At 33.2% G+C, this 72089-nt stretch overlaps 5 protein-coding genes across 6 annotated transcripts; 3 read left to right on the plus strand and 2 right to left on the minus strand.

Annotated features, from left to right (window-relative positions):
• Positions 1 to 26348: 26348 nt before the first annotated feature.
• Positions 26349 to 28308, plus strand: LOC132048387 (bidirectional sugar transporter SWEET6a-like). The gene is made up of 6 exons (XM_059439293.1): positions 26349 to 26443; positions 26870 to 26906; positions 26988 to 27204; positions 27410 to 27571; positions 27657 to 27776; positions 27862 to 28308. Exons 1-6 carry the CDS (start codon positions 26398 to 26400, stop codon positions 27979 to 27981), a joined length of 702 nt encoding a protein of 233 aa, XP_059295276.1. The 5' UTR covers positions 26349 to 26397; the 3' UTR covers positions 27982 to 28308.
• A 995-nt stretch (positions 28309 to 29303) lies between these two features.
• Positions 29304 to 33046, plus strand: LOC132047191 (peptidyl-prolyl cis-trans isomerase, chloroplastic). The gene is made up of 7 exons (XM_059438136.1): positions 29304 to 29641; positions 30217 to 30503; positions 31007 to 31206; positions 31866 to 32101; positions 32210 to 32352; positions 32518 to 32589; positions 32690 to 33046. Exons 1-7 carry the CDS (start codon positions 29461 to 29463, stop codon positions 32915 to 32917), a joined length of 1347 nt encoding a protein of 448 aa, XP_059294119.1. The 5' UTR covers positions 29304 to 29460; the 3' UTR covers positions 32918 to 33046.
• Positions 33047 to 34338: 1292 nt separating this feature from the next.
• LOC132047192 (uncharacterized) lies at positions 34339 to 41255 on the minus strand. Of its 2 annotated transcripts, none has more exons than XM_059438137.1 (20): positions 41089 to 41241; positions 40828 to 40979; positions 39909 to 39946; positions 39525 to 39547; positions 38502 to 38608; positions 38364 to 38415; positions 38189 to 38273; positions 37465 to 37555; positions 36694 to 36732; positions 36448 to 36515; positions 36292 to 36354; positions 36133 to 36188; positions 35972 to 36045; positions 35747 to 35839; positions 35564 to 35665; positions 35386 to 35466; positions 35222 to 35313; positions 35036 to 35051; positions 34825 to 34935; positions 34339 to 34734 (listed from the first exon to the last, which is right to left on the minus strand). In XM_059438137.1, the coding sequence occupies exons 2-20, from the start codon at positions 40948 to 40950 to the stop codon at positions 34633 to 34635; spliced, it is 1416 nt and encodes a 471-aa protein (XP_059294120.1). In that variant the 5' UTR covers positions 40951 to 40979; positions 41089 to 41241; the 3' UTR covers positions 34339 to 34632. The 2 variants fall into 2 exon arrangements, 1 of the variants encoding a protein (XP_059294120.1); XR_009412815.1 differs by having other exon boundaries at positions 34718 to 34734; positions 35020 to 35051; positions 41089 to 41255.
• Positions 41256 to 42361: 1106 nt separating this feature from the next.
• LOC132047194 (photosystem I assembly factor PSA3, chloroplastic) lies at positions 42362 to 45354 on the plus strand. The gene is made up of 3 exons (XM_059438140.1): positions 42362 to 42809; positions 43449 to 43613; positions 44684 to 45354. Exons 1-3 carry the CDS (start codon positions 42438 to 42440, stop codon positions 45005 to 45007), a joined length of 861 nt encoding a protein of 286 aa, XP_059294123.1. The 5' UTR covers positions 42362 to 42437; the 3' UTR covers positions 45008 to 45354.
• A 471-nt stretch (positions 45355 to 45825) lies between these two features.
• LOC132047193 (formate dehydrogenase, mitochondrial) lies at positions 45826 to 50505 on the minus strand. The gene is made up of 6 exons (XM_059438138.1): positions 50331 to 50505; positions 48388 to 48559; positions 47105 to 47645; positions 46614 to 46738; positions 46354 to 46466; positions 45826 to 46242 (listed from the first exon to the last, which is right to left on the minus strand). Exons 1-6 carry the CDS (start codon positions 50409 to 50411, stop codon positions 46129 to 46131), a joined length of 1146 nt encoding a protein of 381 aa, XP_059294121.1. The 5' UTR covers positions 50412 to 50505; the 3' UTR covers positions 45826 to 46128.
• Positions 50506 to 72089: the final 21584 nt, after the last annotated feature.

Genomic DNA, 72089 nt, shown 5'->3' on the forward strand with positions numbered 1-72089 from the left:
ATAATTAGTTACTAATAAAATTTTGTTCCTATTATACTCCTGTTTCACCTTGCCTAAGTATTCTAATTCCCAACATGAACATACATTTTGCTTAATCATTTCTGTAGACGCCTTAGTTTGCATATTGACATTATTATTAGTTCAGTTTATCTTTTCTACACAAAGTAAAGACCAAGCTATTAAATTTTACTCGTTTGAAAATAGAAGTTTGACAATAATTCTATAATCTGTTTGCATAAGTTTAGTGGGTCCTAGTGGCTAGTGGTAGCTAATGACATGCTTATTAAAAGGATAATATATGAAATTCAAATGTCTGGAAGGAGTAGCTGAGTTTTTTCCTAGGGGCGGTTGCAACGATGGAATGTAGTAGTGCGTTACAGGTGATCAAACAACACATTTTGCATTTGCTATTGGCATATGTCCTGGTCTCCGCGTATTCCCAACCAACCTATCTAAAGTCTAAACAGCCCTTGGTGGGGCCCAGGGAATCAAAACTTCTTTTCGTTTCCGTTAGTGGGGAAAGAAAGGTAGCTGGTAGCATCATCATAGAAAATGGAAATTAAAGAAAAGCTTATCACAAAATTATATTTGTCGAATACATTTCTAAAGTTTTTTTATAAAATATTTATATTCTTTATGACTTATAAATTGAAGAAAAAATGATAAAGGGTGTAAAACTTTTGAGAGAAATAATCTTCATTTAGAAGAGCTTTTATTAAATACATAAGTTCTGAAATGAAAAAGACGTGATTAGGTGAACTATAGAACTTTTGAACAAATAGTTATGCTATGAGTGTAGTTGAACTCAGAAGATAATCTTATTAAGTATTCTTTATTTGCTCGGTGAAGGTTCTTTTTAAGATAAGTTGTGAACAAAAGTCTATATTTTATATAGCGATTTTAAAAGTATTATCAAACTCGATGGTTTAAGAGCAAAATAAAATCATTTTCATTTTACAGTGTACCTCACACTATTGAAGATGATAACGAGAACAATATGGTGAATCAGTAGTGGCAACTCTAGAATACAATGTACAGATTCGCAAAAATTCAATAATTTGTACTTAGGCCCTCTGTATGTATTCAAAATATTCATTAAATATTTACATATAAATATTAATTATAAAATCAATTATTATTATTATATATTTATCTAAGATCGTCATGAAAATTTATAAACTTCAAATTCCGGATCGCTTGACTGAGACATTATTCCATACTCCATTCGGGAGTTAAAAAACACTATGTGCTTTGCTTGACGAATGAAATTTACTTTGCTTGGGATGGTAGGGTCAGTTAGTCCATAAATCCAAAGTGGAAGTATGACATGGATCTTTCTAATGAAGAAACGAAAGGGAACCATGTGATAGAGGCATCTATTTCATTGTTTTTTCTTCTTTTTTCTATAATTTTGTCACAATTATTTCATATTCTAGAACGAAAAAAACACAAGATTGGATCAGCGACACATGGTTTTTGGGCCAAAGTTAGATCTTTTCAAGGCCCAGATGGAGGAAGTGACACGTGGTGGGTGGGACATGTTCACTTTCCCATGTGTTATCCAGTTGTCATTGTTGGATGGCCGTCCAAAAAATTCCAAAATACACTACTCATCAACCTTCTAAAATACTCTATTTCTTAGGGGGGAAAATTGACAAATAGCCATTCTGTTGAACCGTTACCTATATATTTCGGAATTATTCAATATTTGCCACTATTTAATGCAAAAAAAAAAATTATAATAAAAAATATTTGTAAGTCAAACAGGGAAAAAATTACTAGAGTTTAAACTTTTTTAAGTTTGAATTTCATAAATCGTTCCTCGAGTTTAAATTGACGAATATTTGAATTCGATAAATTGTTAATGGAGTTTGAAATTGTAGAGAATTTTTGAACTTAAGCACGTTATATTAGACTTTCCTTTTGTCAAAATTTCAAACTCTAGCACAGTTATTTCATAGTTTAGCTAGAGATATCTTTATCTAGATATTAGATGTAATTTCGACCTTAAAAATGACGATTTTTCAATTACGTTTTAAACAATAGCTACATTTTACCAAGTTATCCCAAAATTGGTCATGCGAGCTAACTTTTACCCATTTCTTCCCCAACAGAGAAAGTCTCAGTTCAATATTTGAATCATTATTAATATCAATACTTTATTATTTCAATTTTTTGCGTTTTTTTTCCCTCCAATTTCAAAAAATTGTATATCTTAAAAATTAATTTTTAGTACATTTTTAATTCTACTATCCTTATTTTTTATTGTTAATTGCATTCCTTCATAAGAATATTTCACATCTTTAAAATCATAAAATTCAAAAGTAGTTTTAGTGCGTTATATGCAATTTTTTATTTAAGATCACCAGATTCATAATCTTCTTTATATTCTTAAACTTTATTTATAATTAGTTAAATTAAAACATATAAAATAAATGGGAGTAATTTTTATCTTCATATATATGATTTCAAATTTTCAATTTTAATGTGAAGATTTGACAATCAACAAAAAAGTTGCAAAACCTCAATTAGTAAACATTCGGGAAATATAGGCATTATTCTCTTCTTTTTCTCCAGGAAAGTAGTCATGCTTTTTATAAGAGAATTTTCAGAGCATAAAAAAATTATTCCAAAATTGACTGACATGAGATCAGTTAAATACGTAATACAATACTATTTTTTAATCAAAGTATATATAACACGAAAGTATTATATTAAACTCGGCCTTACAGCTTAGCTTCTAGTAGTCTTTTTCATGTCAAATAAATCATTAGCTAGCTTTTTTAATTTAAATAAAACCTCCCCTTACACTTAGTAAGCGTTTGGACATGCGATTTGAAAATATGAGATGAAATCAGCATTTGGACATACATCTCATCTCATGGTTTCAAACCATGGTTTTAAAAATTTTAAATATAAAACTTGACCCATAAGTTTATATTTTATGAAAAAGGCCTATAAGTTGGTAAATATTTTTAACAATTACTCCAAACAGCCATTTACCAACCTCATTAACTTCCACCAACCTTTATCTATGTCTATCATGTGGGAGGATTATATTAAAGAGTAGTTACATTACTATTCATGTTAAATTTTCGTTTTTATTGAACTAAAGTTTGATTAATTGATGTTGTATTTTTTAGAAAGGCCTTCTAGTAGCGTATTAATTTTGTTATGAATTATGACTTGCTCATTTGGTGAGATTGTATAAGAATTGAGAATGTTTTGATAGTTTTCACAACTTCTGAATTTTTATGTCTATAAGAGAAAATACAACTTAAAATATCCAAATTACATGTCCAACCATGATTTGAAATGATGATTTCAAACCATGTCCAAACAGTTCCTTAGAAGTGAGATAAAGGGAATGGGATTTTCACACTTCCCCAGAAGATAACATATATAGCAAATTCAATTTTTTATTAAGATCACCAGATTCATAATCTTCTTTATATTCTTAGACTATATTTATAATCAGTTAAATTAAAATATGTAAAATAAATAGGAGTAATTTTTATCTTCATATATATGATTTCAAATTTTCAATTTTAAGGTGTAGATTTGACGATCAACAAAAAAGTTGCAAAACCTCAATTAGTAAACATTCGGGAAATATAGGCATTATTCTCTTCTTTTTCTCCAGGAAAGTAGTCATGCTTTTTATAAGAGAATTTTCAGAGCTTTAAAAAAATTATTCCAAAATTGACTGACATGAGATCTGTTAAATACGTAATACAATACTATTTTTTAATCAAACTATATATAACACGAAAGTATTATATTAAACTCGGCCTTACAGCTTAGCTTCTAGTAGTCCTTTTCATGTCAAATAAATCATTAGCTACTTTTTTTAATTTAAATAAAACCTTCCCTTACACTTAGTAAGCGTTTGGACATGTGATTTGAAACTATGAGATGAAATTAGCATATGAACAAACATCTCATCTCATAGTTTCAAACCATGGTTTCAAAAATTTTAAATATAAAACTTGACTCATAAGTTTATATTTTATAAAAAAGACCATAAGTTGGTAAATATTTTTAACAATTACTCCAAACAGCCATTTACCAACCTCATTAACTTCCACCAACCTTTATCTATGTCTACCATGCGGGAGGATTATATTAAAAGAGTAGTTACATTACTATTCATGTTAAATTTTCGTTTTTATTGAACTAAAGTTTGATTAATTGATGTTGTATTTTTTAGAAAGGCTTTTAGTAGCGTATTAATTTTGTTATGAATTATGACTTTGCTCATTTGGTGAGATTGTATAACAATTGAGAATGTTTTAATAGTTTTACAACTTCTGAATTTTTATACATAAAAAATACAATTTAAAATATTTAAATTACATGTCCAAACAGCTCCTTAGAAGTGAGATAAAGGGAATGGGATTTTCACACTTCCCCAGAAGATAACATATATAGCCGACACCAAAGAATAGTTTGTTTATATGGAAGTAGTAGTAAATTAAAATGTAACAGGTAGTTGTTCCTTAAAGGCTGAACATATTCTAATTTAATCTATTGTTTCGTAACATCTAATCATTAATTTCTAATCTACACAAACTGTGCCGAGCATCTTGTGCATTCACGATTAATGGAATCAAGGGGACAATCCTAGCTATTAGTAGTATGTTATATAGTGTTTCCCCATGCATATGCAAATTATGGTTCTATCATGTATAATCACTGAAACTTATTAATTCAGTATAACAATAAAGTTATAAAATTATTTTTTCACATTAAAAGGCAGTTGACATTATAATTACTCTTTGTAATAATATCGTTATAATAATATTACTCGCTAATCATCATAATAGTAAAGTTATAGAATTACATCTGTCATATTATAATAACATTAACTGAATGTTATCTAACATAACAAAAAATTCACTAAGCTTTACTCACTACAATGACAAAATCAACCACCAGAAAGAAAAAGAGAGTTGAGTAGTGCGGATGTAGGTGCGATAGGAATAGGTGTGGATGAGAGCTTAAGGCTTAAAGGCACTTTTAATGGTCTCTTTATGTTAAAGTATTTTAATTGCTTATATGTTAAGGTGAAGAGAATGTGGAGGACGAATTGATGGGAGGGAGACACTTTTTGACCGGAGAATCTTCATAAGATTATAAATAACACCATTCTCGAATTGTGTGAACTGTCAGGAAAAATAATTCCAGAAATCAGAAAGAAATGATTTGGACTTGACATGTAATTATTGTTCATAAGGAATTCACTATCCCAGCTTTAGAATTTATAGCAGAATATCTTCATAATTTTACAAAGTCAACAAGTTCAAGTTTGAGCAATTAATTCGAATTTTTCATAAGAACAAACTTTTGTGATATGTAAAAAGTAGCAGGAGAGAAAAGATAGAAATGTTATGATATTTTCTTTGGGGAGGAAATAAGTATTTATAATATCTCTTCATGTCTGTTACGATTACGAACAAATATTTTCATAACAGATATCCTTTAACTCAGCAATGTTCGATCTTATTTAAACTTTAAAATCCTGGTAAAACTGTTTTGTAAAATAAAAACGTTATTATAAAACTAAAAAGTCATTTAAAAAGATGACTCGAAAGATGTTAAAGGGTCCATCTTTGACTATCCAATAATAGCCAATTTTTTCATTTTCCTCAAATTATTCAAATCAAGTAAGACTTCTGTTTTTAAAAAAAAACTTCTATTTTATTCTATCTTACGAATGAGGGACAAATACTCCCCTCAAACGCTAACTATTCCAAGTTTCCAATATGAACATTTTCCTAAAATTATTATTACCCCCTCCCAATGTATATGACAGTCATTCATTTTTAATCAGTTCAAAAAAGAATGACATCTTTTTATATTTAGTAATAAATCAACTTTAAATTTACCTTTTTACCTTAATGAAATGATTTATATACACACAAAGTTCTATAATTTGTTTTAGACCACAGGTTTTAAAAATCTTCTTCTATTTTTTAAATTTCGTGCCCAGTCAAACCCCGTATAAAATGGGACGAATGGATTATACATTTGTAACTATGTTTTTGAAAAATGATAATGAGTTTTTGAAAAATGATAATGACACCCGAATTAAAGATTTTCTTCATACCGAAAGAAGTTGAACTTTCAACCAAAATTTAAAAAGTAAAGTGGTTTAACTTTAATAGCTTGGTGATCAATTAATCTTTTTACATATACAATTTGTGTGGTCAGTAGCTAGCAGGTGTATTAGCACAAAAATGGACCTTTAGAAACAAATCTTTACTCTGTATCTTTACTTGGGATATTATTATTGTTGTTGTTGTTGTTAGTTGGAATACTTTTTAATGAAAAGACAAATTATAATAAAGGTGATGGAGGAGGAGATCAATTAAACCCATGCACGTATCTTGTAAGACTTGGGAGTTGGGAGTAGAATAGGAACCCTATGCTTTTGGTATATATGTTTTATTAGAATTATTATCTCTTGTGCGTTTTATGCATCCATGTTTTAGTTTTTGGACGTGTTTATATATCATGCCTTTGATAATAACCCACATAAGTAGAATTCAAGATGATGTTCTCCTTTATAAGTGGGAAAATAACAAACTCCTGGTTCAAACATATTTACAAGCGGATTCAAATTAGAAATTTAGAATTTTATGAATTCGAATGTCATTGAACTTACTGACCATTTGATCGGGTTATTGAGTTCGAAATTTATATTTGTACATACATATATTTAGTAGAGTCCTTAATACATATACAAAATTTGAGCCAGACCTACTATTTTACTAGATTCAATTGAAATCATAGATTATATTGTAAATCTACCCATGGGCTCAATGAAGGAGAAGATCCAGAAAATAGGTGTCAATTTATTTTAAAAAAATGTTGAATTTAAAATATTTTCAACTAAATATGACAATTAAAAATAGGATTCACCTTTATTTGCTTGATCGGAATTGGTTATAATTAATTAGCACGAGTGCTACTTAGTAGTAGGAGAGAGGATAGAGCGGGACTCCCTCATACTGCAAATTGATCACAAGATGAGAAGTATGTAATTTCTTGTTTTTGGTATGAAGAGCCCTACTTTGGACGGAACTTTGATTAGGCGGGTGAACTAGCTGATATGCATAACTATTCGTCAGAAATAGCTGCAGTGTTCCGTTCTAGGAAATTACAGAGGCATATATATTTGGCTCACTAACTTCTTTTCAAACCAGGAGCACCGTGATAAGAAAGCTTTCGATCTTGACTAACATTAGTTGGTTAAATGGACCAACAAACTCATACTGCAACTATTCCAAGCAAAATATTGATTCTAAATTTCCGAAGATGTGAAGAGGGGTTTTCAATTTTCGGAAATATTGAAAAACACCTAATGGAGTTTGGTCGAACAAATATTAATTTTTAAAAACTTTTGCAAGAACTGAATAAAGAAAATAAAATTTCACTTGTGCTTCAGTAAAATCTTGTACATTTAAGATTTAAGATTAATGAGCGATAATTTTTTTTTTTTTTTTTTTGGTTCTTTCTCGTCCCATGATCAATGAATGAAGTAGAAAATGCTTAATTATATTTCCTTTTCATACTTAATTTTGGTATGCTTTATTTGAGCTAAGGGTCCATCGGGAAAACGGTCTCTACCTTCACAAGGAAGGGGTAACGTTGCGTACGCATCACCTCCCCATACTCAATTTGTGTGATTACACTGGGTATGATGTTGTTTTTGGTGTCTAAATCCCGCCAATTAGCCAGATTAACTACATGGAGTCGAATTAATTGGGATACTAACTTCCCCCCAAGTTCCAAGTGAAATAAGTTCAGCCCAGTTTTTAGCAACACAATTGGGCAATTGGGCTATTAATAGGTGAGAATCTCCAGTTGGGCCGATGACTTTACAGAGCCTAAAGAAGCGTAGTTCATTTCTTCTTTGTTTTTTTGTGGCTTATTTACGTAAATGTCATTTTAGACCATCACATAATTTGCTTTTCATATTTCTAAAAGTTGTGCAAATATAGTTGAAAAATTAACCTCTGTGACAACGTTAGCCTCGGGTCTGATGATTGCTCATATATTACTCAATCTTACAAAAAAGAAAAAAAATTAAATTTTCATCTAACGTTTGCAATAACTTATAAAATCTTAGACCGTAATCTAATATTTTCTCAGACTAATGCAGAATCTTTAAACCATGATCTAAAAGGTACCTAAGTTGCTGATAAATAAAAGGATGTGTATTTACTAAATGGCTGCCGCAAAAAGAGACAAGCGGCGAAATTTGTTCTTCTTCCTCCAACAATTCAATTTAATAAATTTGATTTGACATGTTACAAACTACATTATTTTTCATTTTTCACTTGTCATATCACGATTCTAAGCACTCTTCTACGTATCTCAATACACTAGCAAAACATGCCCGTGCGATGCACGGGCCGAACATATCTATTCACTTTAATTAATCAGTCTTTAAGATTTGTATTTTGAAAATAATTTTAAAAACATTCTAATTGTTATTATATATACAAAATGTATTTTATGTACCATCACTTTAGTTGTAATTAAAAGTCTTTGAGATGGAAAGAGTCCGACTTTTTTTATCATTATCATGACAATGAAAGTTGTTCATTGATGTAAAAGAAAATTAGTAAGAATATGAGGGAAATTAATATTTTAATTCTAAATTTTTTCTTGTAAATTCTTTAATATTTTATATGTATATTGACAGGTTGATATCCATTTCAATTAAGTAACTATTCTGATCCAAACATAAAAACCATTTTGTTGTATATATTGGATTAAAATATTTTTATTAAATTAATTAAAAAATATATTATAATTTTTTATATTAATTGTTAAAAAAATTAAAATTAGAAAGATATATTAATCACCAAATTTTAATTGTGAAATGAAAATATAAAGTAATACATTTTATAAATGTAAAGAAACAATAATCAGAGACTGCAAAGGAGAGTAAATAAGTAAAGTATTGACAATGAAGGAAAACGGGGATAAATGTCACTCCCTCCCTTTACTTTTACTTGTCGATGTTAACATATCAAGGAAAAAAAAATTCTTCTTCTTATTTTACCCTTCACATTAATTATTCATTTTCAAATAATTTTCTGAGGCTATTGAGACTATATACCAATAAATGTGGATATTATGATAAAATATATACTTGATTTATTAATTTTCAAAGAACATGAAAAGTCAAAAGTGAACAAGTTATGTGTAGGAGCATTAAAATAACTTTTGGTGCAAATTTGCATTGCTATTGTTCGTCCTCTCTTCACGTTTAAAGTATTGACAAAGAAGGAAAATGGGGATAATAGAAATAGAAAAGAAGATAAATATAGAATAAAAAAATAGACATATATTTTTAGTAATATGGACGAAGGGAGTACTTCATTTTTATTAATTCTTAAAGAACGTACAAAGTCAAGTATAGTAATGTAGCCAAGTAATATGGGACGGAAGGAGTACTTCATTTATTAATTCTTAAATAACGTGAAAAGTAAAAAATGAACAAGTAAAAGTGCACGGAGGAAATAAATATGTGTCGGAGAATTAAAATAAAAGTGCACACGTGTATACATGAGAAGAGAATAAATTTTCAGTACTATGGTATATATCCACGTGAGATTTATTAATTCTCAAAAAATGTGAAAAGTCAAAAATGAACAAATTAAAGTGCATGGAGGAAATAAATTTGTGTAGGAGAATTAAAATTGAATTGCATATGTCTATACATGAGAAGAGAATAAATATTTAGCTAGAACACGAAAATCAAAAGCGAATAAGTAAAAGTGCCCGGAGGAAATAAATGTTTCGGAGAATTAAATTTAAAGTGCATATGTCTATACATGAGAAGGGAATTAAATATTAAGTACTATGACAAATGTCTACTTTAATATGGACGAAGGGAGTACTTCATTTTTATTACTTCTTAAAGAATGTGAAAAGTCAAGTATAGTAATGTGGCCAAGTAATATGGAACGGAAGGAGTACTTCATTTATTAATTCTTAAATAACTTGAAAACTCAAAATGAACAAGTAAAAGTGCATGGAGGAAATAAATATGTGTCGGATAATTAAAATAGAAGTGCACACGTGTATACATGAGAAGAGAATAAATACTCAGTACTATGACATATATCCACGAGGGATTTATTAATTCTCAAAGAATGTGAAAAGTCAAAAGTGAATAAATTAAAGTGCATGGAGGAAATAAATTTGTGTAGGAGAATTAAAATTGAACTGCATATGTCTATACATGAGAAGAGAATAAACATTCACCTAGAACACGAAAAGTCAAAAGTGAATAAGTAAAAGTGCACAGAGAAAATAAATGTGTCGGAGAATTAAATTTAAAGTGCATACGTCTATACATGAGAAGGGAATAAATATTAAGTACCATGACAAATGTCTACATGAGATGTAAAAATAGTTGGATAAAGTGTACAAATTATATAGCTCATGGTACAAGAATTTAATGCGGGTACAATTCGTGAAGCAATGGGTATAAGGAAGGACTGCTGTGTTCGTCCCTCCATGGCACTTATTAAGTACTATGACACATGTCTACATGGGATATAAAAATAGTTGGATAAAGTGTATAAATTATATAGCTCATGGTATAAGAATTTAATGCGGGTACAATTCGTGAAGCAGTGGGTACAAGGAGGGACTATTGTGTTCGTCCGTCCATGGCACTTATTATATATAGAAAAAAGGCTTGTCAAATATTATTATCATGAATAGCGGCAAATGATCAAACCAAGTCAATTCATTGAGCCAAATGTAGTACATTCAAACCTTTCTATAATTGCTATTCGTTATAACATCATTTCACTATAACGACCTGATTTTCTCCGGAATCGATTTTTCATGTTATATTTTACTTTTCTATAACAGCATTCTGCCTATTATAGCAATGACATCCGTTATAGCGGTACACTCCTAGTACAATTGCCTCTCTATAATAGTCATACTCAAATAGTGTGTAATAATATTTTGTAAAAAATATATTATGTGATAACAAAAGTGTCGATGAAGAGCCTCAACCTACTGCTACTTGGAGATAGAAGAGTCAAATGTTAAGCACTTAGACGATACCTTCAAGGAAAAGCTATTGAATTTCCTTTTGTTGAAAGTTTAGCAAAAAATTTCGTCAGTTGAAGCGTTATATTATTACTAAAGAGACTAGAATTTATGGAACAGCCTACAATTGTAGAGTTCTTACGTCAAACTTGAAATATTTAAATTCTCAATTAATTTAAAATGCATATGTTCCATCTATTTTAATTCTTTATCTGTGTGGTACAACTAGTTATAGATTTAGTAGTAATTTATTAGTCTTTTCAATTTTTAATTTATGAGATATAAAAATCAATTGAGATTTTAAAAGTTACAAGTCTATTGTTTTCGTTTATAACATAAAAAGTACAAAAAGTTAATTATTTGCGTACTTTTATTTATAACAGTTAAATGAGATCTAACTATTGAATGTCAATATACATGCATAACGCATCTTTATTTATAAGAAATTTTAGGATAAATTTTCGGATAAACGCTATCACTATAGATAGGCTTGACTGTATTTATTAAGAAGGACTACACATGCAATGCATTTTTTCCCTTCTACATAAAAGAATTATTTTTTCCTTTTTCGTTTCCGGCTGATCTTTCACGTTATATTGGAGCTTCTTTTTTTTTTTTTTTTCTTCGTATATGATATCTCTCTTTATAACCAACCGAGAGACAAACGTTACGTTTTTAAAATTGGTCAAAATGAACGACAATGGCTGTCTCATTAGCAAAAAATTGCTCCCACTCAAGGTTGACTTAGGTCAATTCTATAAATAAATAATCAAGAATTGGTAACTAAATGAGCTCACGTCGACTCTATAAATAAAGTAGTATCTTCAAATAAAAAAGAGAATGTGAGATATTATCTTCAGAGACCGCTTCATTGTTGAAGGTTTGTGTTTTTCATATTCCACAGATGCTAAAACGTAGATAATATTGCACTCATCGAATGTTATGGCCCTATAGGGTGTGTAATGAAAGCGTTATCTTTAAGCATTTTATAAAATATGAGTTTTTCACGACCCCCAATAAAATTTATTTCGTTAAACAATACGTGAGCAAGCGAAAAAATTGAAAAGAAACGATGTTCTAACAAAATAAGAAAGTGTTTTATTACTGTTGTCATTGGTTGTGATTTTATTATTAAAGCTTGCATTTGATGAAGTGAAAGTATGGTTGCACGAAATAGGCACTGGGGATTGGTTTGCAATTATTTGCTAAGTGTACGAAATTACGGATCATCATCAATAATTTGCTGTCTCAAATTTCGCCTAAGAAATTTCCCTTCACTGAATCCCCTATATTTGATGATTGATATGTTGAAGGACTTGTGAATATTTCAAGGCCGTAGAATAAATAGCCACATTCTTTTGTTTGGCCCTTCTAGTATCTTACAAGTTTCAATTTGTCACTTTGAGAAGTTTTTCATTATCATCCTAATGACTCTCAAATCTTAATGGAAATCCAGTGGATCAACAGCTATGCCACGAAATCGAATCCCTAAATTTATTGGAAATTCCTGACTATTTGCCCAAGTTAAACGACAACGAGAATAAAACAGATCAATTTGCATAACTATTAGCAGAAAGCTTAATCTTAATTTTATTAGCCACCACTTAACTTTAAAAATCCATACAAGTAATAATATTATTATGAGTTATATTTATTTTGGGTAGAAAATGGTAAAATTTTATATGACAAATACTATGTATCATTACAAAATAAAAAGGGTCCCAGTTTTAAAACCCCAAATCCAAAAAATCTATGTTGTTTCCTACTTGGTTATTTTCTTCTTGAGTTCTATAGGCTAAGCTAGTAGCGAAAAAGACCATAACTATTATCTTTGAATTGGAATTGAAAGACAATTTTTGACACAGTTAATGGGCAATTTATAAATTGAGTGGTTAGCTTTGAATTGGAATTGAAAGACAATTTTTGAATTGAGTATTCTGAGCATATGGATTTGAATTGAAAGATTGATCGATAAATACAATATTCCCATGTCTTAACTGATTAAAGAGATAAAGATAAATGTCACCCACGATATCAATCAATTGGAACTAGCAAAGTGTACTTATTTACTTCGTTTATGACATTAAAACTATGGAGTATATTAATATTTCATAAATTTATTGTTTTTAACCATGTCGATGGGATCCGATAAGAAAAGTACAAATTTTATAATATCAATAAGTATGAAAGTGATTTTTATGAATAAAATTTTTGTTAGTTTCAATTTGTCGCAAAAACATTTGTTTCCACAATGACAACACAGTTGTCGAGAGGTAACAATTCAAGCAACCATGTCATAAAGTTCAAATCCCACTAATTTCTTGGACAAAATGTCAAGTTGCCAAAATTCAAAAGATAATGAGAATACAGATATGCACCTCTAACTATAAGAGATAAAGATAAATGCAACGATATCATATAACAAAGTGTACTTATTTACCTGACATTAAAACTATGGAGTATATTAATATTTCATAAATTTATAATATAAATTTTTCGAAATCGATTTTTTATGTTATATTTTACTTACTCTATAATAAGCATTTCACCTCTCAAATCTTAACCTAACTTTATAGATCAATACGAAATCTTTGTAAAATTAGCAACCCACTTATAACAACTATCTTCTTTTTTGGTAATATAATAATTGACCATCTTTATAAAAATAGAATATCCATGATTACAAATAATAAGTGTATAGATTTTGACCAAATATTTGATTATTTAATACACCATTTATGACAAAAAATATCATATGAATATGTATATTTTCATTATGAAACGATTTTTCTTCGTTGTACAAAGTGTGATTAAGCTTAGAATTTGATAATTAAAAATGAAAATTAGATTTTATGCCTCTTTTTTGCCTATAATAGCGAAGTATTATTTAAATACCAATGCTATTATAGATGTATATGAAACCATTTCTATAAATTTAAAAATTTCGGACCCAACAATGTCAAGTTATAGAGAGGTTTGATTTTATATATAACACATCAATTTGCGCACATTACTAGTAGAAGCTTAATCACAATTTTATTATTAGTCACTGTTGGTGAATTATACTATAAAATTACAGTTGAAAAATAAAATAAAATGAAAACAATAATAAATAAATACTCTTCAAGGTGAGACGCAGAAATTTCGGTCTCTTTAAATGATTCAAGCCCACTGCGGCATAATCTTCACCGGTCCAGCAGCAATACCCTGACTTGTCCTCTCCAGGATACAACAGCCCGTCAACGTCGTGTGACTCAACCAACTCTGGATCAGTTAAAGAGTTCAAAGCTCCACCATAAGAACACCTTCCTTCAACATAAAAAATCCTCTCTTTTGCAGTGAATAAGTTGGAGACTTAGAATATTTTTCTTTCTCTCAACTTTTTCTTTCACTACGTCAACCTCACTACACACTATAATATTTCCCACACTTCACACGGTATAATATTTTTCTCTTTTACACCTTTCAAGGAAGAAACACCTCTATATATAGGTCTAGAAATTCTTCCATAATGTTAATATGAGAGTTGTGGAATACTAAATGAGGTAGAACATGGCATTGTCGTTACAAGGCAAATCATAACCACATTCATCCACTACTCAAATGAGTAATGAGGCATAAATATGCCACTAATGTAAATGGGTAAGGTTGTCCATTTAGGAGATGTAAAAAGATGCACTTTAATATAATTTTTAATATTAAAATGCTTTATATGACCAACAATCCCCCACTCATTTTAATGTTAAAATAAGAGAGTTATCATCAACGTAGTTGAAGGGAGACTATTATGTATTGAAGGTGTGCTATGCATTGAACCTCCACTTATTAAAACAGTGATCTCTACGTCGCTAGATCTCTTTAAGAGATGGTAGGATAAACTACTTCTTTTCTACTTGCTCAACTCAAGCGGAGGAAAGGTAATAAACTTTATACCTTATATTTTTGTGAATAAAGTGATACTGCTTTTCAATAGTATAAATTGTTATTTAAATTTTCAAAATAGTGGGGGATAAAGAAGTGAGAAAAATATTGATCATGAAAAGTGATTTTTGCATCTTTCAGAATGTTTTATAAAGTGTGGCAAGTGCATTTATTAATCTTGAAAAATTCACATGTTACTTTTGCCTCAATGGTTGATCATTTGTTAATCTTTGGCTTTAACATTGGTGTTGTTAAATTAAACTAAAAATATGTGTAGCACCCATTTTGACGTGAGAAATTTGAGTGAGGCAAATTCCATTGGAGTGAAAAATATAAAAAACATGTGATAAAACTTTTCTTAACCAATCACATCATGTTGAGAAAATTGTGAAGTACAATTTTGTGGATTGTATGTATGTTGCAATTCTGTTTGATTAAGTATTTATTTATTTCCAATTCAAAGTGAAAAAATTGTGATAAATCATAAAGTAGTATGCTAGCTTAAATATGAGATGTGTGACTGACTGCACTGGGCTTGATATTCCATATGCCGTAGAAGTACTTAACAGGTACAAGCAGACCATGTATATCTACTTGGTAAGAAAATTTGTGGTTTAGTTTATAAAAAATATCATGCTGTACTCAAGGGCTTGTTTGATGCAGATTACACTTGGTGCTATTAGTTGAAAAAATTATTATTGCTAACTATAACATGGATGTTGAGTTTATTGCTTCAACTTCAGCTAGTGAAGAAGAGAACCGGTGGAGAAATTTATTATTTCAAATATCTTTTTGAAAACCAATTGCTTCTATTTTAATTTGTTGTATAGCACCAATACCATTGGTAGAGTACAAGATCGTCATTATGTAAATTCAGGCCTAAAAGGACAAAATACTATACGGTGACATTATTTGTGAAAAGTGGTAGACCATAAATATTGATTGTGTCATCTTGCAAATTTATAGACAAAGGCCTTTGCAAGAGAAAGGGTTTGGAGCACATCGAGGGGGATAGAATTGAAGCCTGAAAAAACCCGTGTCGTATAGAGGGAAACCCAACCCGGGGACTAGGGATCCTATAACCAGGTTCAATGGGAAAAACGAATCATATGATGACTTGTTATGAAATGCACTATACATATATTTTATTCCTCGCTATAGTGTGAGTGCATTTTTCCTGTAATGATTTGTGGAGGTTGAGTGTATGAGCTCTTAATGAAAATCTGTAGCTTGTATGAGTGGGATGGTAAAATTACACAAGCACCCTTGACAGATTTCACCTATATGAGTGTGGAAGTAGGCCGCTTCATAAGAAAACCGAGATAGCACAAGGCCGTAATGTGCTGGCTAATAAAACTTATGTCAACACCTTGACTATTATGTGTAAGCAGTGATACTTTATTTCTCCTAAGCAGTCATAGTTCAATGCAGAGCACCCTACTGACTCTAGAGTAGAGATCACTGATTTCCTAAGGCCTCATTTGTTTTCATTAAGATTAAGAGACGTACGGAATGCACATACGAATGATTAAGAAGTTGTTCGAACAACTTTGAATAGTTAAGACTGTTTGTTTTTAACATCTGAATGTGCATAATGTTTTTATTTAAACATAATAAATATATAACTCAAATAAAAAAGTAACTAAATATTATAAAATAAATACAAATTTAATAAAATAAAAATATTATTTAATAAAAAAATAAAACATTAATGTTTGTTAGTAACGATGGAGATGTTTATAGTGGTGATGGGTGGTGGGTTAGGTTTTGGGGCGTGGGGTGGACAGTGGTGGAAGGGTGGTGGTGCAGTGGGTAGAGGTGGTGGTGGTGGTGGTGGAGGGGTGGTTGGGGTAAGGTAGGGGGTGGTGGGGATGGGTAGGTGAAGTTGGGGTGGTGTTGGTAGTGGTGGTAAGTGGGGGGTAGGGTTGAAGGTGGGTAGTGGAGGGTTTGGGTGGTGGGGTGGGTTTGTAAGGTGGGGTGGGGGTGTTTGGGGTGGGTGGTGGGAAGAGGGGTTGGAGCTGATGGTAAAAATTATCCATACAAAATACCTCTTAATGATATTAAGACTTTGTTCAAGATCTTAATGATTAAGACTTATTCAGACCAAATAAGTGCTTAGATCTTAATGTAAACAAATACACTTAATGACATAAGGTCTGAACCATTTAGATTCAGACCTCCATTAAGTGCAAACAAATGAGGTAAAGTGGAGGTTCAATGCAGAGCACACCTTCATGATGCATAATAGTCTCCCTTCGACTAAGTTGGTGATAACTCTCTTATTTTAAAATTAAAATGAGGGGGGGATTGTTGGTCACTTTTTCCTTTTTTTTTTTTTTTTCAGTGGAAACCCATATTCTAAAAATTCTAGATTCGCCTCTGACAAGGAGGATGATAGAATTTTGATGTTATGAGCTCTTTAACTTTATAATGTTTTATATGTGTAATTTTCTTATTTACAAGGATGATATGAAATAAAATATATAAAAAACAAGGTAGATCTGCAAAAGGCATAAAAAATTATAAGAGCAAGGTCATTGACAAAAGTTCTTATCAATAATTTATTAGAAATATTGAAGTCCGTTTGTTGAAGCACTTTATCGCGTGTGATTTTTATATGCTAAAAAATGTGGGAGATAAGGAAGATACCCAATTATAAACAAATTATTTATGAAGTTATTTTTTGTTGTTTAATATAGCTTGTAAATCATGAAAAATATAGGAAAAGTTGTTTAACAAAAAATTGATTTTTGGAATTTGATGTAAAATTAGTAGAAGTAGAAAGGCAAATTAACTTGATTTTTTTAAGGAAGGATGATAATAATTACTAATTCTTTTGGAGGGATCAAATAAACAATGGTAAAGAAAAGAAAAAATGAGTAGGTAAATGGAAGCCTGAAATAATATTAGGATGAATACCAAGAAGGATAGGATGCATAGAAAAAATATTAAAATGGAAACTTGTTGATACCTAATTTTGTCCCTCCTTCATTTAATTTTATTTTATCGGGCTTCTGAATTTATTGACGAGCTAAATACTCTATTTTCGCTACTTTTATTTTTCAACATTACTTTCGTTACTTTATCACAAATTTTTAAATGATTCGTCATCGCTTCATTTCTAAGATTTGTACTCGTTAAATTAATTTTACTTTATTAAATCCTTGTACATACTAATTATTATTTATCTTCAGACAATACATATATTGTACTAGTTGCTAAATTAGAAGCCCAAAAAATAAATTAAGGGAAACTTACATAAACAGCTACCTTTTAACAACTTCTAACAATTTATAGCTACTTTTCTATATTTACAAATCGTAGCTAGTTTTTGTTATATTTCTGTTGTATTTCGCGTTTTTGAAATACAGGGAAATACACGGAAATACAAAGTTAAAATAAGTTCGCATTTTTGAAATTTTGAAATATAAAATGCGAGAGTCAAAATAGGTCAGATATATGGAAATTCTCTTCTTTCATTTTAAATGGTAAATCAAATTAAATCAACATGTATCACGCATAATCGTTGAAGTTCCATAATAACCCACGTTTCTCTCTCCAAATTACTCCATTCCAAACTTTTAGAAATACTTCCAAATACGAGAAAAATGTACCTTTGGAATACAATAAAATATGGTTGATTGTTTAAGAAATATAAAATTGTAGTATGCATATATACAATGGAATACAATGAAATATATCGAAAATTGTTTCATAAATTAGAAATACATTGAAATACAACGAAATATACTGAAATATACTGAAGCATTTTATCAAACACTTGGTGAGCATGAAGCTCCACAACTCTCATCGGAGGTGGATATGCGTTTAACCACCGGTGAACCACACGCCACCGGAGAAAAGTGGCGGTGTCGAAAAAATAAAGAACAAACCAAAACGTCACTTTTCTCAGAGATTTATAAATCGAGAGAAACTTAAAAGTTTCAAGGAATCGATTTATAGCAACATCAACAAGTGAAGAGTTGCCTCCATAACTAAATCGAGAAGGGGTACGAGCTCTCTAGTGTTAGAAATTCGACGAGGATTGAGAGATTACATGCCATCGAAGAGTTTGTTACTAGGCAAATCATTCGACACTTCCATCGTCACAATCTTGAACAATTTTCCGATGAAGTAACTTGACATATTTGAAGGAATCCACTAAGGGAAATAGATCGACGGTCGGGGCGGGGAGAGGGAAGAGAGAGAGAGAGAAAGAGAAGGGTGAGGGAGAAATAAATTTGAGAGGTGAGAGAAAACTAATTTAAAAGAGAAACTTGTGCTTAAAATACGGACACTATTTATGATGTGTAATTTAAGAAAATATTTTAGTTATGAACAATAAATAAAATCAAAGGTAGTTATTATTCATAAATAGGTCTTAGAAGTAGTTATGACAAGTAAATTTTCCATAAATTAATTAGAAGAATGAAGGGACCAAAATTTGGATTCTACAAGCCCACGTTTTACCTCAAAATGAGCCCACTTTGAAATCAATATTCGGCCAAACCGAACAACCCCATAAAGCCCAACAGCCCAGTGACCCGGCCCACTTCCTTTCCCTTTAGCTTCTAGGTTTTCTTCATTTCCATATGCAGCCGCAACCCTCTCTCATCGTCATCTTCTCCTCTCCATTATCAGCAAAGAGCTGAGCCCACTTTCAACCATGGTAGACCTTATCCGAGCCATTTTCGTGCAACTTCTCTCTTTCTCTCCACGCCTCCTTCTTCATTTCTCCCTTTCCCATTTCCTTTCTCAGAAATTGGCCAAAACCTTGACCCAAAAGTGAGCTTTTGTTTTCCATTTTTCAGATGGTCTCCAGACAACCGTTCTTGTCCTCTTCCACCTTTCCTATTCTACATAAGATACAGACAACTCTCTCCATCCCAACAGTAATGGTTCGTCCATTTTTGGTACAAGTTTTGCTTTTCTCCTTACCTACTTCAGCGTATAAAATGCTGAAAACTCTTCTTTTTCTATCGTCAATGATTCGGTCAACACAACAGGCCAATGAACTTTTGGACTTTTGATTCTTGTGCAGAGGTTCAGTGCTGAAACGGCTCTTTTGAAGCCAAATTCCGTAATCACCCTCCTCTGGTCCAGGTTTTGAATTTTTTTTCAAACCCTAACCCTAACATCCTTCTCCTATAAATACGCCTAAAATCTTCAGCCGAAAGGGGGATGAAAAAAATATACGCGACCGTCTTCTAAACATACTTTCTTTATTTCGGAACTTTAGCCGTGATAAAGGTTTGATTTCATTTCTGTTGGTTGATGGTCATAAACAAATCGTCGAGTTCATCCTTTTGAGCTTCGGATCTCTTCGTTGCGAGAATAGATTCGTGACCCCGTCCCAGTTCATCGCACGCAAACAAGGTGAACTTTGATACACTTATCGCTTTTGCTTTTGGTTTTCTGCTCTAGTTAAGATTTTAGCCCTTTCTGTTTTCTTTTTATCTTACTGTCATGTAGTTTCTTGTCATCGTGTTATTCGTTTGATGTTTGGGAGCTGTTAGGATAGATTAATATTTATCAAAAATGAATTTGAAAGACGTGTACTCTAGTTTGGATGTTTAAACTAAATTTCCAGGATTTAGAATCTATTTCAAGCTGAATATATATAAGATATACGGTGGGTTATCAATATAGGAAGAAGATATACATTCGATATATAACTGATATATACACCGTGGTGTGTATATCTTAGGTATATTGTGTGATTAAAACAGATTAGCATTGAACCATTTCCATAATTGTCTTTCATCTGCAAGTTTAAGTTTTCTGTTTGAGTAATGCTACTGTGAAACAGTGGCAGTGAGCATATTTTCTGCCTCTAACTATTTTCGGTTACTTAAATGCTTAATTTGATTACTCGCACCCGATATAAGCTTAGTTGAAGTTGATATAACGAAATCATATTGAGTCTGTTTTCTGAGAGAATACACATTCATATGTAGTTTAAATTTGGAATGGATTTTTATGTTAGATACTATGACTCGGAGTTTACTTGTATAGGAACCATGTTCTATAAGAATATCATTTGTAACCATATGCTATAGTATTAACTATCGACGTTAGGTAAAATACTTATGTAAAATGTCTAGTTCTGTCCCTTGACGATTCCGACTCATATTTTTCGCTTGAATAGATATTGTGTTTGGAAAGCATGTCCTCATCCCAACTAAAGTGATCAGTAATTGAGAACTCATGTTTTAACCTATTACTTATGTTCGAGATGTTATAAATGATAAAAACTGAATTGGCTTCTTTCCCAATTTGATCTTCAAAGGTTAATATGCTATTTAGTTTATTAATGTAAACTGTAGACTCATTTTATTCTCAAGCAATGATATTTTCCTAAGTTCAATAGTTTTCTCAGAAGTCCCTGTTCAGTTCCTCCCTTTTCTTTGTTATTTTGTGTTTAGCCTTAATAATATTTAACTAAGTGTTAAAGTATCAACATGTTTGCAAAAATGAGTATCTTCCATGCCCGAACGCAAGAATAATCCTGTAAAGTAGTCAGTGATTTAGTTTGGATCATATCTTTCAAGTTCTTCTGAGTTTGTAAAGTTTTTCTCTATAGTGTTCCCACTTTAAATTTTTCTTACAAATCATAAAAATATGGTTGATTAATAACTAAATTTGGGCAAAGTTTAGGAAAGCAGTCTATTGTTTGCTCTTTCAAGCCAATTTCTTTAAATGTTAAAGGATGGCAAATGATTCATTTTTTATCTGTGTGTTTTCCATTCAAATACTGCATTTCCTAAAGATTGAAAAGAGTTGGTGAATCTCAATGTCTTTAGCTGTTTGTGCAAAGTTTTAACAATGGCCTTCTACCTGTGTATCTCTGAAAAGCTGAGTGTGAATGAAAGATTAAAGGTTTAAAGTTCTCCTAAATACTATTCTATCTCTTTGTTAGTTAAGCTATGATCGACTCTTCGTTAAAATTCTCTTCCTCTCTTTGAAATTTGTTGAAGTCACCTAGAATTTATTTCAAGATCAGTTCATAATTTTAATTAGGGACACTTGCATGTACGGAAATAACCTCTTTGTTAAAGTCTCTGTTTCTATTTTAATTTCAGATAGTTATTTTTCGTCATCAATTTATTCAAATACATGATGCTAATTCTTTTCTCTCGTTTTCTATGCATGACCTCGCATACGAGTCCAAGCGACTCGTCACCTCCTGCATTCGGCGTTGGGCTAAAGCCCAACGAAATCTTTCCCCCCTGTCCGATCAGCCGCAACAACAAAATGAAAAGGGATTTTCTGGGCCAAAGCCCAAATACAAAATAGGCTGCAGCAGCGATCCTAAAAAATGGACTGATCCATTTGCTCTCCTTTCCTTTTATCTCAGCTCTTGTTGTGTATTTTGGTTTACTTTATGTGACTAACATTTTATTTCCTTTCTCTTAGTTTACACGAATTATAGAGAATTAGTATGGGTAGCTATAGAGCAATAAATGATCATCTTAAAAGAAAACTATTAGTAACTCACCAGATTTTTTATTTATTTACTTATTTTGTCCATTTCTAAAAATTGTTTATAGTACTTATAGTATTCACTTATATTACATAATTGATATTCAAAGATGCGAAATCGTGAACATCTATTTTGAATTAAGAGTACGTCCTATTCTTATTATCTTATAAAATTTGAAATATCATTAAAACGTAAGCACGAACACATGTATACTTTGTTAACAACTCTTCAAGTTTGAATCTATCATGTATACTTTTAGTTAGGCATAGTTAACAAACGTAATAAAGAAGGAAGGGAAAATGTTTCCCTTTTTATGCAAATTGCTATATCTACTACAAATCTTACTTCAAATAACATTATTTCCACTTGAGCATTAACAATATTTACCAGCATTTTTTTAAATAGCATCATTATATCCTTTCTTCAAAACTTTAACAACCTTTATAAGTCATATTTTAAAATAGCCGTTAAAGTTCTTCTTTTATATAAACTATTATATTTTCTACAAATCTTATTTTAAATAATATTATTATATTTATAAAGTTATTTTCTTTTCTACCATACTATATTTACACTTAGCCTAATTAAATTTGAGTCCGGTCGGATTAACCATTTTTAATGGAATTTAGAGGATGCCTAATACCTTCCCTCTAGGTTAGTTGAACCCTTACCCGGAATTTTGGTTTCGTAGACTTTAATAAAATCAACTCTAGATTAATACTTTAATGAACTTTAGGTATCCTAATTCACCATAATCAATTAGGTGGCGACTCTTTATTTTAAATAACCCCGGAATTACCGGGATGTTGTAAACTATTTTGACTTAGGTTAAAATAGGGTATAACAAAACTAATAGGGGAAAAAATAAGAAAAAAAGTGTGGATAATCAATAAAATTAACAAAAAGGTAAAAAGGAGATTTAAAAAATGTCAAGAAGGTAATGAGAATACGAGCAAACAAGAATCTTTGTTTTGTTTTTGCTTTTTCTTATTTAAATTCCTAAAATTACTAAATAAATTTTTATTAGAAATCTTAAGAAACTAATTAGGATGACAGGACTAAAATTGTGCGTATTTGCCACATCACTGACATATTTTTTTGATATATATAAGATGGAAGAGTCAAATCTAAAGAGGTTCATTTGTTTGATATGGAATTTATTGAATTGAACTTTCTTTTTCCATTTGTTATCAACCATGAAAATATAATTAGAACAACAGCAGTGTTGCAATTGAAAAACAGAAAAAAAAAATTGATCGATGAGTAAATGTTGATGTTTTATTAAGAAAAAATTAACACAAGAATTATTTAACTATATTTTAATTTTACTTTAATGAACGCCCGAAGGGCGGATAACTTCACTAGTCTTGTGATAATCTTGCAGTATTTTAATTTTACTTTAATGAACGCCTGAAGGGTAGATAACTTCACTAGTCTTGTGATAATCTTGCAGATTTATAGACAAAGGTCTTTGCAAGAGAAATGGCCCGGAACACATCCGGGGGATGGGACTGAGGCCTAAAAATTCATGAGTCATATATGAGGAAATCCAAATTGGGGACTAAAGATCCTATAACTAGGTTCAATGAGAAAAACAAATCATATGATGACTTATTGTGAAATGCACTATTATATTTATTTTATGCCCTCTCTAAGGTGTGAGTGCATTTTCCTATAATGATTTGTGAAGGTTGAGTCTATGAACTCTTAATGAAAATCTGTAGCTCGTATGAGTGAGTGTTAAAGCTACAGGAGCACTCTTGACAGAATTTCACCTATGTGAGTGTGGAGGTATGCCGCTTCCTATGAGAATTGGGTTCGTTCTTAATAGCACTCAAGAAAACGGGACAGCACAAGGTCATAATGTGCTGGATATTAAAACTTATGTCAACAGCTTGATTATTATGTGTAAGCAGTGATGTTTTATTTCCCTTAAACAATCATAGTTCAATGCGGGACACACTACCAACTCTGGAGTACAGATCGCTGTCTTACTAAGTCGAGGTTCAATGCAAATCACACCTTTATTATGCATAATAGTCTCCCTTTAACTAATTTGGTGAATTTATCTTTTTTTATTATTAAAATGAGTGAGGCATTGTTGGGTTAAAGAGCATTTTAATATTATAAAATATTCTTATTATGTCTTATTACTCCAATGCGTTGGTGGTCTTTAAAAACGGCAGAAGTGGCTTTCAATTCTTACGTTCGGAATGGCTGAATGTGGCCATAGTTTGTCTTGAAACTTTCTTCCACTAACTCATTAATTTACCCATGTTTACCCCTGTTTTCATAATTTACTTCTCCTTTTTCTCTCAATTGATTACACCACTCTTCCACTTCTCTTCCACTTACTTTTAGGATGAATTTCTTCAACTATAAATAGTTGATCATCCTTATCCAATGGTGTGTGAAAAAATATTGGGGAGTTCTTAAAAAGTGAGGATAAAAGAGAGTTTGATGTAATTGAAGAAAAGTGTTCTTTTGGTGGAGCTTTGAACTCATCATCTTGTTCAGATATTGTTGAGTTATACGACGTTGATGGGTCATTGTATCCTGGAGGGGACAAGTCAGAGTGTTACTGCTGGATCGGTGAAAATTATGCCGCAGTGGGTGCTGGATCTGTGAAAATTATGCCGCAATGGGCCTGGATCTCATAAAAAAAAAAAGCGAAATATCCACGCCTCAACCTGAATGAATTATTTATTTTTATTCATTTTATTTTTCAGCTATAATTTATTGTAAGTGGTGGTATCTTCGCCAACCGTCACAACTAATTTTGAAAGAAACCTACTTGTAATAATATTACTACTGTATGAGTTATAGTTGTAAGTAAATTGGAGAACTAATTTTCAGCAATTTTTTTATCTTGTCATTAATTGTCTTGGAATTGGGAAAGGCCGAAAGGGATACATATTTGCTTATTGTGTTCAACAAGGGGTACTTAATTGCAAATAAGTAGGAAAAGGATACCAATAACGTAACCTACTGTAACTAACTGAACGAAACACCCGCCGCCCCGCTCTTTTCGCGTGATATTCTGTTGAAAATAAAAGCATTTTTTGCATATAATAATAAGATATATATATATACAGAAAAAAAGCCAATATTTTATCCGCACTTTATGTGTGATTCAACTTAAATTTTCAACTTTATAGGACATTAGTAATACTAAAAAACTAATATTACTTTATGGATCATATTAAACAATTATAATCGGTTATTAGTTTAACCTTCATCTTTTAGATTTAAGTTATAGGCAGTAAAAATGTAAAAAAAAAATAAAAAAAAATCACACGGTAACTGTAATTTAACATGATTGTTATTGCTCTTATACAGTTATCACTTAGTTCTAATTCAATAATTAATTATTGAATCATTGCATGGAGTTTTAATTTTCCATACTTTAATAGTTTGAAGTTTCTTGTACTTTATAACTTATTACGTATATAAGATAATTGTTATTGATCTTTTCAAGTTATCACTTACTGCTAATTCAAAAATCTTTAACTATTGAATCATTGTATGGAATTTTAATACTTTGAAGTTTCTTGTACTTTATTAACTTATTTAGCAAGTAAATTTCGAAAGAAATCATGGAATAACTTCTTCTTTAAAAAAAAAAAAAATGAAGATATGATAAAGGTGAAAATAAAAAAATAAAAAGGAAACCTCATTTAAACAGGATTGGGTTTAGAACAAGTTTTAGATAAAAGAAAGGAAGAAAGAATCCTAATTAGTTTAAAATGTGGATTAATTGCTTGCATAGTCCAACTAAAACTGTATAATCTTTTTATATCTATATAAACACACCTTTCTTCCCTCCATCACATTACTCAACACTTTTCTTCTCTTCTCCTTAATAATAATTACTCTGTTAAGCTCTTTCTCAAATTCAACCAAAGATGACGATTAGTGTAGATCATATTCGTTTTGGGGTCGGCATTGCCGGTATGTTTTTCAATCCTCTCTTTTATTTTTCCATACTCCAACTTATTGAATGTTGCTCTGTTTAGAATTTTAGTTGATTCATGAGCTGTGTGGATTGATTCTCTGATTGCTGCTGTTCTATGTTACTTAATCAATTCGAATTTGTGAATGAATTGAGTTCTGGTGCTTCGATTTTGTTAAATTGAACCGTGAACTTATGCTGTTTTAGAGATTGAGCAACTTTTTGTTAGAACTACGTACTGCAATTTATCAAAATTCTCATGGACACATGCATGGCAGCATTAATTAGGTGTGGAATGTATGAATTTAAGACTGTTGACATACATACATGCATGCATGATGGCTTCATCCATGTTTGTTTTATACATGCTTAATTATACATGATTAAGTTTCTCTAATGTTCAATCTCTTCTTCTTCTTTTGCAGGCAATATCTTATCGTTCCTTCTCTTCGCTTCACCAATGTAATATATCTTCTTCCTATGTATTTGCATCCACCCATCAATTGATTAATTATGATGCTAATTTGATTTATGTGATTTCAGGCCAACATTTAAAAGAATCATCAAGAACAAATCGGTAGAGGAGTTCCACCCGTACCCATACTTAGCATCAGTAATGAACTGTATGACGTGGATTTACTACGGCATGCCTTTTGTTCATCCACACAGTGTTCTTGTTGTCACCATCAACAGTGTTGGTCTCTTCTTGCAGTTGTGTTATCTTTCCATATTTTTCTTCTACACCGGCAAAAAATACAGGGTAACTATCTAACCAATCTTCAAATTTATGTACTGTTTATCTCTGTTTTTTGAAAATATTTACGCCACGTAGCCCATACTTTGAGTTTGTTACCTGATTTAGCTATTGGGCTACGTGGCGTAATAATTTTCAAAAACTGTATATTTTTGAAAATTTGATTCCTCCTTATGGTTAGTTTCCTGACACATAATGTTTTCAATATCAGGTACACATAGTTGGCATATTGTTAGCTGAAATCGTGGGGGTGGCTGCCATCGTAGCTGGAACCATGATAGGCTTGCACACCTACGCAAGTAGAACCATGGTCGTGGGAATTCTTGCTACCATCTTTGGAATTTGTATGTATGGAGCCCCTCTATCAGTCATGGTATGTACAAAGGCTTACTTCTGGTTCATCATCAAACTAGTTTGTTTTCTACTCTGGCTAATTTTTCTAATTTTCTTGAAAACAGTACAAGGTAATCAAAACAAAGAGCGCTGAATCCTTGCCATCGGCGCTTTCCGTTGCATGCTTCCTTAATGGAGTCTGTTGGGCCATCTATGCTCTCCTCAAGTTTGACCCCTACATCTTGGTGAGTCTTTCTTTCTTAAATTTCATGTCCAGTAATTATTTACCTTCGAATAGTAATTGACTTGTATAATGTTCTGATTGTGTAGACTGGAAACGGAGTTGGAGCACTATTAGCTGTCATTCAGCTGGCGCTGCTCTTTATTTACCACAGTCCGCCTAAAGAAGATGAGAAGCCATCTAATGTGGAGCTGGCACACATCGTTTGATTTTCCCAAACTCTCAACAGAAGACTATTGATCCCCCTTAGATTTTGTTTTTACTTTTTCTGTCATTCCCTTCCAATTTTGCCCGGGAATACGGATTTATGCGGCATTTACTTTAGTGATTCAGTTTTTGTAAGTACTGTTAGTAGATTCATTAACTCAGTTAGTAGTAATTTTTTTCTTTATCTGTTGTTTTTCTTTATACTGGGCATGCAATAGAGAGCACATATAATCTTCACGTTGTTTCTCTTAACTTCCATGATTGCTGGCTTCCTACGTACTTTCAATAACTGAACAATGTATGGTTTCTAACAACTCAAAGTTGAGCAATTTTAGTAAACTAATTAGAATCTTGATCCTCCTTTGTCCCTAATGTATTGTTTATTCCAAATGCTTCTTCAGTGGATGCAACCAGCAAGACAAGTACTTTCAACATTTTGTACTTTCAGAGTCTGCAATCTTTCACCGTTGCATATCATGAGTAGCAATCTAGCTTCCAAGTTACATAACAAATTGAATAATGATATCTCTATAGCTTTGACATTAATATCCGTAATCCGTATCGAATGAAAGAGTTTTTGTCCTTGAAGTAGTCATCAACTACTTCTTTAAAAGTAGATGGAGATGTGGAGACGACTTCAAGAACTGTTTGGGCAACCAAAGAATTCAAATAAGGGGATTTTTTCAAAAAAAAAAATTATGCCAAGAGAGCTCAGCAATTTATATATATGCACAGAGAAAAAAATATTTTTTATCCTACTTATATAGTAACTAGTATATAATTTTTCTCCTTGGCACTGCAATTAATATTTAAAAAAAATATTGGTGAAATATTGATTAAGCTTATTTTTTAGCATTATTAAATAATTATTTCGAATAAAATAGTACTAATGCTTTTCCAAGTGAAACAAATACAACTTCAACTATCAAATTATTTCAAGTTTTTTCCACCTCAACGTCAAATATTCTGTATTCTTAGGCTTCAACTAATTTCGCGCCATAAGATTCTTACGCAACCTCTCAGACGTAATTCAAAGCGTAAAAGAACGCTGTGACGTTTGGTCATAGATTTTGAAAATTTATCAATTTGAAGTAAAATGCATGTCTAAACAAATTTCAATTTTTAAAAATCACAATTTCAAAACTCAAATTTTCAAGTTTCAACTTCAAAATGTATGGCCAAATGGGAGCTTTTAAGTGTAATGTCCCGGCCCAATTCAGCTATAAAGCCCAGAACCCACTAAACGACAGCGTACTACAAGTGAAGTGATACTATTACCATCTTATCCAAAGCATGAGGTTGACCTGAGTCTCTAGTATTTCCCAATTTTATCCTTATCTCTTTCCACTCTACTCCTGTCCATTACACCAAATTTTCAATTTCTTCATTAATAACACACACATTTGTCAATTCTTTTTTTTCTCCAAACCCTAAATGTCCTCCAGTTTTGCTTAACTGTGTAAAACTAGTTGTAAAATTCAATGGCAGCTTCAGTTTCCTGCCACTATTTTTCTTCACCATTAACAACTTCTACCAAATCCATTAAGCCTACTAAGCTCAATTACAGCCATTTTTCAACTGCTCTTAATAAAAGTTCTATCCGCCATTTTTCTCCTCTATGTTCTTCACAACGTTCGCATCCTTCTGATGATAAAGAGGCAAGTTCTATTATTTTTCCCATATGCATTTCATTCCTTTTTATGTTGTACGTTTCTTCAAAATGAGCTAGTGGAAATGACCTGTAAGAGTATGCGAAATTTACAACATTGACCCTCTGTTAATAGTTTGGCCTGATAATGTCCCTATGGTTGCTCAATTGGGCCAAAAATGCCTTATTTCACACAACATAGCAGAAAACTAATAAAGGCATATCTGGACTTACACGCATACATTAAGGGCATACTTGGTCCAATTTAGCTCCTAAATGCAATTATGCTACAACTTGTGAAATTGCATTTATGAAGCAATTTGGTTAAATTGTAGTGAATTTTCTCACCAATTTTAAGGCATCACACAGGCACATTATGAGCCATTTTTAAGCAACTTAACGTGCCATTTTGTACAATTTAAACTAGAAGTTCTATCCGAATTCACTGCCTTAACCGTACTAGATTAGGTCTAACATTTGTGAGTGACGAAAAGACTACATTTAACAGTTGTTTCTAAAGTTCCCAAATGCATGTTTTGAATGTTTAAGGAACTTATATGATGAAGATTTTTCCTGAACCTGCAGAAAGATTGGTTCTTGTCATTGAAGAAATGTGTGACTGCAGTTGCATTGTCAGTTAGTTTGATAAGTGGACTACCTGGCTCGCAATGGTTGGGTCCCGCTCATGCGAGCACCCCCGCATTGCCAGATGTCTCTGTATTGATCTCAGGGCCACCGATTAAGGATCCAGGGGCGTTGTTGAGATATGCATTGCCTATAGACAACAAGGCAATAAGAGAAGTCCAGAAACCCCTCGAAGATATTACTGATAGTCTCAAGATTGCTGGTCTCAAGGCGCTTGATTCTGTTGAAAGAGTAAGATTCCGTTTTCTTCGTTGCTTCCACTTTATTAGGGTGTATTAGGTAGAACAATGCTGCTATGGTATTTAGTACAATGTTTGGTAGCAAAATTAGGCTAAGTTGTGGGACTTCACTTTCGATGCCGCACCTATGTTGGATTCTCCAAAAGTACACTACTTTTGGAGAATCCGATATGCACCCGTTGACATTTTTAAAGAGTCCGAGCAAACATAGAAATTAGGTCTAGTAAAACTAATACCAATACTACTTATGGTGCCTATTCAGTACTATTCTTATACTTATACACCCTATTCAGAACTATTTGGAAATTATTCAATGCATATCATTTTTAATACAACAAACCAAACAGTCAATAAGAAATAATGTCAGCATTACTAATTCCAGCCTTACTGATCCCAACATAACTTGTCTTCGAACTAAACGATCCCTATTGGTTTGAATCTGCGCCTTATGTAGTTTTTAGATTCGTAATGGTGGTTCGTATTTTAACTGTGTAGAATACAAAACAAGCATCGCGATCTCTCAAGGAAGGGAAAACCATGATTGTTTCAGGACTAGCAAAGTCAAAGGCTGACCACGGCATTGAATTGCTAAACAAACTGGAAGCTGGATTAGGTGAGCTTCAACAAATTGTTGAAGACAGGAATCGAGATGCTGTTGCACCTAAACAGAAGGAATTGCTTAATTATGTTGGAGGGTAAGTAGCTGAGTCTACTTATAAAAATACTATTGATAGCTTAGTTAGCGTTGCTCTTTTGATGCACATTTTCATGCATCTTGTGAATTGTAAAGAGGAATGAGGTGTCGGAAATTAATTTTCTGTTTTATGATGCATCAGTACGGCGCTTGATTGCTGCTTCATGTACTAAATTTGACTTCAATTGAAATCAGTCAGAGACATATAGACTGAAAAAGACACCAATCATGCACAGACTTAGCCAAAAGTGTCTGTTCTTCTTCCCTGAATATGTATTGGGTAGCTGGGTTTAGGCAAAGTCAATTATCCATATTTAGTGTTGTATTTTCTGTGCTTAGTTACTGGAATGTTCTAACAGATTGGTGTCAAAACCTTGCGTTCAAAATAACTTTTTCTTAAGAAACTTTGACAAAGCAATTGCTTTAGTAGATTTTGTGCCACGGAAGTGCAGAAGTGTCACTGGAGGGATGCATGCTTCTTATTCCGGTTTGAATACCAACATAAGAATTTTGTTGGCTATGGACCAATTGTAGGAATATAAAGTGAGGAGTGAGGACAACTTTTAAAAATGGTGAATTTCCAAAATTATGCTTTTCTCATTTAGACCCCCTTGTCATTGACTGCAGCTGAGATCTTCCTGGGGCATTCGATTTCTGCAGTGTTGAAGAGGATATGGTGGATGGATTCCCATATGAAGTACCTGAAGAATATCAAAATATGCCTTTACTGAAGGGAAGAGCAACTGTAGATATGAAGGTCAAAGTTAAAGATAATCCCAACCTGGAGGAATGCGTATTTCGTATTGTTCTAGATGGCTATAATGCTCCAGTTACTGCTGGAAATTTTATAGACTTGGTGAAGAGACATTTCTATGATGGCATGGAAATTCAAAGAGGTAAGCTAATGATTTTTGCTCTGTTCCTGCGAACCAATGGACAAATAAGCTGTCTATGCACATAACATGTATATCTTCTTGAAACTCATTGTTGTGGATGTTCTGCAGCGGATGGGTTTGTGGTCCAAACAGGAGATCCTGAAGGTCCAGCTGAAGGTTTTATTGACCCCAGTACTGAGAAAACCCGGACAATACCTCTAGAGATTATGGTGATTGGTGAAAAAGTACCATTCTATGGAGAAACTTTAGAAGTGAGTCCATGAAGTTGTCATTTTGCCTCTAAATTTAACTTCTTAGTGTCCTACTCCTGATCGCCTATTTTCTCTCCAGTTGCTCAGTAGAATCTATAAACAGTTGCAATAGAAACTACTTATTCCTTCTGTATTATTAATAAGGCTCTCGCATAATTTCTACAGGATCTTGGTCTATACAAGGCTCAAACAAGACTCCCTTTCAACGCTTTCGGAACAATGGCGATGGCTAGAGAAGTGAGATACCTTGACCTTTGATGTTGCATCTGCTTATTTCATGTAACTTTATTTGATGGCCTTATATTTGCCACAACCATTTGATTATGGTTACTTACAGGAATTTGACAGTAACTCTGGATCAAGCCAGGTGTTTTGGCTGTTGAAAGAAAGTGAGCTGACTCCTAGCAACGCCAATATATTGGATGGTCGATATGCTGTTTTCGGTTATGTGACACAAAATGAGGACTTTTTGGCAGATCTGAAGGTGGGAGATGTGATAGAATCAATACAGGTTGTATCTGGCATCGATAATCTTGTGAATCCAAGCTACAAGATTGCTGGTTAGACGATGTCGTTCAAATGATGAATAATAGGAATTAAGACCTGCATTGGGTTGTTAATAAAACTCTGTGAAGAGCATAATCATTATTTTCACCATATTATATTCAGCACTTTCAGTTTCTTGCTTCTGAAATTTCATCTCAAGGTTGGGATAAAGGTATAATAATCTGAATCCCCAGGATTAGGCCAAAAGGTACCATTTTACATTACACTCAATTCAGGAACTAAAAATGTGCAACAATCTCTGTGTATTTGTTTACCATCCCTCGAAATCTTTAACCACAGACCCATTCATAATCCGAACTAATAATTCCCTTGCTATTGCCCAACGAACAAAACTTGCCTTCATCCTGTGTTTATACCAAATTAATGAATGCAACATATCTCATATACGCACATTTATCATTTGATTGGTAATACATATTCACTTTAATTTTTAACTGCTACGGTTAAATTATTTGGTTTGGAATAAATACTGTGCGGAATAAGTATTTACGACAGATCAGAGCGCGAATAAAAAGGGCGTCCTCCACTTATCAGACCTAGCTAATTTTGGTAACTAGACCGCACTATGACCAGCCAGCTAATTTGAAATGATAAACAAAATGGAAACCCAAACAACGGACCTTATTTGCCAAGAGCTTGGTGCCCAAATTGAAATTTAGGAGAATGTTGTGGTGCCAAGTAAGAAGTCCATATACAATAGTTGCATCGTAAATTATGTGTTCAGAATAGTTGAAGAAATCATGATAAACACCAATTATTGGAAGTTTTTCCTCGTTTTATTTTTGTGTTTTTTCAATAATTTAAGCATTCAGAAACTCACTGATGTGAGTAATTGAAATTCAAGTTGAATAAATCCACTAAAAGAATAGAACATTCTATAACGATAGATTCTGTATTAAAAGTAAAGTTTCCATAAAGCTTGTCAATGCGGGCTTAGGATATCGGTTTGTTCCCGAATAATTGAACGGTTTGAACCCTCTCAAACAACCAGCTCCTCTCAGCATGGTTGCTACAGGAACACATACAATTTGGCATCACTGTCACGCATGCAAAAATCAAACTACAATGAACAATCTAGTGCTGGTTAGTGCAAAACAGGATAGTTATATCGATCTCAAATAGAGAAGCACGAGAATTTGCCAGTTAATATGATGAAGCAGAGAGATGACTGGTAAGAGTGTTCCATGGAAGATCAATATTTTTCAATATATGGCGGAATTAAAGAAGCCCAAGATTATACGAAGACCCAATCAAAAAATTGATTCCTGCCACTGCACCAAGTTTACAAATCTCAGGGTTTTAGATACCTTTCTGCAGTTGCAACTTGCAAATTTTCCTCGGTCAAAATTGAGGGTACTCATCTTGAATAGAACTGTTGCTCTTTCCTTAAAAACACAAAGCAAATAAACAAACTATAAGTACATAAAAATCGCTAATATATATTCACCAGCCCTTGATTAGAAGAGAAGATATTATGGAAATGAGCATCTGCAATATTCGAAAGTCAGTAACAAGAGTCCCTTGTTTCAGTAGCATTTCGATAAAGAAATTGAAGAATACGGGGGGGGATATTATCATTTCTACAAAAATTCTACTATAACTCTTGAGAGCCCTTTCACGTGTCATTTGAAGACCTCTGTACAAAAATTGGCTGCAATATGTCGCTTGAGATATACTGTAATCAAATATATCTACTGTTGACTGGGTCAAATATCATATACGGCGTTTTTTCTTCTCTGGTGTTGCATGAACCTGTGCTTTTATTCCATAAGTCTTCAACTGGAAATTTTCAAATGCGTCAGAAATAGCTCCCACCTGAAAATTTGAGTAGCATACAACAAAACTGACATCAGACTTAATGGAGAAGAATACAAAAAGTAAATGCAAAATTTAATCTGGACAGACCAGGTGGGCCTTTTTGGAGTACACTCTCACAATCATATCTTGATATGATGTTGGCAGCAAGTGGCTGATACGATCCTCAGGTATAGAGAACTTCTCGTCACTTTCATAATCCTGAATTTCAATTACTAAGAGTGAGGGCAAAGGTGAAAGGCAGACAAGAAAAGTAATTGAATAGATCTTGATGCTAAAACTTATAGAAGCCAGTCTGTACCTTGAAAAAATGGATACTGGCAGAGGCAACACGTCCAACCAGCATACAAAGAAAAACAAACAAACAAATTGGAACTCAGAAAGGTAATAAGAGGGTTAGTGGGGTTTTGGGTGGGGGGGGGGGGGGTGGATAGAGAAATCCTGTGCAAGTGCAAGAAATGTATAGAGTAACCCCTTTTCGACAAACCTTTCAAGCGGATTATGCCTTCCACGAGTAAGATCTATCCTGACATTGGTCACAGCAACATCCTCTTCGTTAAGTCTCTCATTGCTACTTTTCTGTAAGATAAAGACAATTACCATAGAACTACTAAAGGCTCCCAAAAACACAGACTACTATGTGTTAGCTACCTGCGAACACACAATATCATGTGCCGTAACATCCTTGAAATGCTCTATTTTGTCTCTTGGGACAGCATACTCATTACAGAACTGCAATGTGCAGAAACAAGAACTGACCGTCAACTTCAAACATTCCATAATACTCATATAACGTGCTTAATCAACACCCATTAGATAACCTCAGTACCTGGTACAAGTCCCTTCTCCGAATGCGAAGGATCAAATCCCTAGATTCCTTCAGTTCTGGGTCTGGAGCAGTCTCGATGGTTTTTAAAATGGTATCATCCAACTACTTCCACATACACAGAGAAATTAAGTTCATAGTTCCATGAATTAAGGAGATTTAAGCTAACAAAAAGACCAGGCCAACCTTCCAGTACTGAGAAGGATGCTCTATATGAGATGCTATCTGTAGATAATCATTTGCTTTCACTAGTGCATCTACAACCATCAGCTCTATTGCCTGCACAACAATGGGATAACAAATTCAAAACGTCCACATACACTTATAAATGACATACAAAATGATTACTTCCACATTTCAGATATGCTGGTGAAAGAATCAGTGCACAACTTCGTCAAATTAGCTATGTACCTTCACTTTAGCATGAGTATAAACAGTTCTGTGTAGATCCGCTCGTGTGGCAAATAACTTGTGGATGGTTAAGTCTGAGGATTTATCCACACAAATAGTAAGACCACAAGTCAAACAACTAAGTAAAAAAAATTAAATCCTGTTAAGACTTCAGTACTAACAATCTTTGGCTCGATAGCATATCTCATCTCCCAAAACTCTCATTGTTTCCATTAACCTGCAGAAGATGAAGACAATTTCATGGTAAAGAATTATTTTTCCTTTCTCCCAGACATTTGTGAAAAGATGCCATGTAACAATAACCAAGAAGATGAAAGGACCTCTGGAACTGAAAATTGCATCCTAGAGCACACGCTCGGCTATCTCGGACAATGTAATCAAACCTGCAAATCAATGAAAGCTTTGTTCAGTGAAAAAAAAAAAAAAAAAAAAGGTTGTCAAAGAAAAGAGAATAATCTATGGTTGAGAAAACCAACTTGTCAACATCGATTCCATTCCGGCCATTTGCCACAATATCATATAAGAACTGTTTCTCCCTTGAGCTCTACATATCAATCAAATTGAAACAGTTTACAAGTTTCAAAATTGGAATATGATGTGAAAAGATGAGCATTAAAAGCTAAAATTTCCAGATTGAAGTGTAAATGCATGTCAAATGAAGACAGTAAAATTGCAAGAATCCCATTTTATTAACTGTGTATGCTGGAAAGCAAAGGACTTACTTTTGTCAATGCAAACTTGGAACTAGCAAGTATCATTTCCTGTGAAAGATAGATGTCAAAAGGCCACATTAAAACTTTTCCTGCTTACAATATAAACAAGTCTGATGATCATTTGTGGCATGTACAATCAATTGGCTTTTAGCTGCATGAAAACAATAACTCATATGAATGGTGAATAACTTCATTATCTCGACCAATGGAGTCTTAACTTGGTCCTAGAATTCCTTTACTAAGATCTAACATCAGTTACCACTGAAAAGCATTGTAACTCAGCAGAAGCTTTTTCTTTACTAGTAGCTCAAGACTTGAGAGAATTAAATGAAAGAAGCTATTTTCCAAAAACACAAACTCTCTTTAAGCAAACAACAACAACAACATACCCAGTATATTCCCACAAGGTGGGGTCTGGGGAGGTTTGAGTGTACGCAGACCTTATCGCTACCTTGGGAGGTAGGAAGGTAAACAAACTCTCTTTAAGCAAATAGCTGAAATCATCTTGGACACCTCAAATTCAATTGCTTTTGGAGACAATACAAGTTCCCACAAATATCATAAATTATAAGCAAACCAAGATTCTCATTTCGCATGATGTCAGATGTAGCTTGTCAATAGTGTAGCATAAACATGTGAAAGAGATCAAGAGACTACCACTAATTCGTATGCGTAAGTATGAACCTGATAAACGCTAATATTCTCTAAGCCTGAAAGATAGGCTTTGCGCATGGTTGTGATGAAACCACAGGCAGCATAAATCGAAATAATTCATCTTACCTTGACCTTTTTAATGGTTCCTGAATCAATATCAATATGACGCTCATCAACAATGTGATCAATCATATCCACTGACATTTGCTCATGAGACCTAAAATACAATGTAAGACAAGATGGTCATTAATATGCACTACGCCATATAATTAGATCACCTCATTATGAGTACAAGAAGCTTCAAAGAAACTTGAACAGAAAAATATTTAAATAGTTAACTAGGAAAGATTTTCTCAAATATAGACACTACAAGCAGCAGGCAGGAGCAGACATGAAGACTCGGAAACAACTAAACAAAACCACCATATGCCAAGGTCCTCCACCTCGATAAATTACAACTTTAGGATTTCCAAAACATAATGTCTGCTATAAGCATAACTTTTATTTCCTGCGGTTAAGTGGTATAACAGTCAAACTAGTTCATGATTGAGCCATATTGATTGATTGATTAATTGGTTGAAGCTAAAAAGGCAAAACAAGGACTTGCCCAAAGACTTGCATCCAAGGAAGGCAGTATGAAAGCATTCCCTCTCTGAAAAAGCAAAATCCATTTCTTTCTAATTTGAAAAACTGCTGCTAAGATCGAGTATGTTGCAGAAAATTACAAAAGATATCTTCTGTTGAAAGTTTAAATTATTATTAGCCAAGAAAAATTGAGTAGCATGAGAACGTGACAGATATCTTTGAGAGGTACTTGAGTAACAGAACACATTCCACAGAAAAGAATTACCAGTCCAATCCCTTGCGAACTTGAGGAAGAAACTCGCGTTCAAACAAGTGACTAAAAGGTCCATGGCCAATATCATGTAGAAGACCTAAGAAATTCAAACATAAAGGAAGGAAAGCATCATTTATTCTGCATTAGGCAAGAGCAATCCATGCACAAGGCATTCTAAATCACTTACCCGCAAGTTTCACTGTTTGTATATCAAAGTAATCAATTCCAAGCTCCATACCCTTTAAAAGGAATACTAGGATTACATGAGAACCCTCAGGCAGTATCAAGTTGAGAAACCAAACTAAATAGTGTACGCAAATCATACTTGGTGGGTTTTAAGCTTATGGACAGCTTCATTGGCAAGCCAATACACTCCAAGGGAATGCTCAAATCTAGAATGCACTGCTCCTGGATAGACCATGTGTGCTACACCTGAAAGTGAATCAAAGAGCTCACGCTAGTAAGAAATCCAAGCCACTACCAGGCCACTAACTCCCGGAGTTACAAAGTTTCGACCAACATTGAGCATAACAGTAAGAGCAATGGCTGCATCAAATAGTGGGAGGAAGATAGATGATGGAAATTTCTCCAACAAATATCATGGATCTCATTTTAATAGAAGGTAAAATCTACCCATTAAGTACTAGGAGACCATTTTGTCTTTCTGTAACTTGCATGGGATAGGCTTGTAACCCTTGGACCTCTGCCTCTGCAAAAGGCTTGTTTGGGAAATATGCATACAGTGATGCAGGGTTTAAAAAGCTAATTATGAGTTCTTAAGTCATCTTTACATGAATATGGAGAATTTGCATGACCTAGATAGCATATGTCTTCATAGGACACTAAGAAACTAGAGATCTTGCATTTTCCTTATGAGCATCCCACGACAGTCTATGCAACCACAAACCCAGATACCACTTAAGTTGAAAAATTATTGACATCTAGCAAGTGTGTGATAAATATTCTTCACAGGCATCAAGTGTCACTTTCTATTCACAAAGCGAAGCAGAAAGTTGCAGACAGTTCTCAGAGTAGACAAGAGGCAGAGATAGTTATCAAATTTATCATAGTTCTGCTAACCAAAATCACTTACATTTAGACAAAAATACAATACAGCTTAATTAAGACTCTTATGGCATCCCACATTTTACCAGTAATATGCAATAGTGAAAAAACTAAAATATGGGGATGCCCAGCATTTCAGGAGACATGTAGATAATAGATGGCAAACTTCTTCAAATCACACTACAAATCCATACTTAATCACAAAGTTAAAAATTGCACGTTCTAACTTAAACAAAGGTTGCGACCGTGTACAAAAAATATGGAACAAGGGCCAGTAACATACCTAGTTGTTTAAGTTCACGAAGCCTGGAAAACAAAAGAAAAAATGGTTCAATAACTCTTATCAGAAAGTGTTGAACAGATGAACGAAAAAAATAAATGATTAATAAGATGACCATCAGGTCACAGGCAGATTACAACAAATATGAATACAAATACTCAGACCAAGTGCATATATTTACAATCTGCATGCAACAAACTGAAATCAACTACTACTACGCCTCAATGCCAAACTAGTTAGGTCGGCTATATGCCTATATGAATCCTCCATATCCTTTCCACTCTGTTTGGCCCATCTCATTCCAATGGTCGATTTTCTTAAGACAAATTAGGAGTTCTCTAAAACTACATGATAAAGAAATTAGAAGAACATGATAAAGGTACTTGCCTTTGAAATTGTTCTGTGTCAATGAACTTCAAGTAGAGCTGCAAAGTTCAGAAAAGATTAAACTTCCAGTACTTTGCGCAAAGCTCACAATAAGAAGTTAAGAACATATATAACATTAATGAAAAACAAGAGTGTAGATCTGGAATCAGAATGAGAAAGCCGTAAATCATAACGCCCTAGTATCTCTCTTGCCTGGTAAAGGCTCACACACTATAAGAATAAATGCTGGCGAATTAATTCTCCTTGATCTATTGGATAAATACATGCGCCGAAGAACTGCATCACAGGTTAACCAAGGATAATGTTGGAAACCACTTTGCTACTTCCATTTCTTGCGAGATTGATCCATTCAATTCAAGCAAAACAAACTTATGAATTTTGACCTCGATATGCTTCTCGAATACATTACAAATGAAGAAAAATCATCTTATCTTGTTAATTGTAATGGTGACTAATCTTTCATGAAATCAAAATGAAATTTAGTCATACACGCCCAAAATGAATTTTCTATCTTTACAGGCTTTTAAAAATTTATGAATGAAACTCAAACTATTTCTGAACTCATTTATTCCGTCTGACTGTTACCAATTTTTCCTAAAATACCAGTACAGTTTTGTTGATAACTTACCATAAATAAAATTGTAGATAAGAAAATTTAATGAATTGCCACTAAAAAGAGTTCTGACTTTATTTATTCCATTGACAGTTACTTTGAGTACAAATTTTGGAATACGAATATAATATTCCTGAAATACGAGTACAATTTTGTCTATGACTTTACTCTAAAAAACTACAGCATACATACTTAACAATTGAAATATCTGTATATAGCAAAACAAACAAAATTAAACAGTTCTAAATTAGAATAGTGCGTCTATAAGCGTATATGGAAATGCAGAAGGTTATAAGGGAGACATACAGGATCGATATAGATGTTGCCGTGGACGTTGTCATGGATTTGCTTAGAGAATCTGAGATCTTGAGACGAAGCGAAGTTGTAATTTGAAGTGAAACTGACTTCTTCATTACAAAAAGCTCCCATACTCACCGTTAACTCACTACCTCACCACTCTACACAGCAAAACTACAGCATATAATAACGGAAAATTGCAGTAAGTAAAATAAATAACCTAACATTCGCATTCAATGGATAATGGTAGAGTAATTGCGAAAGCGTTACATACCGTTTGAGATGACGAAAGGAGAGAGAGTAGCTGGCTCAGAAGAATATTTGATTTTGCAGGAAAATGGGAAAGGGAATGTGGGAGTAGTGATGTAGTACTGACGCCAAAGTCTCTCTATTTCAATAAGTATTTCCACAAGTAAAGTCTCTTTATTTTAATTTTAATTTTTTATATAGCTGCTGCAGCAAGGGATACAGGCGTCCATTAGGGAATTTGGGCCAGAGAGGCAGTGTGCATTTGCCACAATCGATGGGGTTTCAGATATTGCTTTAATTTGACGTCACTATTTGAGTAATTTTGTAGAGTATTAGCTGGAATTATTTTGGAAAAAGAAAATGTTAAGCCCCCGTTTGGCCACAAAAATTATTCACTTTATTTCAAAAAAAAATTTCACTTTTTTCGGGAATCAACCTTTGACCATGAAAATTCCGAATACAACTTAAAGTTGTATTTCGGAATACCAAAAACTCAAAAAACTTATTTTTTAAATTTTTTTCACTTTTTTACAACTACATTTCACCAAAAACTACAATTTCAAAAATTATGGGCAAACATAACTCCAACTCCAAAATTCCAAAAAAAGTGAATTTTATTTTTGTATCTATGGACAAACGGGGCCCAAATCTTTTAAGAAGATATAAGATGTGTTTAGTTAATTAATTAATCTTCACCAAAAACAAACTCTCTTATAGATTTTATAGTTCAAAAATATTGATCTTATGTTTGCAATTTGAGAATGGAGGGCTTTCTATCTCTCGCTCTGAATTTGTAGGCGTGAACACATGGAAAGGAATTGGGACATTCCTCCTGCTAATCTTTCTAAACAACGCCTAGTTTGTTTTTTAATTAAAAACTACTCTCTCAATCCATTATATGTTTGACTAGAAAAAGAAAGTCTAAGGGGAAATGATATTAGAATATTGATTAAAAAGTTAATTTGAAAAAAGAAAAAACGTCATACTCTATTATTAAAATTAATTAACTTAAATAAGTGTATTCTATTAGAAAGTGATCGGCATATCCGTCTTCTGACCGATTATTATATTCTTTAGTTATGACTCTTTTTTTTTCTTTTTTTTTTTTTACGATAAAATATAAACACAGAAAATCAGTAAATAAACAATTTTGTAAATTCAAATTGTATATAAGATAATGAAAGATTCATTTGCTCAGCGGCACTTAATTTAATAGTTTTATTTATTATTAGAAGTATTAAAGTAAAATATACTACTAGTATTCCATTATTTTAAAGTAGATAATGAAGCTGCAGAGTCAGATTCCGAAAAGATAACTAGAAAGGGGGAATATCAAAACAAAAGATTGAACGTCCACCACATGTAACACCATGGTGGTTGTCTCCTCTCTCCACTCTTCTTCCATCTCCATTTACTGCAACCCAATCTCTCCGTCACTTATTTACTTTAGACGTGTCTATAGATTTCCCTCCACAAGGAATAATAACAAAGCAGCAGCTTCCAACTCCAATGTCTTGCTCGTTAAGGCTTATATGGATGAGACTACAAATCCAATTTCCAGTTTTGCTAATAAGGTCATTGGTTCCCTCCCTGTTGTTGGTCTCATAGCTAGAATTGTCAATGAAGAAGGTGGTGTTGGTGGTGATTTTATTGATTTTGCTGAGTTTAGGAGACGGGTCGGTAACAAGTGCTCTGTTAATGATTCTAGAGCTTTCTATGAATTTCGAGATCGACATGGCAAGGTAACTTTTACTTGTAATCAACTAGCTTGGCTTGTTACTTCTTCATCTGTAACTATATAGTTGTAATTGAATTTGACCAACGCTTAAAAAAAATGTGTTTTTTTCACTTTCTTGACAAGAAAAGAATTGCAACTCATAATGAATATTTGAAATTTAATCTTAAACAAATGAACTAATGTAAGGTGATTTAGCAACTGAAATTGTCAAATTGACTCATCGGAGAAGTGCACAAATCTGCTTCAAGTCTTCAACATTGCCACAGCCTTCAAAGCGTCATGCTTTTAGCTGCTTTGTTTCATTTTATTCTATATGATTATTTTCTTTTTCTTTTTTATATGTTCCAAAATATTTCTATATTTACGAATTCTTTATTTTGAACTTCTTATTTCAATGCTTTTATAGTCATAGAAATGTCTTAAGAAAGTTAAGACAAAAAGTTCTAAGGATATTTTTGGTATGTACCAAAAGTCTGATTTTCTTTTCTAAACGTCGTGTTTAGTCCAATATTGCCATGTAAAATAGAATGAAATAGTCGGAAGTCTTTTTTTCGATATTAGCCTGTCGAAAAAGTGGTGATTATGCATAATATTAGAGGTCTCAAGTGAAAAATTGACCTTGATATTGTTCGCCTCTTGATAGACAGGGGATCCTCTGTATGTGCTACTATGCTGTTGGTTAGCTGCAGTGGGAGCAGGTTTACTCAAATCTGAGGAAATTTTGGAGGGAGTAGCAAGGCTTAGTTTAGCAAATGATATTGAATTTGAAGAACAAAACTTCATTGCGATGATGAATGAAGCAAGAGAGGTTAGCAAGATTTCATTTGCCAACAATTTTTAGCTTCTTTTTATTTTCATTACACTACTTTCGACCTTATCAGTAAAATACTAAAATGTATAGCTTATTTCCTCCTTTGTCTTCAAAAGCATACTCCAGCTTTTGTTTTTGTTTCCTTCTTTTGATGTGGGACTCTGCTTCTATTTTACTCTAATTCTCCAAAGACGTTGGTACAACCGTGTCAGATCCTCCAAAACTTCACAGCTTTTGGAGAATTTGACACACGAATCACGATTGTATTATTGGAGGATTCAAGCAACATAGCTCTGCCTAGCTCTTATTGAGAGGCTTATTAACAGTACTATATCTAGTAACTTGATGTTTACAGCAGCCTGTAGTAACTTTAACATGATACATGTGATAGCAATCAAACATAATAAATCTGTGTATTGAACATAATAATAGAATACAAACTACTTACTATAAATTAGTAAGGAATTTGGCGTACTGTTTGAGTCATGGAAGTTTGATATATGAGTAGGTCTTCCTCTCTATAGCCTTTCGTCAAGATGACTGAGTCAATGGGCACAATCATTGCACACTCATTTGTCTCTCTCAAAACGACATTATATTCAAGCAGAAGACAAAGATCGTGTTTATATAAGGTTAGAGAAGGGACCTGGCTGCAAATAAAAAATGTGATAAGTCCTCTGATTATGGGCTTCGTCATATTTACCCTACAATAGATCCATGGTGAAGGGGGGCCTTGGAGCAATGGTAAAGTTGTCTCCATGTGACCTATTAGGTTCAAGCCGTGGAAGCAGCCACTAATGCTTGCGTTAGGGTATGTTGTCTACATCACACCCCTTGGGGTGCGGCCCTTCCCTGGACCCTGCTAGCGCGCGGATGCTTTGTGCACCAAACTGCCCTTTTTAGATCCACCAAGCACATTATGTGCACAGTTAAATAACCATATATCGCACTTATGTTTGAGCTCTCGTTTATGGACTACCGTTATACCCGGTACTGATAATAACATAAATAAAGTATTTTAGATAATGTAAGCCATTTTTTTCTCACATGTTCCTTTATTCTTGCAGAAGCGGGCAAAATTGGGAGCTCCTATACCTAAAATCCCCATGGAAATTCGAGCTGAGAAGGCTCTGGAAGCTGTACATGTGTGTTGCTTTGGAAGGGATCTGATTGAAGAAGAAGATGAAAAACTGCTAACTACCATGCTTACTGCTGTCTTTCCTACAGTCGGGCAGCAAAAGGTAGAAAGCTTTGTCAAAGAGAAGGCAAAGAGAGTGGCAGATGGAACTGAAGAAATCAAATATACAGAGCCCAAGCAGTTATCAAAAGAAGCAGTTCAGATGCAAATGAAAGACCTTGAATTTCTTAAGAAAAACAGTTTGAATCAGTAAGGAATGGAATTTATCATCTCAAAGTAGATTTAGGTACTGGTAGCTAGCACCAAGAGGAAGATTATCCCACAAACTTTTGGTGTAGGAAATCACATTCACATGTCATGAATTGACACATCTTCTTCACACGATGCTGTTAACTAATTTGACGGTGCATGTGTATGCTCCCGGCTATCTTTCTTTTGTAATCAGTCTGCATTTTCTACTTTCAATTGAAAGATACAGAAGCTCCGATTGTATACTAGAATTACCTGTTGCTATATACTAGAGTTGGCTGTGAAAAACTGTTCAAACGATTACTTGTTAAAAGATTCAAAAGCTTAATTATTGATTTTTAGTTTTCTCTACATTTTAGATCTCGGAGGGAGTGTTCCCTATTCAAGTCTTATTTATGACAAAAATAAGCACTATTGCAAGTACCTGTAGTATTATGATTGATGTTACAGAAAAAAAGACTTAACTATAAATAAACCACTCCAATATGCACCCAGGATAACTATGGATATGGTCTTCTTGGGTGTCAAACGGCACATACACCACATTTATTCGCTTATATGTGAAGAAAAAGGTCATTTAAAAATCTGTAGTTCCGAACTATGTCAGTCAGTCTTTTCTTCCCCATTACATTAAAAGCAAAATACAAGGTGATGTCATATGCTTTTTTTGATTATTATAATAAAGAAGCTTATTGGTATTTAATTTAAAAAATGGTGATATTCTGTTTCACTCCATTGTAATTCATTCATTTTCTTCGCAAGTTCTCCCTAGCGTCGTAGACAAGATTAACACAGATACGGCAACAAAAAACTACTAGCAAATAAGCAGATAAGAGAATTTTTTCATCATAAAATTGTCCAGGACAACACCAGTACAACTATCACAGCAAGGAAGTTTCCCAATTATAGTACTCAAGAAAGACGATGGAGGATTATACATAGACCTCCTTCACAAAAGGGGACATGTTTAAATCACAAATGTGATGTTACAGCGAACCGGAGAAAAACTGCATTACAGATGTTCTAAAAGAAGATAAGTAGCCACTTTTTCAGCTTATTAAAGACACGACTTGCTAGTTTATTTGACACAGAAACCTGCACACAACCCTAAGGTACATTAACGATTTAGCGATACTGAGGTGCCAGCTCCCCATCCTTGACAATGTAATTTTCGGCAGGGAAATCCTCACCCTTGAAGTACCTGTCCAGCATATCCTTCGTTCCAGCTGCATACCGCAACTGCAAAATATCCCATAACAAGCTTTTATCAGTTTGCTTGCATTAAAATGTCATCAAAGTAGAGAATGAGCGAAGCCTATAGAAATTGGAGAAAACTCAGTATTTACCAACCTGTGCATCAATGGTAGTCCCAGAAATGTGCGGGGTCATAGCTTGGTTTGGCATGTAGCGCCATGGATGGTCCTTGGGAGCTGGTTGTGGGTACCAAACATCTCCACTGTATCCTAAATTTGGGGGAAAGAAAAGAAATAGGCAAGAAAATTTCAAAATTGAGAAGAAAAAAAAAAAAAAACTAATGATGTGATGTGTTCAAATAATATTGAAGCCGGGGGCTCATTTCTGGATAATGTGTTCTGGTGATATTAAAATACCTGCAATATGACCACTGTTACAGGCATCGACAACTGCTTGAGTGTCCATGATTGCTCCTCGAGCATTGTTTACAATTAGAACTCCCTTCTTCAACTTCGCAATTTTTTCCTTGTCAAACATCCCTCTGGATCACATAGTAAAAATTGTGAGGAATTTGACATATAGCACATGGAAATGAACAATGACCTTAGTGACATGAGACTGATATCAGTATGGAAGAAAACAACTCCAACATCTCCAAGAATCTTAAAAATACTCCATTGTTTATCTGGCGACACTAGTGGGCGAGAACAGTTATCATCTTACTGACTTCTAACTGATGACAAAGCTTCAAAAAAGAAAATTAAAGGAAGAAGTAAAAGGAAATATGATCTCTAAGGACATATCACCGTTCAGTGGTTCATATAAAAAGAATATCAAATGTTTGTGCGTCAAGCCAAAAGGTGAAAGAGAACTTTTGCCCAAGCAATGAGAGAAACAGAAACCTTACTTTGTTTTCTCTGTAAGAGGTGTATTGATGACCACTATGTCACATTTTGCGAGCATCTTATCAAGATCTTCCTCATACTTTGCTCCGATTTGATTCTCTAGCTCCGGATCCATCTTAAGACGATCATGGTAAAGAAGATTACAGTTAAATGGCTTCAACCTTTGTAGTAAGAGTCTACCAATACGTCCTGCACCAACAGTTCCAACAGTCTTGCCTTCCAAATCATACGCTCTGTGCGCAATGCCAGCAACATTCCACTCCCCATTAATAACCTGATGATGTCCAGGCAGGAAATTTCGGACAAGAATTAAGATTCGCATCAGTTCATCTTCCGCAACTGAGACAGTATTGCTTCCAGTGACCTCTGCTACTGTCAATCCTGCAGCAGCAGCAGCTTTCAGATCAACATGATCTGATCCAATTCCAGCTGTCAGCAGAAGTTGTAAATTCTTTGCCTTCTTGATCCTTTCAGCCGTTACATAGGCAGGATGAAAAGGGGTAGAAATCAACACATGGAGATCAGGAATGTGTTTCTCAAGCTCTGCAGACAGAAAGTCATGGAAAACATAAAAAGATTATAGATGGACACACACAAAAACTTTAGCTCAAGGAGAAATTTCATTGTATAGGGCACAGTCCAGAATTCAACAGTAAAAAACAAAGAGAGAGAGCGGTTTGTGTACCAGACTAGTACACCATTATCATAATAAATGATATCAAGCAAGCATTTATACTAAGCATGTCATCCATCAGAAAATCTTTACTAGTAAAGCATCCATATGTGCACTCTACTAAACAAGCCTCTGCAACTTTGGTAAATTTCTTGTCTAAATCACAAAATTTACCCTTAGTTTTATCAAACTACAACTAAACTCTTGACGTATAGACATGTTGCAAATGCACACACATGTCATGGCAACTACCTCATAGTTGCCAAAATCTTAGTCACAATTCACTTGCAGCAAAGGACCACCACTAACAAAGAAAATATTTTCTACTCGCTTTGCTCTTTATCTAAATTAATGTTCCTGATATGACCGTTCAGTTCTCCTCACAGGAGCCATTTATTTAAAACTTAACTACATATATTCATGTTTTCAATGAAAAAAACTCCTCAATTTCAGCTGCATTCCTGCTCCCAAATTCAATACACAGAGACAGAGACTTATGCTGGATTATAGTAGTACAAGAATGAAGGACCAAGGGATTATCTTTAGAAATGCACAGACTTCAATGGAGGTAAAGAATGGAACATATGAGATAACAGATTAGCACTAACTAACCACAATCTGGTCCTTCTTTGTCAGGGGTGACTATGTACTGATGACCTTTAGATTCTAACCATTCACGTATCCCCAAGGCATTTTCTGCACATCCCAAAAAGTTGGGGTTCATTTCAGCATACTCATTTGCTTTGTAGAAGACACCAACAATCTTCTTGCTACCAGGGGAAGCCTGTAAAATAATGAAGAAAGAAAAGGTGAGTGGACAGAACATACATGGATATTTTAAGGTCATACAGCAAGCTAATATGTGCTAAACTTATAATCTTACTCCCAAAATCTTGTAGATGCACCAGTTAAAAAGAAACGGACTAGGGGATGAAGCCAATTCAAGTTCACCTCAAGGCAATTAGAAGCTTGAAAAGGCGTATTAAAATTGATAAATTCATGAAAGATAAAGGCAATTCAATATACTTGCTTTGATTATTTTCTTCCAAGCAGTCCCTCCGGTTTCAAAAAGAGTATTAGACTTAGCCATTTGCATACCTCTAGAAATACTACCTCCTAAGCAAAAATAGATAATTTAACTAAACTACCCCTAATTAAAATAGGTATTGAATTTGGCCACTTAACCCTTAATAAGGATAAATCTGAAAAAATAAAATTAATTTTTTTTTTTAATTTGGTAAGCGGTCATCCTTTTAAAACAAAAAAAGAAAGTCTAAATGAACACTCTTTTTGAAACAGGGGGAGTAACAATTAACAGGAAATTATGAGTTCCATTGTCCTGAAATATAGGGAAAATAAAATTTGGTTTAATAAATAAACTAGACATGAAAATCAGTTAGTACAATTTGTCACTTCATTAAATATAGTTGAGATGCGTTTTACAAACTAATTGGTGATAGTTGAGGTGTGTTTTGCAAACTAATTGGTGATAGTTCATGTAGGAAATTCTCACACATGATAGTTCAGGTAGGAAACTCAAAAAAATGTAATACTTAAGGTGTTTTTTTCACCATTATCTCTAAATATAAATAAGCAATACATTATAAGTAGTATATACATCTTATTTATTCCCCCGACAAGTAAAAATTATTGTACCGAGGAAAGATTTTCCAAATCGAACTTATATAGTAAAAAAAAAGTAATAATAAATTAGCACGTGAAGATGCAAAGAAGATATGACACAAGTGCCTAGTGGCAGGCACCCTGCTGCCATTATCCTTGAGACCCGTGAAACGTTTCACTCTTCACCTACCCCATATAAAAATTACCAGAAATGGCACGTGAAAATTCAAGTAAACAAGTATCACGTGTAAAGATAGGAAATAAACTGTTGTGGTCCTAACGGCGTTAGATTTTCCGTTAAAGCAAAAGCAATCTATCATATAACAAATAAAAAAAAACAATAGTACTCCCTCCGTCCCAACTCCCAATTTATAATTTATGTGACAATTTTTTCCTGAAAATTTTTAAACTAGTTTCAAAAGAAATGACACATTTTTAATTTTTTATATTCAGTAGTAATAATTTAACTTTAAGATTATCATTTTAACCCTAACGAGATTATTGATATTTATGCAAATATTTCTGGCTTAATTTAAACCACAAATTTCAAAAGTTTAATTTTACCCTTAAATTTTATTTGCAATAAAACAACTACAGTAAATTGGCCACATAATGAAAACTGAAAAAGCCATTTCATTTGGTTTGGGGCTGGCCAGGGTAGGCTAAAAAGCAACAAAAAAAAAAAAAAAGACCAGACGTTTAATTGGTAGATCGTCGTTAATTTCTTCTACCCAAATCGAAGACTGAAAAATAAAAAATAAAAATTGTGTGTTTTCACTTTTCCGCTGTTCCAATCCTCATTCACTTGATTATCGAAGGATCAGAAACGATCCATGCCGAATTCAGTGAAATCATTAAACAAGGGGCGAACACTAGTAGGTCAAATAAAAGAAAAGCAACAAATAGGATTGAGGAGAATTGGCTAATTATACCTGAAGTTGTCTGGTAAAAACTAAGGATGAAGGTGAAGCAATAGCACGAGCTGCCTTAGAAGCCACACGCCTCATCGCCATCGGATTTTTTTTTTTTTTGGATTTGCAGCAAAGAGTTGAGTTGTACTTACTAAAAAGAGAGAAGAAGAAACACCACTTGGCTGAGATGATTATCATACGAATGTATCGCCCCTTTTATGGGAAAGGACTGTACTTAGAAGCGACCTGCTTCTACTCAAATTAAATTAAATTTATTTGGGTACGTGCATATACAATCGAGACACGTGTACCTATCATCCTAAAGCATGTGACCTTATAAGATGCAAAAGCCAACATGGATGATTCTACTATTTTAGTGTTTGACTTCTCTTTTGACCTTCAATGAAAAATTGGTTACAACTTTAAGTTTGAATATCTAAATTAATTTGTTTCCACGTCTGTTAAAATCTGCAAATTTAAAAACTTTCCTGAAAAGAGAGCAATTGGATTCGTTATAATCCCAACATTATGTTGCTTACCTTTGTTCTTATGTTTTTTTTATGGTAGTACTTTCATTATACCTAAACTAGATTAACTAACTACATTGTTACTTATTTTTAAGCATCTGAAAACTTAATTTATACCATGTCATATTCCTTTTTGTCTATGTTTTTCCTTTCGTGCACTTGTGTGTGTGATCAAGTAACAGAAGAAATTAGTATGACTAAACAAATAATTTTATGACTATTTTGAGAGTTGATAAGTTTTACGAGAATCTTTGAGAGCTGAAAAATTTTACGAGAATCATTGTGAGTTGATAAATTCTCTCTCACTTCACTCGCATTTTCAAGACTAATAGTCTGTTTGGCCAAATTTCGAAAATCAACTTATTTTAAAAAATGTTTTTTTTTAAGTATTTTTTGCTAAAAGCAATTAATGTTTGGCTAATTAATTTTAAAAGCACTTTTGAGCAGCAATTGGTGTTTGCCCAAGTTTTTAAAAAGTGTTTCTAAGTGTATTTTTCTCAAAAGTGCTTTTGAGCAAAAATAATTTTTTTTGGCTTCTGAAAAACTGTTTCTGTTTTTCCCTAGAAGCACTTATATTCTCCTAAAAGCTTGGCCAAACACGTCATTTTTCTTAAAATACGCACTTATTGGAAAAATAAGTACTTTGGGGGAAAAATAAACTTGGCCAAACAGACTATAAATTTCTCACAAATACTTAAAATTTGTATATGGACAAGTGATCTCCCATAACACCGAATCAGGAGAGTTCTTTTAAAATTTAAATGTATGTGTCTTACTTTTCTTTTTAATCTATTTCAAAAAATATTACTAGTTTTTATATTTCGATATGCTTTAATTCGAATTAAAATTATGAGATTCGAAAAGTTTTCATTACTTTTTAAAACTTTGTGTTGAATCAAATTAAAACTCATAAAACGGTGTTGAATCAAATTAAAACTCATAAAACGAAACGTTGGGGGTATTGATTTTGCATTAGTAATTTAAATTGTCAAAAAGAAAGAACTCATTATATGAAGAAAGATGCCAAAAGACATTTTTCAGATGAATAAAAATAAAATGAAAGTGAACTTTACTGGATAAAAAGGTTATATGACGGAGGCAAGAAGTCCGATGTCCCACACTTGGTTTAGAATTAGGCCGAATGGCCGACACCAAGTGGCCCGTGCTGATATAACAAAATGGCTAAATAATTCAATTGGAATTGGGCTATAATTGTGAGTTACCTGGCAAAAATTATGTTACTGAATTTGCAGATGACAAATCAGATTTTTGTTGGTCTATCTAAATAGTAAAATTCATAATGGAATTTGCTTTCAATGGAGTCGGAGAAATGAAGACGTGGTAGTAAGAGGCGTGCTAGATTAAGATAGGAATGCATACCATTATACCATTATTGACTGGGAAATGTCTTAATCTAGAACACGTTAACATAGAAATGGATTGCATCTTCTGAATTTGGCAAGTTGCAAGTTATTTCTGTGAACAAAAGAAACTGTTTGGCCAAATTTTCTGAAAGCCAAAAGTGTTTGATCAAAGCTTTTAAGATAAAAAAAATTTTGAGTAATAGCATAAGTTGTTTTTCAGAAATTAAAAAAATAGGCTTTTCTCCATAAGTACTTTTGGAAAATTGGTCAAACACAAACTACTGTTATGATATTGGAAAAGTAATCTTCACATTGATGCCAAATACAAATTGTAGTTCTCAAAACAAATTCTAAAAATTTGATCAAAAAAATTTTAAGAATTAATGCAACTATTTTACTCTTTATTAATTCAACTAGACGGCGTATGCAGCACGGGCCCAACACTTTGGATTATATAGTGTATCTATGTGTATGTAGTTGTGTACAATTGTAAAGATTTATGTTTTGAGTAGATGTATATATATATATATATATATATATATATATATATATATATATATATATATATATATATATATATATATATATATATATATATATTTTATACTGCTAATAAACATACCTAAATTTGCACTGTCGATGCATATATATAGATGAACATTAATACATATACACAAATGTTATTTGTTTATTAAGTGGAATTATGTGACCATGATAAAACAGTGAAAAGTAAAAGGAGTGTAAAAGTGACACGTGGCCAAAAACATAATTAATACCTGCCACCGAAACGACATCATCCGTTCGACGCAATTTTTATGAAAAGGCAAAATAGGAAAAGTACGAATATATTTAATACTAAGCTACAAGAAGATTCTACTTTTAACTAATGGAATTATTCAATGGCAAGTGCTTTGACCAAATTGCCCTTGGTCGACGATCCACTTCTTCAACTCATGCTTTTATATAATTTAGTTTTAAAAAAGGGAATTTGTCTATTACAAATTAAATTGCACGAATTGTCCTTCAAATGGGCTGGTATTTAATTTTTGCCTTTAGCAATTAATTTTAGGAATAATTTCAATAATATACAATCCAAAGATAAAATATTATATCCAGGTAGTTATATTTTAATTTACATCTATATATAGCCAACTTTTTTTACAATAGTGTTTATACACACGATATACAACATTATACACTTACTGTAAATAATGTGTCGATCTTATATAAAAGGGTTATTTTGGGTAATATTAAAAATATGAGTCATTTCAAGTAAATATTTTGTCCAAATAGACATAGGCTGTTATTTTTCCTAAAATTTATGCCTAGTGGCCATAAGTTTTTAATGGTGCGGAACATAACTTGTGAGATATTATGATGCAGAAATATAAATTTATAACCCAGGTTTTTTTTTTTTTTTTGAGGGACAAAAATTAAGCAGCAATACAAAATAAGGGCATAAGTGACAATGAGCCTAAAAAACGTGGAGAAAGTTTTGGTAGGACCTACAACACAAAATAAAAGATGGAATATTCAATAAAATCGTTAGAAAAACAACGCAATAAGAGAAAGTGAATACTTTGATCTACCAACAAAGGGGGCCACTTTTTTTGGACAGTCATTCGAAAATGCTACAAATGCAGCGGGTGGTATAGAAATCCAACTGAATGAATCCACCATTATTGACTTAATGGGGGATACTTTGAGAATTACATAGATATTGCTTAATTTTTTAATATTGGGTCCACATTTTTTTTGATATTGCTTATTTTTTAATATGGGGTCCATGTTTTTTTTTTTTTTTTTACAAGAGTTGGAGGTAAAAAAATAGTACAACCTTTTTTTTAGACTGTCTAAAAAAGAATGATATATTTTTATGTTTAGAAATCATTTAACTTGATTTAAATTTACACAAATATCTATGACTTATTTTAGATCACAAGTTTCAAAGATTTTTCTTTTCTTCTTCAAGCCTAGTCAAATTATGTCACATAAATTAGGACAGAGAGAATACCTTTTAGTAATATAATTATGGAATTTTTATTACAGAAAGTATTATAATTCAATTAATTAAAAATATCAACAAATTATTTTACTTAGTCCGCTTCTTCCATATATGACTTTCCTTGTTAGGTTCTCCAATTGAAAGATTTGAAATACACTTTCTCCTACTGAGTTTCATGTCATCATCTCTTTCTAATCAACAACACTAAAAAACACTTTCATGTGTCAGCATCTACAATAGTCTTAAATTTTTAAGCATAGTCCAACTTCATTATTTTAAGAAAATATGTGTATACATTTTTTGACCGTTTATATTTCATCTTCTCAATATTATTCCTCATTATTTGTGTGAGACGTATATGTCTATACTTTATACCCAAAGGTATAAGTTTTAAATCTTTTATTTTTATGACTTCTTTAGCGGTTTTTGTGTTCAATTAAAATCGTTATTTCTTTTTTCCTGAATTTATTTTCTTTAAATTTTTTCTAAGCGCACCTTTACCATTTTCTCAACTTATTATCATTATTTAAATGTCCTATTTTTTTTTCTTCACGAGGATCACACCTTTTTTTTTTTTTTTTTGCAATTATCTCCTAATTCTTCACGTGGATCCGACATTAATTTTTTTTATCTCTACTATTATGGAAGAATGGGCCCCAGCTTAAATTTGTTTTTTTATTTATTTATATTATTATAGAAAAGTGGGCCCCAACTAATTTTTTTTAAAATTTTTCTACTATTATAGAAAAGTGGGCCCCACCTTAATTTTTTTTGTTTTTTAAATTTACTATTATAGAAGACCGTTTATATTTCGCCTTCTTGATGTTATTCCTCATTATTAGTGTTAGACGTATGGTATAAGTTTTAAATCTTTTGGTTTTATGACTTCTTTAGCAGTTTTTGTGTTCAATTTAAATCGTTATTTTTTTTTCCCGAACTTCTCTTCTTTATATTTTCTCTAAGCGTACCTTTACTATTTTTTGAACTTATTATCATTATTTAAATATCTTTTTTTTTTCTGTTGCAATTGTCTCCTACTTCTTCACGTGGATCTCATCTTAACTTTTTTTTTTTTTTACAATGGTCTCTCATACTCCACGCGGACCCTGCCTTAATTTTTTTTTTAATCTCTACTATTATAGAAGAGTGGGTCCCACCTTAAATTTATTTTTTTATTCCTACTATTATAGAAGATTGGGCCCCACCTTAATTTTTTAAATTTTTTTTTTACAATTTTTCTGCTATTAAAGAAGATTGGGGCCCACTCTTTTTTTGAAAAAAATATTCTACTATGAAAGAAGATTGGGGCCCACCCTTTTTTTTTTTTTGGTGGTGACTGACGACGAAGTATGGATTATAGTAGAAATTAATTCAAATAAGCTCGCATGGAACTCACCAAAATGGAAAAGACCCCTGTCAATCAGCCGGGTCCGGAACCAAAATGACCCAAAAAAAAACAGTTTCGACCAATATACCCCAACAAAAAAATGTTACGAAAACACCTTTAGCGCAGTAATTTACTGCGCTAACGAGTTAACGGAGACGGTTCCGTTACCTGTTAACGGAGACGGTTCCGTTACCTGCTATAGCGCAGTAAATTACTGCGCTATAGTGTTGTCGTTTTTTTTTTCCTGCTCTTTTGGTTAACCCTTCTTTGGTTACACTTTTTAACTTACTTTGACCATAGATTAATCATGCTTCGGGACCCCGAAACTTCAATATTTTATATAGAACCCTACTTATTTTTATGCGATTAATTAGGTAGGATCAACACATCAAGGATACACAAAAGTTCGATGACCGTTTTAGAGGTTGAAAAGTGCTCGAACGCCATTTTCGCTCAAGGCTCGGTGACATTAGCTTGAAGTTCTTTACGAATACTTAAACTTGTTCATTAATAATTAATCAAAAGTTAGTCAAAATGGCGTTCATACAAAAAAAACTTAATTAAATTGCATCATTCATAACCTTGAGTAGATGAAAATACTTAACATACTAATTCATTAATAAGAGCATAATGATATATTAAACTTAAAACTAAAATCACAACATTCTTGAGTAGATGAAAATACTTAACATACTAATTAATGCCCTTGAGTTGATCTTCCGCCACCACCGCGAGCTAAAGTTTCCTCCACCATGAGAGGTACTTCCACCGCGAGATGCAGTTTGACCACCATGCCGTAAGGGACACTTGCGCTTATCATGACCAACATAATTGCAAAATGAGCATTTTCGAGTGTATCTCCCGGTGGAACATCCATTTCATTACGAATACGCGAGTATGCATTCTTTCGAATTTACGGATAAATGCTTTATTTGCAACCATTGAAAATGGATCCGGGTATAATAACTCTCACTACCAAGTGGGTAACCTTCCGGCATACGTTTTTGCATAATTTTCAACCGTATATTCCTCACCATGTACGAGGAGGCGTTCTTTTCCCTATCGTGACAAAACACTTGAAGTGTACGAGAACATGGTACGTGATATGATCGCCACTTGCCGCACGTGCATGTTCTTGGAATCTCACAAATTGTGTGAACGTTACCTCCTTTACCTTGGCGCACACTTGTCGTGAGTTCAAATATACGCTCTGCAGGTCCGTACTCCATCCTATCATGTTTCGAGCCTTATATTTGTGGTACTCAAATAGTTTTAACAGCTTTTGGCATCCATCTTAGACCTTTTCGCCGTACGTGCTTTGGCCTCTTTGATTCATCGACGAACCGCTCCACAACCTCGCTTAAATGTCATTCTCACCTTATTGCGGTGACGGGTAGTCCCCGTGCAGATTTCAACAAGCCATTGAATGACTCGTAGCCGTTTGTTGTCGCATACCCCATCATCTACCTCCATCCCGGTGTAATGTCCATTTGTCTTTATCAATCGCATTTAACCACCGGAAGGCTTCTCATTCGCCCTAATAATGTCCATCCGCAGTTAAACTTCTTCCCCGATTCTGTCGCGGCCGCCCACATCCAATTGCAAAGGCCGGGATCGATATGCCTTTTGGAAGGTTGCCTTAAAATGCCTTAAACAATAACGATTGTAGGCAAAGGGTGGCTGCCACCCCTGCAAATTGAACATATTGTGCAATATATCACACATATTCCCATGCGATCCTTAATAATGTGTTGCCTTAAGTAGTCCAAAAACATACCCCACGTACTAATGCTCTCATTAGCCGCAATTGCAAAAGCTAGAGAGGGAATATAGCTCCATTTGCATCCATTCCAACCGCTATTAGCACTTTATGTCATACTTCCCGTACACATGTGTTCCATCTATTGATATTACAAAGTCGACAATGAGCAAACCCATCAATGCATGGTTTCAAGGCCCAAAATACAAAATCAAAAATATTACACGGCACACCAGCTTCGATTTCGAGCTTCCATTCAACAACAAGACTCATGATTGAAGTGTTGTAGAGCCGCCATGTATCTCGGCAACGTCTTGAAAGAGCCCTCCCAATTGCCGAAGACTATTTCATGTGCACGCCTACGCCCAAGATACGCCTTCCTCCTAGTAACAGTTTTGTTATATACTTTCAGGACGGCTCTAATACAATCTTTTAATAATGGTACCCGAAAATTTGAAATATCAAGATATAACAACGAGGAACATTATATTAACACAAAAAATAAAAGAAACTTAGGCGAAGGGATACCTTGGGTTTTCTCTAATGTCGCCAACTAATACGCGCGCAATCAAATTAGCATCTAGATTGCAATGATCATCTGGGAGGTCACCTATATCACAAGTGTCCTTTGTATAGAACTTTGAAATAGTCCACATCTTTTCAATGCTTTCCCTTACCACTGAGCATCCATTCGCAGCCTTGATACTTTCGCTGGCACCAATCGCCAAAGTTTTCGCAGTGGAATCGCTCAACTTTAAACTCCCTCATCCCCCGGATGCAATAAATCTTAACAGCCCTTTGCAATGATTTTTTCGAAATAAAAATCATCCCTTTTTCAATACGAGCTTTTGTTTTACCAGATCCACCGGCTCTTTCCACAAATTTTGCCGAATATGATCATCATCCCTAGTAAAGATAAAGGCATCTCGGGCGATCTTGAAGATGATCAAGATAGGGGATCTCATCGAATGCCACCGAATCGGATCGACTCTTTGCCATTGAAATTGGCTTTCATACGAACCGGAATCGACCGTTGTTGTTCAAATGGTTCTTCGTGAATTCAGCTTCCTCCTCGTGTGCCGTATCGTTCATCATGTCTTGCAATTCTACTTGATGTCGAGGATTAGTTCCAACCTCAATCTCATCGTCACTTTTGCTCATCGTCACTTTCCTCCGCATTAGATATTTCCTCACTATCGCCGGGTGATGTCACTATATAATTCGAATAACTGGACCATCCATAGCACGCCTTTGCCTATAATTGTGCGTAACCACCATATTCTCCCTACATAAGAAATTAGGTGCTTTAACTACTACACATCAAATAACACTATTGATGTTAAAAAAAATAGACGTACCGATAGTAATCAATCGCACCGAAACTTGAGGAAGGACCATCGCTTCGAGTTGTTGGATAGGCTGAGGATGTTCCAACCTGATTCATCCATTCCGATTGAGGAGATCGTCCGATATGATCCATATCAGGTGTATAACCCCTAAATAATATAATCAACATCATTAGTAGCATTCAAGTGCCATTACACATAATAATAATAATAATAATAATAATAATAATAATAATAATAATAATAATAATAATAATAATAATAATAATAATAATAATAATAATAATAATAAAAAAATGAATATTTACCATCGCCCGTCAAATTGCCGACTTAAACTATCCGTAGGCATTTGGCTAGTCAAATGCTTTCATAGGTACTCATGTCGTGGGTAATTGTGTTGATAAGTAGGTTCCGTTTCGAGTGACTTCTACTCGAATTATAGACGGGGCTTCCCGACGAGGTCTATTTCGGGCTTCCCGAGGAGCCCTAGCCATGAATTCAAGTCGATTAATGGGGACTGTTGACACCCAATTTTGTCCCGCCTTCCCTAAATATTTATTTACATTTATAGTATTTTTGGCAATTTAAGAAATGATTATTTATATTTTTACTATAATTATTGAATTTTTTTACCGGCGTTTCATTATTCCATTGCAGCCACTAGCTGTCATTATTTTATTATTCTTATCCTTATTGTTACTATTATTATTATACTTATTATTATTATGATTGTTATCGTTATTATTATTATTATTTTCGTTATTATTATTATTATTACCAGTATTATTATAATTCGCATTATAATCATCTCAGCATTTTTTACCATCGTATGCACACGCACTGCATTTATTTCTGCGCAATTAAATAATAGTGTTTATTTACTATTGGCTTCCAAAATATTATTGCATGGCTATTACGACGCAATATAATTTTATCCGGGCATTAATAATTACATACTTTTATATTAAATAATATTTGGGCACCGTTATTATGTAATTGACTAAAACAGGCCTTTATTTAAATTCAGAAGCCCAAATTGTTCCTTTCATTTCAGTCCGTATTTTTAATTCATCTAACCCAAAACCGGACCCAATCAACCCATACTATTTTCGGATCAATCCATAAAATCAGCCTATTCTTTTAAACTCACCACGTTTCAAACTAATTAACCCAATACTTCAAACCTACCAACCCAACCCATTACCCGAAATACCCACAACCCGCCCCGACCCAACTCGTTTCTTAATGAAACGAGTAGGGTTTTCTTTCATTCTCCTTCAGCGCCGCACACCACACCTCCTCTCTTTCCCCTTCATCTCCGTCGCACCTCTTGCTCCTCTCTCCCTTCCCTTCCGTTTTGAGAAGATTCAAATCTCTTTAACCATGGACGACGATTACCCCCTCCCATTTTCGTGCAAACTTCGCTCACCTCTCTTCCCTTTCGTCTCCTTCTCTCCTCTGCATTTCTCGACCAAAACGGCAAAATCACGGGCTTATTTCGCCTTCCTCGTGGGCCTTGCATGGCCATTTAGGGAGAAGGCAATTAATGTCCGATTCAGAGGTCAACGGTTGAAAGTTTGGATTTGGGTCATCTGTTCCCGCTTCTGCTTTCAAATCTGAGAACATTTTAATGGACTTCGTCTGTTTGTGAAGTAAATCTATCTTTATTAGTTCTTTTTTTTATTTTTTGGGTACAAAAGTTTTTATGATTCTTGTCTCCTGCTTCTGATTTTCTGGTCAAAGACAGACGAGAACCCCTATACATTTGTGTTTGAAAAGAATTCGAGCCCGCCCAATTTTCGTTTAAAAAAACTAGCAAACCCTAATCCGTTGATATAAATAATCGTCTCGGGGCTCATTTTGAAAAGGAGAGATCGAAAAATCCCCTACAAAGTATAAGTCCTTCAGTAGTCGAAATCCTCAAGAAAGATACAAGTTCTTGAGCCACCTAAAATTCCTTAAATTTAGTTCTTATTAGTATGTTGTGGTAGTTCGAAGTATCGAGTCAAAGTTCTACATCATTTTCTGTTTGGTTCACCTTGGTATCTGTCGATTTTGAGTGCATACGAGTTGATTCGTGGTGTTCGAAATAGATCGAAGATTCGTACCCACTTCGCTGCACCCGAAGAAGGTAAATTTCCTCCATTTAAGTTATTTCAGCATTCGTTTGAGCGTTTGAAACTGTTTATGCGATTTGTTTGCTTAGTTGTATCTTAGTTCCTGTTTGTAGTTATTTGGTCGAATAAAGCATGTTCAATCCTGTTAATTCTGCGATTGTTTCAGCTCTACATAGGACTTTAGATTAGCCTGGTGCTTTAAGCTCACTTCTGTTCGCCTGCCATTTGATTAATCACGCGTTAAGTTTAGACTATGCGACCTGTTAATCGTATTTGCGGGCACTAGACTTCGTTGTGGACAGCTAGCCCGAACAAGTGTATTTAGGTAATGTTTGTGATTTAGCTGTGCGTAGTTAGGTCTGTATATTGAAGTTGTGTTAATGTTATGGATGGTTTAAGTTAAAAATGGCTCAAAGAGGTAAGAGGAACTGAGAAAGAGGTCCTTCGTTGTTCAACTTTCTAAAAATTTAAAAGGCTTAAGTTAGCATAAAGTGGATAAGATGGCATCTTCTGAGCTTGTGTATGTTTGATCTTGTCTGTTTTTATGTAAAATAAGGGGATTAAGTCATTGTCACTCTATTCTGCTTAGTTCTATGACTTAATGTCCCTTAAGGAAGATGTGCATATGTATGTGGATCTTGTTTCATCTAGTCATGTAAAATTCGCGTATGTCTCTAATGTTCAAGAGACAGTGTAGATTGTCCAAAGCCAATTTAGTTGTCATAGTAGTCCGGCTCAACTTCCATTGTTAAGCTACTTGCTTTGCTTCAGCTTATAACGAGTAAGTTGACTTTTTCACTAAGCAAGAGCAAGTTCACATTCTTATTCTAGTCATCAGCCATCTATGTAGTATAGTAATTGGAATTTAATTACTGGGATGCCCTGTGTGGTTCAATTATCATGCAATATGTCTGGCTTTGTGGTCTGGCTGTTAAATATTGTCAAATTAATATTAATTCTGTTCTAGCAATCAGCAGTTGCATGATATGGTAATCGGATTTTAGCTACTGTCCATATAAAGTTCCTTTCCCCTTCGCTGTAACATGTTGTGACAGAGAGATAAGTCAGGAACAGGGAGGTCCTTCGTGTAAGGTGGTAAGTCACTGGCAGTGGTGATGTTTTGCCATAACTATTGGAGTCTTGCTATGTTAACTTAAAGAGTATGAACTAAAACATGAATTGAAACACGATGATATTTTGCTATAGCTTTCAGTACTTATAAGCTGCTGGCAGTGATGGTATTTTGCTATAAATACTAGTATGTTGCTTTGCCAATACGCTTAAATGGAACGGGGCAGTGTGTCTGCATACTATAAACATCCTTCCTGGACTCAATAGATATTTTGTAATATGCCATGCTTAGATGTGATATATGATGCATGTTGCCCATATACTTAGTCTATATACATATTGTGTGTTTCCATATGAGTGAAGTATATTTAGTAGATTATGCATGTGGTTTGCATTATCCGCAGTGGCTTGGTAAATTTTGTGTATGTTGCAAGCTTATTGGGACTATATAAATGTATATTATAAGTGTATCGTGGCTAATACATTTATAGGGAAATTAGTGGGTCACTATGGATTAAGCTTGAACCTTCCCCGGTGTTAGCCATGCCTGGGATTCATGAAATCCCTTGGAACTTGTGCAACATCGGGAAGATGGGGGCGAAAGCTTTCCAATATTAACCTTCTATATATCCCTATGAATGTGTATACATGAGATATACTTGAATATACAATATATATACATAATCTATTGAATTGTCTTAAGTTACATTTATATGTTTGATTTTTTATTGATTTGATACTAATCCTTTTCCCTTTCATTTTTTGCATGATCACCGCACACGAGTCCGAGGGACTCGTTTGTCTCCCATATTCGGTGTTGGGCTAAAGCCCAACGAAATCTTCTCCGCGTCCAGCCCATCCGCAGCAGCCTTGTGCATAAAATCTCTGCTGGGCCGAGGCCCAACAGCAGCAAAAACAGATCCGCAGCAATATATATTGGGCCGAGGCCCAACAGCAGCAGCCACACATAAGATTTATTGGGCCAAAGCCCAGTAGCGAAATGGAACTCAGTAGCAGCCCCCTCCTAAGAATGGGCTGAGCCCATTTAATTCATTTGCTTCTCTATATTATTTTGTGCATTTAATTTATATTGTATGACTAACACTCTATTTTGCTAAGTTAGATGAGCCTTAGTGAAATTAGCGGGATTTAGTTTAGTAATGGGTAGTTAATTTAAGATTTCATTCCCTCTTTACGTTAAAATTATTTATAGCATCTACAACGTTTATTTTATTAGAATAAGTGATTTTCGAAACAGCATGACTATATATTTTGAGCTAAAAGAATCATTTTATTCCTACTATCTTCGAAATTTCAAAAAAAAAAAAAAAAAAAAAAAGGTCACTAATTTGTAAATGGTAACTTAAGTATTTTATAAACTTTGTTTCCAAGATTCATCTAATCATATATATTTTTTTTTTAGTCGAACATAGTTAATTAAAGGAGAAAGAAAACTCACTTTCCATTCGCATCCCATTTATAAAAAAAAATAAGCCTAAATTCTCTATATAGCCATGTTCATATAACACAACTTTGTTCAAAGTTCAGTTTGCTAAGTCTTCTCTTAAAACTATTACCTACATGCCAATTATTATATTTTTGCAAGTTTTATTTTTTACATAGCATTATTTTTAAACGCTTTGGCAGCATTTATACGTTTTATTTTAAATATCATTTTCTTTGATGCAAATCATTATACCTTCTACAAATCTACTTTAAATAGCATTACGGCATTTCCACTTAAAACCTTAACAACATTTATAAATATTATTTTAAAATAGCATTCTTATTCAAAACCTTAGCAATACTTATAAGTTTTATTTTAAATGGCATTTGAAATTTCCTTTATGCAAGATTAATATATTTGATACAAGCTTTATTCTAAATAGCATTTTAAAACCCTAGCAATATTTATGAAATATTATTTAAATGGCATCATTATATTCCTCCCTTAAAATCTTAATCACTTTTGTAAGTCCTATTAGCCTTTAAAGTTCTTCTTCATAAATTACTGTTTTCTTTAAAGTTTTGTTTTTTTTAGCTCATATTATTTTCCTTAAAATTTAGTGATATTTGTAAGCTATTTTCTTAAAATTTAAGCATTATATTTAATCTTAATTAATTAACCTAAGTTTGACCGGTAAACCGTAGTTAACGGATTCTAAAAGATGCCTAACCCCTTTCCTTTAGGATAATCTAGAACCCTTACCTAGAATTGAACTTAAGCAGACCATTAACAGAGGTATAGTTAGGTTTTACCTTAGTCAATAAAATAGGTGTCCTAATTCACCATTAAATTAATTAGGTGGCGACTCCTTAAAATAAGCAATTTAGGAATCTCCAATATGTTATACTCTAATTTGACCCGTTTAAATGGGGTATAACGTAGGACCTTCTCTATATACATTTCAAAGACGTTTAAAGTTATGCATTTTCTATAATCATAAGGCGCCTTCAAAAAATCAGTCAACGATTCATCGTCTTGAATGTACCACTGTCCATAACTAGTTACACCTTGCGGCGTAAATGACGTTGGATATTTTCCAATTATATTTAGATCAAAATCACTTCTACTAACTTGTAGTCTATTATACAAGTCTTGGAGTAGTTTTGAGAATTTTAAGTCAAGTGGAAACTTAACATGGTATTTTGGGGAAGAATCATAGCGCAAATTATTTTCCTCGAATATAATTTGTCCGTCCCAGAATAAAGAAACTTTAATTCTTGGAACATCTGCCATATTTTGAATAATTTAGGAGGAATACAAAACGCAAAAACTAGATGAAACTTTGAATTTTTTGCTTTTTTTGCCTTACACGAACTCGGTATTTATAAGATTTGAAGTTTGAATATAGAACCAACGCATGCATGCAATTACAGTGTTACGTCAAATCAAAATAAGTGTGGAGAGATGCATAACGCATGAAATAAATGCGTTATACTACATTCCAGCAGTATAGCGCAGTAAATAACTGCGTTAATTTAGTATAACGCAGTAATTTACTGCGTTGTACTATCATAACGCATTATTTTACTGCGCTATACAACTGCACCATTGTCACCTCAACTGTCAAACAGAAAAACGTCATGATTCGAATCAAACTTTATATAACGTAATTTGACGAATAGTTGTTACCAACCACACAACATTCCACACAAAATTGAGCTACTATGTCATTTTTTGACCAATTTAGATATATTAGCCGTGTTATATCATTCACTCAAGCAAACATATTTGAAGCAATGGGTAGGACCTGGGAACTAGATGATGATGATTTTCATTACTCAAATAACCCTAACGATAGATTCAATCGAGAATACAATAATAAAATGACAAAGGAGTGGGATTGGCATGTTAGGGAGGCTGCAAAGAAGCACAAGTTAGCGTCGGTGGTAGGCTTAAACGCCCAAAAAAACGTGCTATGTCAATGCCTCGCGGAACTCCACAAGAGTTTAATTTGGCTCTTAATCGTTTACGAAGAGAACAATCGGATGCAAATACGTTACCATAGGGTAGAATATGGTATATATGGTAGCATAAGATTTAGATCCAAGTGGGATTCGGACCGTGAAATGTCACGAAGATTAATATTTTTCTTACAATAAGGTAAGTAGGTAGGGTCATAAAGACCCTCCCCCCCCCCCCAGGGTACTTGGGGGTTTGCAACTATATAAGTAGCCCTTTCTTTGTTATTAGACTACACCATATTCAATGTCGAGTAGTAAACTCACTTGGTCTTTACTCCTTCCAAAAGAACCAAATAGCGGTGATGATGAGAGTTCAAATCATAGCGAGTTTTCGAGCGATACCGGTGATTTCAAACTAGATGAGTTAAATCCCCACCTTCTTATAGAGCGTAATGATGATTTTCGCAAGTGTGAAATATTCAGATCCGCGGGAATATTATTGCGGTTTACGCCGAGAATGGTCACATCGGCTTGCCGAATCAGAACGTCTTATTCGTGACTTGGAAAATCTCAACGCTCCAATACCAACAAGGTACTCCTTAACCATGCCTCAAGTAGGTGCAGAAACTTGCGAGCTTGCCGTGCAAAGGATTAGAAAAGAAAATAACAGAATGCTGGCAAGACGATGTAGATTTTACATGTTAAAGTTGGCCGAAGAACAAGCATCATCAACCGTGTAGAGAACTAATCGCTACCGAAAAAGATGTGTCTTAAGAAACCGCCAATATTTTTTCGAGGATGATATTGAGGACTTGTACCGATAATGATTAAGAATGTTGTGATTTTAGTTTTAAGTTTAATATATCATTATGCTCTTAGCATTAATTAGTATGTTAAGTATTTTCATCTACTCAAGAATGTTGTGATTTTAGTTTTAAGTTTAATATATCATTATGCTCTTATTAATGAATTAGTATGTTAAGTATTTTCATCTACTCAAGGTTATGAATGATGCAATTTAATTAAGTTTTTTTTTTTTTGTATGAACGCTGCCATTTTGACTAACTTTTGATTAATTATTAATGAACAAGTTTAACTATTCGTAAAGAACTTCAAGCTAATGTCACCGAGCTTTGAACGAAAATGGCGTTCGAGCACTTTTCAACCTCTAAAACGGTCATCCGAGCTTTTGTGTATCCTTGATGTGTTGATCCTCCTAATTAATCGCACAAAAATAAGTAGAGTTCTATATAAAATATTGAAGTTTTGGGGTCCCGAAGCATGATTAATCTATGGTCAAAGTCCGTTAAAAAGTGTAACGAAAGAAGGGTTAACCAAAAGAGCGAGGTGAAAAAAAAACGACAACACTATAGCGCGGAATTTTATCGCGCTATATTAGTTAACGAGTCGTCTCCGTTAACACTTTAGCGATAAATTCGCGCTAAAGGTGTTTTCGTAACTTTTTTTTTTGTTGGGGTATTTTGGTTGAAACTGTTTTTTTTTGGGGCATTTTGGTTCCGGGCTCAACTTCAGCCCGTATGGGTCAAATTATATGTTGACTAATAATAACAATGCCACATAGTTAATTAATTTTTTTATATGTTTCATATCAGGTTTTGTTAAAATGAAGGGCAATTTTATACTTAAATTTAACGTAAAACGCATTTTTTATCCAAATAAGTGGAAGGAGGGACAACTTGATCCAATAATAGAAGAAGGGCATTTTTGATACGTTAAAGATATTTTTGACCCGTTTGGTCATGATGATTTTCCACTTTTCTTTTCGGACTTTTTTTTCACTTTTTTTTTTAAAATCAACTTTTGGCTGAAAATTCAAAATACAACTTAGGATCTGTTTGGCCATGAGAATTTTTTCACTTTTTTTCTAGAATTTTTTTTCCTCCTTTTTAGAAAATTAGCGTTTGACCATAAAAATTCCAAATACAACTTGAAGTTGGATTTGGAATTTGTAAAACACTCAAACCTTGATTTTCACTTTCAATTTTTGACCTTGCTTTTGTTTTATCTTTTTCAAATTTTAAGCTAATTTTTTTTTTTTTTTATAAATTTGAAACTCATTCACATGATGTGGGAGGATTATATTAAAGAATAACTATTCACACAATGTAATTCTTGGCAATTGACACTCTTTGGGAGTGTCAGTTTGAAAAAAAGAAGAAGTAAGAATTAGAGTTAATGAATGTAGTTTTATATATTGCATAAAATAATAAGGATTACGAGCTTTAATGAATGTTGTTTGGATAGAGGAAGAAAATAATAACGATGACAAATTCGGGTAAATTAGTTAAGCTGGTTGGTTTTGCTAGTTTTTAGAAGTGGGGTATAAATCATATTGCATGTTTTTTAGGGCAAACAACCAAAAATAATTTGCAAAAACTATAACCAAACACAACTCCATCTTCAACGAAAGCTTCAAAAATTTCAAAAAAGTGATTTCTTTTTTAGTTTTTATGGCCAAACGCCTACTTGAAGTTATATTTGAAAAATATCTAAAATCCTATTTTCACTTTTTTCACTTTCATCATATTCAAACACGACTTCATCTTCAACTCTAACATCAAAATTTTAAATAAAATGAAAAATATTTAATTTTCATGGCCAAATGCCTACTTAATAAGTGATTAATTTAGGATTAAATATACTCTTTTTTCTTGTCTTAGCACATGACGATAAAGAGATTTAAACAAATCAGATAAGAAGCAGAGTGGGGCTCGTGGAAACATTGGTAGGTGAGCAATGTGTAGAGTGGAAGGCGGTAATAGATGATCTAGTCACTTTCTGGATTGATATTCAAAATTCAACTACTTTTTGAAATGTCATCGAGAAACTAAGAGAGAATACATCGAACGTGTTAGACATATTTTTTTAAAAAGATGTCTAAACTCTGCGGGGGTTCAATGACCCGCATAAATAACTTTGAATTGATATAATTATTTCTTTTTTGAGCCACCTGGCATAGAGAGTGCATACACTCATACACTCTCTTTAAGAGAGTGAGTAACCCCAAAACTCATTATGATTTTATTTTTACAATTTTTTTTTTTATAAAATGTATTTTTCTTATATTATTTTAACTTTTTCTTCTTATTCTTCTTTTCTTTTCTTTCTTCTTTCTTCTTCATAAATAATCTCCACCACACCAGCTGTCACTTTCAACGCCATTATTTCTGCCACAACTCCGACCACCTTCTTTTTACTATTACTACTTCAACTTTTTCTTCAATTACGAAATCTTATTAAAAAAAATTATTTACATTTCAAACAATTCTGCAAAATCCGTTAGATTTTAAGATTAATAGAGGCAAAATCTAGCTCTTTTATTCAAGTTTCAGTCCAACCCCTTATAAATTCTGGGAAATTCATTGATTCTTTCTAAAACCTTCATTTATAATTGTGCTAAATAAAATTACATGAAAAAGAGATAAATTACTTGATGTAATTGCCAAACTTTAAATTTACTCAACAAAAGAAAAACTGTATGTATAGTTGAATGCGCACGCAAGAACGGAACATGGAGAACTGTAAGGAACAGAACAGTAGAAATTGAAAAACGACCAGTTTTCTGAAGTTTTTCTTTGTGGTATTATTTTCTGCCCTTTTTCCTAATGAAAAACTGAAGAAGAAGAAGAAGCACCTTCATGATTGGTTTTCAAATGGGTTCATGAGCAAATATTCCGTGATTTTGGTTATCAACTACTCAACAAACACTTCGTCTTATTGTCGAGGGTGGGGGTGGGGGTGGTGATGGGGGGGGTGGGGTAGAATAAAGAGGAAGAAAGAGAGAATATGAGGGAGCATAGCTGAAGAAGAAGTACAAGTGGGTTGGGGGTTCAAAAAATTAGAAAGAGAAAAAGAAATAATGTAAACAAAAACGAAAAATGAAAAGAAAATGTAATTTAATTAAAATAACACGTGTCAAATGGGGATTGGTGCGTGATTAACACCTACTTGTTAAAAATTCAGATTGGACGAAAAAGAATTCATATCAATTCAAATGTTTATGCATTACAGGACTCTCATGAGGTGACCCCGCAAAGCTATTTTTTAAAAAAGGTGTCAACTTCAGGGATGTTCCGATGTATTCTGTCGAAAAACTAATCATAGTTTAGTGCATAAATAAATTTCAGATTAAAATACCTCTAATTAAAACACAATACATTTTAAAAAATAGTCGAGTTTGAAATGAAAATTTGACATGCCATAATACAAACTCCATTAAAAAATTGATGGAGTTGGAACTCCAGTGTTTAAAATTTCATTTTCTTTTTTGAAGTTAGACTATAATAGCTCAAATTCTATATTAAAAAAAAAATATTATAGTTTGAACTTTCATGTCCAAAATTCCATGAAAAACTCATGACTGACCATGAAGATTACCAACCGAATAATTTATGCAAGACATACAATTTACAAATTTCAAACTCGAGGACATTATCCTAACGTTTCATTTCTATAAAATTTGAACTTTCAAGATAATATTCTGAAACTTAACTTACAACAATGCAAACTCCGAAAAATATTCATGGAATTTGAATTATGCAGTTCAAACTCGAGAAAAAGTTTGTATAGTTCAATCTCTATCAGTTTAAACACCCAGATACTACATGATGTTATTTCTTTGTCCTCGTCTTGTTTATGTCTATGTAATTCATTGAATCATAGAGAAAAAAAGAATGTACTATGCTGGTATTTTTGCAAGTATTCTTATATGAATGACAAACCTAATCCTTGCAGCTCATGCATGTGAAGCTATATGGTTAAAACATAAAATTAGTGAAGATATCAGAGACAAACTAGGATTGGGTTAAACTTGTAATGACATGGAAGGATTATATTTCGACAGTGAAAGAATTATATTGGCTTCTTAAATAATTTATTTTAAATATATTTTTATTTAGGTAGTGAAATGATAAGAAAAATGTTGTGTTAAAATCCGCTATATTTTCTGATTAATATTAATCAAGAAAACATTTTCCTTCATATCAAACACACCCTGAATGTAAACTTATTGAAGGTTTGATACTTCAGATCCGATTATTGAAACTTGATTCTGATAGTTAAACTATAAATACTTTGTAAATTTGGTGATGTTTTAAATATCGGCTATTTATGCACTTCATTCCTAAAGCCTTCTATGACTTGGAGTAGGGGAAATTATGCATGGTGTCCCAAAAGTGTCCGGTCTTGAATTTGTCCCCGCTTAACAATTTTTTTTAAAAATGACCTTAACTTAAATTTGTTAGGAAGAACTTACGTTGCCTATCATGCATAAGTTCTAGTTTTTGCCTATAAGACAAAACTTGTGATCAATTAAGCTGGTTCATTGTCATGAAATATCATGAAGTTTTGCCTTATAAGGAAAAACTATAGCTTTTGCTCATAAGCAGCAAAAAGACATACTTTCTAACTTTTACCTATAAAGTATGAATTGTGAGGTTCATTAAACTAATTTACGTCCACAAATTATGTCTGATGGACAAGAAAAACTTTGCCTAACAAAGCGGAGGCTATTTTTGAAACGATTTATTAAGCGGGGTCAAAAAGTCAGACCACCTTAAGGGGGGAATTGTGAAGTGAAATTTACATAAACAGCTACCTTTTAATACCTTCTAACAATTTATAGTTACTTTTTCTATATTTACAAATTGTAGCTAGTTTTTATTGTATTTGGTTGTATTTTGCATTTTTGAAATGAAGGGAAATACAAAATCCGACAGAGTTCGCGTTATTGAAATACACTGAAATACAAAATCTGGCAGATTAAAAATAGGCTGTATTTATGGAACAAATTCTCTTCTTTCATTTTAAATGGTAAGTCAAATTAAATCAACGATGTATCACGCATTACGGTTGAAGTTCCATAACAACCCACGTTTCTCTCTAAATTACTCCATTCCAAACTTTAGAAATACTCCAAATACTTAAAAATATACACCGAATACAATGAAATACTATTGATTGTTTAAGAAATATAAAATTGGGTAAAGATGCGTATATACAATGGAATACACGAAATATATCAAATTGTTTCATAAATTAGAAAATACATTGAAATACAAATAAATATAATAAAAACATTTTATCTAACACTGTGTACGAAGCTCCACAACTCTACCTGAGAGGTGGAGTATGCGTTGGATTCATGCTTTTCCGAGGGCGGTAGAATAAGCGCCATATCAGCGAGAGAAGAGATTCAACAATTATTAACGAAACAGAGAGCAATTCGACTAAAAGAGCAATTTAATGGTGGACGATGTCAGAATTTGAGCGCGTGTTGATGCAATCGCACTTTCTTTGCCTTCACTACTATCTTTACAAGAGAAATCCCATTGAGCCCAATAACCACCATCACACATGAGAAGAAAACAAGGTACTAAAAGTAAGGAACAAACCAAACAAGATCAAGATCCTTCAATGGATTCATCAAGAAAATCCCTTCGTAGATTGAAGAATCTCCAACTTCCACACTACACAGACATTCACCAAAAATCCAAGAAGAAGAAAGTGCTAACAACTTCGAGAATAGTTCTTCTTTCTTTTTCATCAAATCCTTCTATTTCCTCTCGGGCTTCTTTGGCTCAATAAAAATCAAGAAGAAAACATATAACCATGTTAAAGAAAATGGAGAAAAAATAGACCGAGTTTTTAAAAAAGTAAAAAAAAACCCAAATTGAAAAGAGGGAGCCATTTAAACGGGGTTTAAGTATTTTCGTGAACTTGATAATTTAAAAAAATCGGATAAATGGGTTTTTAACCGAATTGTTCCACTTAGGGA

Source organism: Lycium ferocissimum, chromosome 2 (assembly GCF_029784015.1).
Source record: "Lycium ferocissimum isolate CSIRO_LF1 chromosome 2, AGI_CSIRO_Lferr_CH_V1, whole genome shotgun sequence".
Taxonomy (NCBI): Eukaryota; Viridiplantae; Streptophyta; class Magnoliopsida; order Solanales; family Solanaceae; genus Lycium; species Lycium ferocissimum.

What these genes read in the sequence shown, in the direction of transcription:
- LOC132048387 (XM_059439293.1), top strand. Translation starts at nt 26,398, where the DNA reads ATGACGATTAGTGTAGATCATATTCGTTTTGGGGTCGGCATTGCCG. An exon ending in ACACCGGCAAAAAATACAGG is followed by an intron (nt 27,205 to 27,409) that starts GTAACTATCTAA and finishes TTTCAATATCAG; the next exon opens with GTACACATAGTTGGCATATT. An exon ending in AGTTTGACCCCTACATCTTG is followed by an intron (nt 27,777 to 27,861) that starts GTGAGTCTTTCT and finishes CTGATTGTGTAG; the next exon opens with ACTGGAAACGGAGTTGGAGC.
- LOC132047191 (XM_059438136.1), top strand. Translation starts at nt 29,461, where the DNA reads ATGGCAGCTTCAGTTTCCTGCCACTATTTTTCTTCACCATTAACAACT. An exon ending in TTGCTTAATTATGTTGGAGG is followed by an intron (nt 31,207 to 31,865) that starts GTAAGTAGCTGA and finishes CGATTTCTGCAG; the next exon opens with TGTTGAAGAGGATATGGTGG. An exon ending in TGGCATGGAAATTCAAAGAG is followed by an intron (nt 32,102 to 32,209) that starts GTAAGCTAATGA and finishes GATGTTCTGCAG; the next exon opens with CGGATGGGTTTGTGGTCCAA.
- LOC132047192 (XM_059438137.1), bottom strand. Translation starts at nt 40,950, where the DNA reads ATGGGAGCTTTTTGTAATGAAGAAGTCAGTTTCACTTCAAATTACAAC. An exon ending in GACACAGAACAATTTCAAAG is followed by an intron (nt 39,548 to 39,908) that starts GCAAGTACCTTT and finishes TTTGTTTTCCAG; the next exon opens with GCTTCGTGAACTTAAACAAC. An exon ending in ATAAGCTTAAAACCCACCAA is followed by an intron (nt 38,416 to 38,501) that starts GTATGATTTGCG and finishes TTCCTTTTAAAG; the next exon opens with GGTATGGAGCTTGGAATTGA.
- LOC132047194 (XM_059438140.1), top strand. Translation starts at nt 42,438, where the DNA reads ATGGTGGTTGTCTCCTCTCTCCACTCTTCTTCCATCTCCATTTACTGC. An exon ending in TTCGAGATCGACATGGCAAG is followed by an intron (nt 42,810 to 43,448) that starts GTAACTTTTACT and finishes GCCTCTTGATAG; the next exon opens with ACAGGGGATCCTCTGTATGT. An exon ending in TGATGAATGAAGCAAGAGAG is followed by an intron (nt 43,614 to 44,683) that starts GTTAGCAAGATT and finishes TTATTCTTGCAG; the next exon opens with AAGCGGGCAAAATTGGGAGC.
- LOC132047193 (XM_059438138.1), bottom strand. Translation starts at nt 50,411, where the DNA reads ATGGCGATGAGGCGTGTGGCTTCTAAGGCAGCTCGTGCTATTGCTTCA. An exon ending in CAAAGAAGGACCAGATTGTG is followed by an intron (nt 47,646 to 48,387) that starts GTTAGTTAGTGC and finishes TTCTGTCTGCAG; the next exon opens with AGCTTGAGAAACACATTCCT. An exon ending in CCTCTTACAGAGAAAACAAA is followed by an intron (nt 46,739 to 47,104) that starts GTAAGGTTTCTG and finishes TATGTGATCCAG; the next exon opens with AGGGATGTTTGACAAGGAAA.